At 39.7% G+C, this 72,089-nt stretch overlaps 1 protein-coding gene across 5 annotated transcripts; it reads left to right on the plus strand.

Moving 5' to 3' along the window:
* Positions 1-19,868: 19,868 nt before the first annotated feature.
* On the plus strand, positions 19,869-50,191 carry LOC306843921 (TGF-beta-activated kinase 1 and MAP3K7-binding protein 2-like). 5 transcript variants are annotated; one of them, XR_013781877.1, is made up of 9 exons: positions 19,869-20,071; positions 39,085-39,253; positions 40,912-42,466; positions 44,745-44,905; positions 45,785-45,878; positions 47,098-47,196; positions 48,370-48,456; positions 48,534-49,445; positions 49,539-50,191. XR_013781877.1 is itself a non-coding variant. In XM_079375643.1 (8 exons), the coding sequence occupies exons 2-8, from the start codon at positions 39,152-39,154 to the stop codon at positions 48,668-48,670; spliced, it is 2,235 nt and encodes a 744-aa protein (XP_079231769.1). In that variant the 5' UTR covers positions 19,869-20,071; positions 39,085-39,151; the 3' UTR covers positions 48,671-50,185. The 5 variants fall into 5 exon arrangements, 4 of the variants coding, with proteins under 4 accessions (XP_079231769.1, XP_079231770.1, XP_079231771.1 ...); XM_079375643.1 differs by having other exon boundaries at positions 48,534-50,185; XM_079375644.1 differs by lacking the exon at positions 48,370-48,456 and having other exon boundaries at positions 48,534-50,191.
* The last annotated feature ends 21,898 nt before the right edge of the window (positions 50,192-72,089 follow it).

A 72,089-nucleotide genomic window follows, 5' to 3' on the forward strand; every position in this document is an offset into this window, starting at 1 on the left:
TGCATCATTTTCTATTTATCAGTGGAATTGTTTTACCATTCTTTCAAAACATTTTCAAAACTCTATGATTATTTAGATGTTGGAAAGCATATAATATTTCTTAAGCATGTTGTTCTGTTGTTCTTACATTTTATTAGTTTATTACTTATGGCACAATCATATTCATAACTGTACTATATACATGCACATGGACAGTATCATCTGTGTAACTGAAAAAAGTACTGTGTAGCCTCTTTCTAAAAAAGCATGTTCTTTTTTTCTTGCTTTTTTCCTGTTCTCCACAACTATAGATTTTATTACTATTATTATTATTAATATTGTTTTTGTTGTTGTTTAATCTATAAATGTAAATTTGTTCTTTAAAATATCAAGTATTGGCCTTGTTTGCATTGCATTTTAGTGTGTTTTTTAAATTAAATTTATTTACTTGCATTATTTTATTTTGATTTGTAAACACTAATTATTAATAACTCTTACTATTAAACATACATAATTGTACATACTTATTTAATTTAAAATTCTCGTTTTTTTCTGTGTTCTTCACAACTTTAGATTTTATTATTATTATTGTTGTTGTTTAATCTATAATTATTTAATGTATATTTATTCAGTTATTATATGTTTTGGTTAGTACTGTACTGTAGCAATTACCTTTTTCAGTTTTATATAATATGTATATTATTGTACTATAAATAAAACGAGAGACTTTCTATTTTTTATTGTTTATTGGTTGTATTTCATATTTCATATTATATTTTCTGTACATAGTTATACAAATATAAAGCAAACGTCTCTTTAAAAATAAATGTCTAAAACAAAATAAAAAAATAAAAGTCAAAATGTTCTTTTCAATTAATCACATTCACATTTTCTATATTAGCGATAACTATACCCTATTATAATGTAAATGTTTATTAAGATCGTTGCACATTTTGTACATCCAACACAAGAACAATTATTGCAAGATTTATTTTATCTTTGTGCACAAAGTTCGTTTATTATATGTTAATTGTACTTAAAGTGCATCTAGATGAAAAATGAATACAAATTAATATTATATTATTTGTGGCCGAGGCGGGATTAGAACCTCAAATTGTGTGTATTTTACTCGTCCCACCTCCCTGGAATTTCCTTCGCTCCTATTGGCTAGTCAGCGCTCTACACCTATCCGCGACTGGCCTCCGCGTGACTTGGGTACTTGGAGAGTGTATTGGATTACCACAGGGAGCGCACAGGCCCAAGGGGGTGGAGACACAGCTCGGGTTTCTCTTCATTGTCGCATAAATCTTTCGCCTTTTACTAAAGATTTCCGTGGAGGGGAACTTTTGCGAGTGATCTGTATTTTTGGGGCTCTGCTCACAGCAGAGCTACACCGGAATGTCAAGAACAGAGTGAATTTGACTGTCTGTTGACATGCGACGGGGGGATGTGCAGCTGGTCATTTTCTGTATTTGCAGTCTTTGCGGTTCCTGCGTCAAGCCTCCATGTTTTTTTAACCGGCGTGGAAAGACGGAGCTTTCTCGTACGGGATGGGATGCAAACCCTGGACATGCTCTCTTTAGCGCCGTGCCCCAAACAAAGATATCTTCAGCTCCTCTAGCCCTGTCAGTGACTCATGTGATTTGAGCATTCTTACTGACCACGCAAGCCAGAGTCCTCCACCTGCGTTGGTGGTATAGTGGTGAGCATAGCTGCCTTCCAAGCAGTTGACCTGGGTTTGATTCCCAGCCAACGCATTTCCTTTGGCTCGGGCTGAAGACGAAGGAGAGCGCCTGTGACCTCTGGTTGCACCGGAAACTTTTGGATGGGTTGTTCTGCAGCAGAAAATAACTAGCACTCCCCGTCGGGGAATCAAACCCCGGTCTTCCGCGTGACAGGCGGAGATACTGTCCACTATACTAACGAGGAGCTGCGCATGCAGGGCTTTGCCCTCAGCCACCGAAACTTCCCCGACATCACGAATAAAGCATGGCTTTTTCTTACGCTGGCCCAGCCCTTACACCATAAAATACCAGATGGACCCATCATGAGCTGAAGTTGCTTGACATTTGGAATGCTGCACGTTACAGGGATTCATTTTGGAGTCACTCTTTTTTTTTTACCTTTCTCCAGCTTCTCAGATGGGCGCATGAGAAAAGAGATTGCATTGCCTTGATTGGGCTTGTAATTATTGGGCAACGGAGGGGATCTAAGAACGCAACAGACCCCAACTTTAGCAAGCTTGGCAAAAGGTCACGTCTGTTTCCACCCAGTTTCGAACTGGGGACCTTTCATGTTTGAGGCGAACGTGATAACCACGTTATTAGCAAGTTATCAGCAGCCAGAATTCTCCTGGAACTTCGAAAAGAGCTTATGCATTGCCTCAAAAGCAAACCTCTGTTTCTGCTCGCTTTCGAACCGAGGACCTTTCACGTGTTAAGCGAAATTGATGATCACTACAGTACAGAAACTACAAAATTGTACTCTCGTGCCCTTTTCAGGGAAAATTGATCCCGTAGTCTGCACTGCATGCAGATAAACAAACCCGCGTAAATCCCACACGCAACAGGACAGAGTTCATTCGGCGTGGCAGTCTGCGCAGAGTCCCTTTAAAGCTTGCCTTCACCTACCTCGAAATTAAGGCCCTTGCAGCCTGGACCATCTGCTTACCAGACAGTCACTACACTAAGGAAACCTGTCTGCAGAAAACAGACCGAAATCTTTAGGTGCACGCTCTGCGAAAAGCATTCTAAAGGGCACTGACGGCGCAAAGGGTTCATACTTTTATATTCAAAAGGGAAGAGTTGTTTCTGTCCTTAAAAACTGGCCTTCACCTACCTCGAAACTACGGTCGTTTCTTTTTTATTGTTTTTTCGCTTCCTTTCAAATAATTATTATTATTCTTTTTTTGGAAAATGTTACACCACTGATATATTATTATATTCTATTCTTATATTCAAAAGGGAAGAGCTGTCAGATTTGGAGGCTTATTCTGTTATATATAGGCTTATCCTCCATTTCTGAATTTAATTATCTTATTTGTTGTTTTGGCAGTGTTCTTGCCTGTTCTAAAAAACATGTTCTTTTGTTCTAACTACTGTTAAGGGTTGAACATACGAGTGGTGAGGGTGAGTGCACTTCATGAATTGTATGCATGGTATTTAAACTGGTTTTATTTGTTGTTAAAAGTGTTTGTTTACAGACTTTTGAACATTTATTAGAATTTGCATTACTAGAATAAATAGAATGATAGAATAAACAATGATTCTAGTCATTTAATGTAGTCAAGACAATTAAATACACATCATGTACATTCAGTGTTTTAATATGTTTTTATTTTCCTCCCTGTGCTGTTCCATGCAGGTCTGCCGCAGCCTCCATCTACATCAGTTCCTGTGTGTAGGCCTTCTTCACGGGGTGAAGGCTCTGTAGCACCTCCAGCAGCACAATCAACACCTGCACTGACTGAAGCCCCTGTTCCCAGCTACTTGACCATAAAAGGTAAAGACAGTTAAATACACATCATGTGCAATCAGTGTTTTACACACACACACACACGCACGCACATATATATATATATACATACATAAAATGTATACATTTACTTTACTTTGTGTTCCATGCAGTTCTGCCGACATCACATGCAGTCTCTAGTTCTCCCAGTCCCAGAATGCCTTCTTCACAGACTGATGGCTCTGTACTACCTCCTGCAGCACAATCAGCACCTACAGCTCCTGCATCAATGCCTTCTGCACAGACAGATGTACCTGTTCCTAGCTACTTGCAAGATATTAGCCGCTGGAACTGCTCTCTTCATAAAAGAATTTGGATGAAGACAGAGATGGAGTCCATGGGGCTCTGGCCAGGATCACACCCAGTAAGACACCTCATGAATATGGTCTCCTTGTGGCGCTATCCACCTCAGCCTGAGCTTATAGAGACAAACACGGGCCTTCCGTCACCCAAATACTTCCAGCTCCATCCCTTTTTTATTTGGAAACCTGAGCACAGTATAATGGAAAGGCTTAGGAACAATTACATCCTGCCTTGTCTATACGGCTGTCAAAATCCTAATGTTGTGTCCTCTGGTGTGGGAAGACCCCGAGTGATCCTTGGTACTACCGGGCAATATTACATCCTTGCTTCCCGTCTGTGTTGTAAGGCATGCAAAAGATACTGGTTCGCTGATAAACCTCAGTGGCTGGACATGCTACCACTATGATTCAGAAACGTCTTGCCAGCCTTCCTCGCCCATAAAAAGGCAATTTGTAAAACGGTGATGGATGAACTGAGGCGTTCTGGAAAATCCCCTAATGACATGGCCAACCAGCTGTCTGAGGTGCTTCACCTTAAATATGAAAGAGCCCATCTGGCCTACCTTCTCAGTGTGCAGAACATCAGGGATGCTGAAGCAGGGCTGTATGGTCAGAAAACCATCACTGGGGCACTGAGGAAGGATGACACACCTGCACTGTTTGGGGGTTACGAAGACACTGATGGGTGGCATGGGGTGTCTGTCTCTGCACACTATTTAGTAGAGTGCCTTCTCCGTGAATATCAGCGGCAGGAAGCAGCTCTCACTCAGCACATACAAGGCACTTTTGGACAGGTGTTTAGGTCAGATCACACACGCAAAGTTGCTAGAAAAGTGACCCTCTCATCTGGCACAATGTCATCCTATGCTGTGATGAACGAGAACTGGATGATTCTGTCCTGTGAAAGTGAGCAGTCCCTGGAGTCATTGTACTGTGGGCTGGCCAATCGCTACAGTGCTGCTGGTATTCCCAAGGCCAAGTACCAGTGGGTGGACAGGTATGAATCATCACATCTAATCACACATTACATCAAGCGGTGTTATCAAAGGTTATGAATACATTCAAATGATTTTTTCTTTCCCCTTTATGTACTTAGGGACTGCTGTGCCACTTTCAGAGTGATGGACCCAGGACCTTATGAGCACCAGCAGTGGGAAGCCTGGAGGACCTCTGAAGCTAATGTGGCAGAGGTTACATCAGGAAACCTCAAAAATTGACATGCCGCTTGCCGGAAGTTCAACGAGGACATAGTTGTGAAACTGGACTTGTTTCACTGTATGCGGCGGTTCACCAGGGAGTGTGTTTCGGAGCACCATCCTCTGTATAGCTCCTTCTGCCAGTTCCTCTCTTCTGCCTTCTCTGTAGTTGATCAGAGTGACCTGGAGAAACTGAAGAACGCATACAGATTCTGTGGTATCGAGCCTGCTAATCCCACCAAGCAGCACATCAGAGAGCACTGCAGGACAAAAGTGCCACATCCCAGAGAGCTGGTCCAAAGAGTGGAAGAAGTGCTTCACCATTTCTATCTGGCAAAGGATCCCAACAACATCTTCCTTTTTAAACCTTCAATGTTAAAAATTTGGTGGATTCAGCGTATCCACATCCTTAGAGGCTGCCTGAGTGACCCTGAGGTGGAGGAAGGAATCCTCTACAGACACGGTGGAACCCTACAGCTGAATCATGTCAAGGGTGATGGAGCTGCTGTGCCCATTTGGATCCCTGTCAGAGGCACTTCACAGCAGGAGGGGTTTCATTTCCACCAGGCTCAGTGGGTAACGGGCAATCGCGTCTCTCCTGAGTTGTTCCAGGCGCAGAGTATGACTGGTGTGGCACGCTGGAATTATCAGCGGCTGGTGGACCTGAAGCAGCCAGGGGTTGTCTTACCTGGAGTGTTTGACCCCGTGTTGATGATGGAGTTAAACAGGGCATCTATAAGAGTGACAGGGCAACCCAAATATCCAGCCTTGCACATCTCCAGCAGGGACACAGCAGAGAGGTTTGGCCTGCAATATGTGGAGCCAGGCTGTCGACCTGTGCCTCTTGACTTTGACAAACACAAAAGCAGGAAGACAGACCTAGGAGATGTGGCGATGCAAGAAGAGTCTTCGTCTGACGTTCCATTCTCATTTCCATCTCAGGTAAGCCTTTAAAGTTTTTTAATAACAGACTTTTGCTAAAAAATACTTTTATAATTCTCACTCGCATATTACACTCATTTTGCTCAATTTCAAGAATGTTTAGAGGATACCTCTTCCGCCGAGACCCCTCTTGCTGCAGAACCAGAGACCACCCAACAGACTGTCATTTTTCACCAGTTTTCCACTCCAAGTGCTGTAACAGTGAAGGAACAAACATCTGAGGATTGTCTTTTAGATGCAGGTAATTATATTATGTATACAGGCGTCAATCTGTGTAATCTGTCTGCCTCATCTTTGCACACAAAACACAAATACTTAAATTAGTAATTTTGTGAATCTCTTTTAGAACTCCAAAGCACATCACCACTGCCTGTAGCTGCTTCTCCCTGTGCTGCTCGCACTGGACCCATTAAGACAGGTGGCCGAGTCTTTGTGTTGGACCATAACAGGTGGACGGATCCAATGAGAAATGCCATTGATGGTTTGCTGGCCAAGCACCACAGGAGCAAGGACCTCCTTACAAAGGTGGATGCTGAATATGCTGCTATGGTACAGAGTGCCTGCAATGACCCCAACAGCCTTCTGCACTCAACCACAAAGCAGCACATAAAAGCAGGTACATAAAACACCTTGCCAAAAAAAAGAACACTAATGCTTCTCTCAACACCAGCCCAGAAAAGCTCTTGGAGACACAGCAGTTATGGCAGCGCCTTCACTCAGGCAGTGAAACCATCAGTGTCCAGTGACAGTACTGCCACCTGCCCCAGTTAATCCACCTGCAAAGGCTGTTCCTGAGGCTGTCCCTCTGGACCAGGCAGTGCTCGAGAAGATGGTGAAGGACATCGTAGAGAAAAAGCAGGCAGTTCAGCAGCAACAACAACAGCAGGCACCGCAAAAAAAAGCAAACCAGATCCTGTTTAGCCTGTGGCCAGCCTAAGTCTCGATACATGGGTGATGGCTCCTCAATACATTTCTTTTATCAAGGAAGTGATGTTAAATACTTCTACTGCTCCAAGAAAGTATTCAACACATATTCAGCAGAGGGCCTGACCAACCCCAGAATGCCTTTTGAAGACTTTGCAGGGACTCCTTTTTTTCAGCGGGAACTGGAGGCAGAGAGGGGCAGAGAGGGGCAGAAAGGAAGAGGGTCACTGAGGAGAGAAGCAAGCGGAAGTCAGCAGTGGAGCATCCTACTGGTCGTCTGTGCAGATTCTGCCACCTGCCACTGAAACAAGGACCCGACAGTCCTCATATCCATGCTGGTTTTCCTGGAGTGGCAGGCAAATACATTTACTGTCCTGCTAAAGTGTTTTCCCTTTATCAGGCTCAGGGAACGAGTGCGGAAATGTCATGGACAGACTTTCAGCAGTCTCCATTCTATGAGGCTGAGAAGCAGAAGTGGATGGAGAAAAATAAAAAAAAAGGACTTCACTGTGTTAGAAAATTTACTTTTATTAAAATGAACTTTTTTTTATTATTAGTTCATTTATTTAAAAAGTATTGTATTTTATTTTATTGTATTGCATTGTATTTTTTTTTTTATTATTATTATTTAACCTTTATTTAACCAGGAAATTTAAAAACTCTTGAGATTTAAAATCTCATTTACAAGAGGGTCCTGGCCAAGATAGTCAGCACATTTAGTTACACATAAAACAAAATACATTAGTTGACATACACAAAAACATACACAATTCACTCAAAACATTTACAATCAGGTGACTCTACAACTAGATCCTTTAAAATACATCTAAAATCATTTAGTGATACCAGCTCTTTTAAGCATAACTTAGCTTGTAATTGATTCCAATCAAATGGAGCGGCATAACTGAATGCCCGTTTACCTATATTAGTACGAACTTTAGGGATGCTTAAAAGATAATAGTCCTGTGAGCGAAGCCCATAATTCTTTACATCTTTTTGAAAGATATTCTGCTGTAAGTATGAGGGAAGTAAACCTAAAATGACTTTATATATAAATAAATACCAATGCTTAAGTGTACGGGATGACAATCCCGGCCATCCAACCCGAGAGTACAAAGAACAATGATGAGTAAGGGCTTTTGAATTTGTGATGAACCTTAATGCTCCATGATAAACTGAATCCAACGCCTGTAAACAATGCTTAGGTGCCTGCATATATATGATATCACAGTAATCCAACACTGACAAAAATGTAGCTGCTACCAATCTCTTCCTTGCTGCAAGAGAAAGACAATACTTGACTCTAAAAAAAAAAGGCCCAGTTTCGACTTTAATGTCATCACAAGGTGCTGAATATGAGGCCCAAAAGAAAGAGAATCATCAATTAAAAACCCCAGGTATTTATACTTGGATACTACTTCAATTTCCAAACCCTGAAGAGTAGTAATTGAGCACAAGTTTGAATGTGCAGACTTTCTTTTTGTAAACATCCTAAATTTAGATTTCTCTGCATTTAGAACACGTTTTAATTTGCTCAGTGTATGCTGAACTGCATCAAAATCAGATTGAAGATGATTCACAGCCTGGTCCAATGTTGGTGCAGAAGAGTAAATCACCATATCATCAGCGTATAGGTGAAAACTCGAATGTACAAGGTTATTCCCAATATTTTTATTATCCAATGAAACCATTGAATCATTTAATACTTTTATAATTGCTGTGGATGTACTGTGTTTTTTCCTAAAACCGGATTGGACTCTGATAAGACATTTTTAGAAGATAGAAACTCTTTTAATTGATCATTTACAAGCGATTCCAAAACCTTTGATAAAATAGACAATTTCGAAATAGGCCTATAATTATTCAATACAGTTGGATCACCCCCTTTAAATAATAGCCGAACATAAGCAGTTTTCCAGATAGAAGGAATTTCATTTGTAGATAAAGAAAGATTAAAAAGATAGGTTAGTGGTGGCGCAATAATATCAGCTGCCAACTTTAAGAAATGTGGATCCAACTTATCTGGACCAGCCTGTTTCCTACTATCTAAAGATTTAAGTGCCTTATTAACCTCTGAAACTGTTACTGGATTAAAATCAAATAATTGATCTACCTTGAAATGATTTACACTAGAGTAAACAGTTAAGGACTTGTCATGGGTCAAATTTTGGGACTCATGAAGTGAACCAATGGCCACAAAATGTTCATTTAAACAATCTATTATCTTAGCTTTATCCACAATTTTACATGAATCCTTAATAATACATGTTGGAAAATCTGAATTTGAATGACTTCCAATGAGACTTTTAATATTTTTCCAAAATTATTTGAATTATTTCTATTATTTGAAGTTTCTAAAAGAAAGTAGTCAACCTTAGTCTTTCTAATTGCAGCAGTGGACATATTACGCAATTGTCTGAAAATCAACCAGTCTTCATTTAGATTAGTACTTCTGGCTTTAGACCAAGCCAAGTTACGATCTCGAAGTAGATTTGACAATTTGGGGGTAAACCATACTACCTTTAACTCTAAATTTTCTAAAAGGAGCATGCTTATTTATAAAATAGGTAAAACGTTCATAAAAATAATTCCATGCACTTTCAACTTCTGGAATAAGATACATTTTTCCCCAATCAAAGATATAAATCATGTAAAAAACCTTGTTCCTTAAAGTGTTTCATATCGCGTTTAGTAATAATTCATGGTTTAGATTTGGGAATTTTTGTATTCCTAACCGTAGCAACTACACAGTGGTCACTTATATCATTTGCGAATACAGATGCCATGGAATATTTATGAGGGACATTAGTTATCATTAAATCAATTAATGATGAATTTTCAGGACATTTTAAATTTGGTCTAGTTGGACTGTTGACTATCTGAAAAAGATTAATAGAATTACATCATTAAATCATCAGATACTGGTTGCAACCAATTCCAATTTAAATCACCGATCAGAACTAATTCTTTAGGGTCTAGATCTGATATCATCTGTGCCAAAGAAGATAAGGTTTCATTTACTGCTGAGGGTGGCCTATAGCAACCAGCTAATGTAATATTGCAGGTTTTAGAAACCTCAATATTTAAAGCTAAAAGATCAAATAGATTTTTTACTGATTTAGATAAAAGTACATTCGTAATATATTTATTTTTAATAAAGACGGCAACTCCACCTCCTCTATTAGATCGATCAGCCCTATAAACATTATAACCGACAATGCTAATGTCCTTATTTGAAATATAATCTCTGATAGAACCATAATATCTGCATCAGTTGTATCTGCCCAGATACGTAACATATCCAACTTAGTGAGTAAACTGCGAACATTTAAATGAACAATCCCAAGACCAGTCCTTGATTTAAAATCAGAAGGTGTTTAAAACTTGTGACAACATCAGGACCTGGATTCGGTTGAACATTTCCAGAAATCAGAAGTAACAATACGATAAGCGCCCTCTTCATTTTAGATTTCTCAGATCATTTTTCCTCCTTTAAGTTCCTGAAAAAACCAGTAAACTACCTGGAGTAACAACTAAATATTCTTGCACAACCATGATTCTGGCAAACCTTCATCACATCATACATCCAGTTGAGAAAGATCTGCTTCAGAAAGTCCAAAATCTGACAAGACCCCTTGTTCAATTTGTAAAACCCTTAGAATACTTCATTTATATCTAAAAATAGTCTTAAAATTTATAAAACAAATGAAAATGATACACAAGTTAGACAACCACATGCTCTACAAACACAACAGAAAAGACATGCCGCCATCTTGGAATGTAGCAACTATGTTTCTCTTTCTCTTTCCCCCACCCTCACTTTCTGCTGGAAGTGTGACTCGTATTGGCTTTTCTTTGTAATATGCCGTGGATGAGTGCTGAGAATGGTCTTCCAGGTATAAACATACATGCCTTGACTATTAAAAGAGAATTGAATATTTCTGCAAGAACAAGCCCTATATTTTAGTGTTTCTTTTTATTTTATTGACTTGCATTGTTAATCGTGCTCAGTTTTGTAAACACTGTATAACTGTTACTATTAAACTCTGTACATATGTTTTTCTTGTTTGTTTTTAACCTGTGTTCTCCACAACTTTAGATTTTATTATTATTACTGTGGTTTAATCTGTAATTTTAAATTTTAGTTTTTTTATTTTGTTTTATTGACATTATTTCATCTTGCTCAGTTTTGTAAATATGTTACTATAAGAACTGTTACTATTAAACTCTATATTTAATTTAAAATACATTTTGTCTTGCCCCCCCCCCCCATGTTCTCCACAACTTTAGATTTTATTGTTGTTGTTTAATCTATAATTATTTCATGTATATTTCTTTATTATATATTTTGGTTAGTACTGTACTGTAGTAATGACATTTTTCAGTTTTATATAATATGTATATTATCGAACTATAAATAAAAATATGACACTTAATTTTTGGTTGTTTATTGGTTATATTTCATATGGGTTTTCTGTACATAGTTATACAAATATAAAGTTAATGTCTCTGTAAAAATAGAGGTCTAAAACATTATTCACATTCAAATATTTTCTCTATTAAAGATAACTATACCCTATTATAATGTAAATGTTCATTAAGGTTGTTGCTAATTTTGTACATCTTGCACAAAAACAGTTATTACAAGTTTATTTTATCTTTGTGCACAAAGTTTGTTTATTATACGCTAATCGTACTTAAAGTGTATTTAGGTGAAAAAAAATGACAAATACATTTTGTGGTCGAGGCGGGATTCGAACCAAAATTGTGCTTCATTTTCTCGGCCCGCCTCCCTGGAATTTACTTCGCTCCTATTGGCTAGTCAGTGCTCTACACCTATTCGCGACTGGCCAGTTACAGGAGCCAGAGGAAAACTGTTGTTAAAAAGTCAAGAGCGGTGCAACTAAAGGAAACACTTTTCTCCAGTGACTTCAAACTTGATAAATTTCAATAAAACATCAACATCTAAACCTCTGTTAATTCTCAATCAGAAGCTTTGTATGAAAGAAATAAAGTCAAACTGGTTCATAATGAGTGAAGATGCTGAGATCTGGAGAGATTGATTAATGTTCTGTTGGAAAGTGTTTTAAAGAGTTAACTTTGTGCTGAAGAGTAGAGTTCTTATTCTTATTTTCTCTTCTTTTTTTCAGTGTACAAAGTTTTGGAGGCAAATATTGTACTTTTTAGTCCAGGACATTTATTTGATAAGTTTGCAGATTCAGAATATGAATATGCGCAGTATATAAAGTAATTGAGATGAGCCAGTAAACAGTAGATTCAGGCTTCTGACTGGCCAGCATAAAAAATGTCCCTGTAAAAAAAACGGTAATCTACTGGCAGCTGTGGTTGCCAGCATCATACTGTAAAAATACAGTGTGCTACTGGTTTTTAAATTAACAGTAAAATGCTGTTTTGTCATCTACAGTATACTACTGTAATTTAGCAGCATATATCTGTTAAATTACATACTACTCATAATTCCATGATCTCAATTTTAAATGCAGATTATACCCTGCATTTTCTATTTGACCGTGTATTACAAAAGAGAACAAAGTCAAGTTATGTTTTGTTTTTTATTTTGATACAACACTAGATAAACTTTTACAATATGCCCTAAAACAGGCATGCATCCAAACATACAAACATACTGTACATAAAGTCTTTGTTCATAAAATGCAAATATACTCTCAAATCAAGCTTCAGTGAACACCAGCTAATGTTTTTTCAGCATTAGCCAATTTAAACTCTGATATAGATGATAATTTAATGGAGGTGAAATGTCTGTTTGTCCATACAATGCAAAAAAACACATGGGGATCAAACTTTCAAATACTTAGGCAGTTTTCTGAAGTGATTCGATTTGTTTGGGTGAAAACACTTTTCACTGTACATCTTGCAATTGCAATCTCTCATTTGTGGTCCTTTGATCTGATATTTGGTGTCTTTGATTAATCATAACTTTATGTTCCTTTTGGAGCTGACAGGTTTGGCTCCCATTTGTCTTCCATTGTATGGGCAAATATTTCTTAATGACAATATCTTAATTTGTCCTTCAAGAGAAAGAACTACAGATTTGAGACAGCATAAGTTTGAGTTAAGGATGAGATACTTCTGGACTGATGGTCGTCTTCGTCATCTTGGGTCTTCTTCTGCAGTTTTTCCAGTTATTTAAGACACCTCTTTTCTCCATGCAGCTTTGATCCTCTTTTCTGGATTTATTCCAGCAAAGTATCTAAAGAATAAGAGTAGACAAGTTTCAATTCTAAACGTTTTCCAGTGTGTGATTTTGATAAGTCATACATACTGCATTTATAATAAGTGGTTTCTAATATGAGGCACATTAAAGGGTTACTCCACCCCAAAACGAAAATCATCACTTACCCCCATGTTGTTCTAAACCTGTAAAAGCTTTGTTTGTCTTCGGAACATAAATTAAGATGTTTTTGATGCGTTCTGACAGCTCTCTAACCCTCCCATTGAAAGCAATGTAATTAACACAATCAACGTCCAGAAAAGTTGCAAGGACATCAGTAAAATTATCCTTGTGACATCAGGGGTTCAACCGTAAGTGTGCGAAGTTACGGATACGTTGTTTTCATTCAAATGAAAGCGTAAATAAATGTAGAAAACGTATCCACGTGGTGCAGCTGACACAGAACAGCATATACTGTTTGCGTTCAGTGGATACTCTCCAAAATAGTGCTTCAGTGATGTGGAGGAGACAAATTGTTGAATAACGTCGTTATTTTATTTATTTATTTGCGTACAAAAAAGTATTCTCATAGCTATGATGTCACATGAACTATTTTACGGATCTCCTTGCTACGTTTCTGGATGTTGATCGTGTTAATTACATTGCTGTTTATGGGAGAGTCAGAGCGCTGTCAGAATGCATCACAAATATCTTAATTTGTGTTCCAAAGATGAACGAAGCTTTTACGGGAACAACATGGGGGTAAGTGATTAATAACAACATTTTCATTTTGAGGTGGAGTAACCCTTTAAGGTAGATATTTTGCTGATAATAGAAACTAGTGTCAGTCTGGAGCGTGAGCTTTGTTTTAGTGAAACAAAATGCAGACATATCTAATATGATATACTTACCAAGAAGGATCAAGCAGGGAATCAAAGGCAGGTTACCCATATTCTCAGAAGGAGTGGCAGACATCTATTAGTAAAGAAAACAATTTAAGATGGCTCACAGTATCTGCAAATGACAAATTAAAAAACTAAACAAAACAAACAAACAAAACAAACAAACAAAAAACAATGTGCTACTTGTTGCAATCTTCTACAGCCTCTTAGATTCAGAGTAGGAAATCAAAAGGATAATTTTCTGATCATTTACTCACCTGTATGCTGATTTAAACTCTGATGATGCAATAGATGATTTTTAATGAAGATGATATGCCTGTTTGTCCCTACGATGAAAAAGAAAATGGGGATCAAACTTTCAAGTAGCAACAGACAAACAGTAAAGTAAAGTAAAGTAAAAGTAAAGTCGTGACGTATTGTCAAGTATGGTGACCCATACTCGAAATTGGTGCTCTGCGTTTAACCCATCCAAGTGCACACACACAGCAGTGAGTAGTGAACAAATGCACACACACACACACACACCGTGAACACACACACACCGTGAACACACACCCGGAGCAGTGGGCAGCATTTATGCTGCGGGTCCCGGGGAGCAGTTGGGGGTTCGGTGTCTTGCTCAAGGGCACCTCAGTCGTGGTATTGAGGGTGGAGAGAGCGCTGGACATTCACTCCCCCCACCTACAATCCCTGCCTGCCCGAGACTCCAACCCACAACCTTTGGATCACAAGTCCAACTCTCTAATCATCTATTGCATCATCAGGCCACGACTTCCCCTGTAAATGGAGGATAAAGATTATTACTCACATGGTTTAGCCAGTTTTCTGAAGTGATTCAATTGGGTGAAAACAATTTTCACTGTATTTGCAATTCCATTCTCTAATTTGTGGTCCTTTGGTCTGATATTTTGATATCAGACAAAATGGCTGGTGATTAATCATACCTTTATGTCCCTTTTGGAGCTGGACAGTTTGGTTCCCACTGGTCTTCCACTGTATGGTCAGAACAGACATCATTTCTCCATGACAATATCTTCACCTGTCCTCCAAGAAAAAGTCCTAAGAGTTTGAGACAGCATAAGGTTCAGTAATTATGAGAGAACCATTTTTAGGTGAATGATTACTTCAACAAACAATAGGCAAACTTACAGTTATTTTTAAAAGAATGAGTCCTTTGCTTCTCTGCAAAGTCAGCCTTCAGTAGTTGAACTCCAAGGACAAGAATAACATAATGTAAAGAACAGACAGCTTCTCTAGTTAACCAATTACAGACATCCCCCACAAAAAAACATTTAAACAAAGTTTAAAAATAAAATAAAGCCGTCTGTCGACTGTAATTCCGCTATTTTTTCAATCCCTAGCAGTGGTTTGCACATTCACAGTAATCATGCAAGAATTATGAATTTTGCTCATACACACATATCTTGCTTACATAAAGATTGGGACATGTGTCCATTGCATAAATTGTGATGGTAGTAAATAGCAAATCGAATGCAGTTTGAGTAAACTTATACAGTATGCTAACGAGCTAACAATGCTATCATATCTTGCTCGGTTACTGTTCAGTGATTAAAACACACTATCCTGTCATCAAATTACGCTTTGCTGGCTCTTTATAATGTATGTTAATATTCAGAATTGTTCTTGGTAACTTACAGATAAAACCAAAAGCGTAGTTGCAACTAACAGCAGCAGATAATGGACGGTGTGAACCTCACGCTAAAATTGTAACCATGCACACAAGATAAACAACATCATTATACAGTACTTTTTACTCAGATAAAGTTTAGGATGTGCAGGTTAGAAAAAAAAGAGAGTTTCTTACCAGTTTGTGTGTGATACGACGACAGTTCGTTCAAAGGGTCCTGTGGTAACTTGCTGATAAAGACACATGATCACGAATCCAATTTAGATCCCAAAAGCTTAATTGGATGTTTAAACTTTAATATTTAAAAGTAATAAGTACTTTAGAAATTAAACAATAAAAGGCAGAGCTGCAAAATGACCTCATGCAGATAAACTCAGATGTGGTCCTATGCGCACGTACAAGGGGAAATATGGTATTATGCTGTTAAATAACAGTGTCTTACTGTTGCTGGTCATCTTGTCCCACAATGCATTGCAAAAAACAGTAACATACTGTTATTGTATGAAAACAGCATTTTACTGTTAAATTTCCTTGTACATTTACAGAATTTGTTACAGTGTGGCGTTACGGTCAGGGTTATATCCAGCTGTTGGCATGCTCCTGACACTTGCTCCTGTGTACGCAGTTCTTGTGTTTCTCTTTTCAAGTTCAAGTTCAAGTTGAGCTTTATTGTCATTCCGCTACATGTGGGGGACATGCAGTGGAACGAAATGTCGTGTCTCGCAGGACCACGGTGCTACATAAATACAGACATACAACAATGAAGTAAGAAAAAACACTATAAACCTATACACTACTAACAGATTTAACTATAAGTATACTATAATAAGTATTTACCCTATACAAACTAAAAGAATAAAGATAAAAAATACAACTATACGAATGCTTCACATAAATATTATCCTATACAAACTAAAAAATAGAAGACAAAAAATACAAACTGTACATGTGCAAAGAGAGACATTTGAGTCAGCAGCTGGTTGGGGAACAGTGCAGGATGATTTGTAGTGCAAGAGCATGTAAACATAACATACATATATTGCTGAGTTTTTTGTGAGATTGTGCACACGCAGCAGTGTGTGTAAGTGTCCATAGTGCACATAGTGTAAAGTGTAAGTGTCCATAGTGTAAAGTGTCCATAGTGCACATAGAGGAGAGTGTCCATAGTGTAAAGAAAAATAAGAATAAAATAAATAAAAAAATATATAAAGGTTCCATACAGTTTTTCTTTGGTGTGGTAAGGTTTGGGGTGGGGGGTGGTCCATGTTCAGGAGGTAGGGGTTTGCATGGGGTTTCAGAGGGGGGCGGGGGGTTTGAGTTCAGGGCTCTCACAGCCTGGGGGAAAAAGCTGTTGAGCAGTCTGGCGGAGCGGGCCCTGATGCTCCGGTACCGTCTTCCTGATGGTAGGAGCTGGAAGAGACTGTGGGAGGGATGGGTGGAGTCCTTCACGATGCTGTTGGTTTTGCTGGAGCATCGTGTAAGGAAGATGTCCAGGATGGAGGGGAGAGGGGCACCGATGATCTTTGCAGCTGTGTTCACTGTCCGCTGGAGGGTCTTCACTAATGCTGGTCATCACTAATGCTCAATCAGCACTTAATAATCTCATTAACTTCAGCTCTGCTCAGTGTTACTCTAACACTCTGTAGTGTGGATCAAATGTACTGTGAGCAGAGTTGATTTAAGTCTGGGATGCTGCCTTTTACTAGTTAGATGAGTACATACTGCTAACTAACATTAACTGTAAGAGATTTGAAAGTAAATTGATATTTCTAGTTAAGTTATTCAGTTAAGTTTCAAGTACACAAAGCAAGTATGCCACAAAAAAGTGAAAGCAGAAGAGTTCAGTTGGCCTGGTGTCTGGCTGCAGTATAGATGTAAACTCAGTAAACAATGAGACGTGAACCAAACAAACAAAACAATCACGTGCTTTCTGTCATTTCAGGTAGCTCTTTTCACACTGATGTATGTGCAAGTCTTCATTTTTCTAATAGGTTTGCTTTTAATGAGTTATTTGATGTGATAAAACAGGGTGTGGTGTCATGATTGTGTGGGCGGGGCTTTAATCCAGTGACTCCGCCCCATGATCACTACTCTGCAGAACCCAGAAGGCTTGGTCAGCACAAGAGGACAGACCTGGACATTGTACAGTGGAGACACATCAAACATCTTTATTTTACAGTCTGACACCAAGTATTTGAGCAGTGTTATAGTTTAATTTTATAGTTATGAAATAAGCTCAGAATACTAACACGGTATCAACATTTTCTTTTTTTATATTAAATTAAGGCAGTCGGTTTCCTCCGTAACTGGTTTTTACAGTGTACTGTAATATAGGTAACACTTTAGATTAGGGAACACTATTCACTATAACCTTTCACTTGCTTATAGCATGCATATTACTAGCATATTGGCTGTTTATTAGTACTTATAAAGCTTATTAATGCATTATTCTGCCTTCCCATATTCTAGATCCCATACAACAACTACCTTATTGACTATCAATGAGCAGTAATAAGCAGTTTATTGAGGGAAAGCTCTCTTCATAATGAATGCGTGCTTCCTAGTCTAGGGTTAGTCTGCAGAACTGGTGCCAACTGCTCACACAACCAAAAACAACAACAAAGCATTATTAATTCAAATTTGAGATTTTTACTAAGATCCTTCTATTATCTATTGAAACCCACATTAACATTTAAAATGTCAGTAAGCTTAATATATATAAAATCATCATTTATTGGGTAGGCCTACTTTTATGGGGAGGTGGCTGTAATTTTTGCATTTTATTCCATTGTTGTTTTTGAAAGAATATAGATTGCATTAATTAGAATGAAACCATTTTCTGTCCTTTTCCTTCAGAAGCTTACACTGGTTCAATAAAACTGTTTAAACAATAAGAGTTCAGTGATTTCTTTTTTTTTTTTTTTTTTTTTTTTTTTTTTTTGGCCTGTCAGTAACACAGATAACACATGACAGTACGTATGTGTAGTTATGCTATCATCATTCACAGCCTTTTTTTTTTTTTTTTTTTTATATTATTTTTTTTTTATTAATTAATTAATTAAATTTTATATACCCTTTTATTTAACCATACTATGACCGACAAGACCAGGGGACAGAGAAAACAAGAGAGAGAAAAAAAAAAAAAAAAAAAAAATAATAATAATTATAATTATAATGATAATAATAAAAATAATAATAAAAAAAAAAAAAAAAAGGAATTAGAAAAAAAAAAAAAAAAAAAAAAAAAAATTGTGGATAAAGTCAACAGAGAAGGGGGAGAGAGAGAGAGGAAAAAAAAGAGAATGGGGGATAGAGAGAGAGAGGAAAAAACAAAACAAAAAAAAAAGACAATTTGCTTCGATACCTGCTGACAAAAAGAGAAAACAACAGAAGACACAACAGAAGACACAACATCAGAGAAACTGCAGCAACAACCAACGTCTGTATGAATCACAATAAATTCTAAATGTTAAATGTTATTGAGCAACACGCATAACTAATATTACAAAATAAGTTTTGAAGCAACAGTAGATCAGAACAATGTGTGTCTGTGAGCACCCGTTTTTACACCAATGTGAATGCTTGAGTGTACACCTGTGTGTGTGAGCGCGCTTGTGTTCATAAGGTTCCTCCATGTAAATGTTTAATAGTGTGTGTGTGGGGAACAACAGCCCCATCCCGCAAGGCATGAAGCAGGCATGGAAGAGACCCAGGCCCCAAACATCCGGAGGCCCCCCAGGGCACGGGACCCCCAGGGGAACCACCGCAGGGACAACCGCGGCCCCCACCCAGAAAAGGGCAGAGGAGAGCCCGAAGGTGGGACATCCGACAGCCACAGTGTAGACACCCCAGGGTGCCGTGGAGTTCAGTGATTTCTGCCTAAAACGAGCTCGGCTTGCATTTCATTCATGCTTTGAATATAAGAATTGAAAAACATTTTATCATTATCTTATATATTTAATAACTTGAGAGTGCTAAAGGTTTGCTTTCAGAGGAGACAGTCTCTGAACTATTTCAGATAGAAATAATTCAATGCAATTTTATCCGTGGTTCGTTCAAAGCCTCATTTTATGGTATTATGCTGCTAAATGACAAAACAAGAGCGTGGCTGTAGATCATAACTCTTCACTCTTTCCTAGTTTAAGCACGCGCTCATTAATATTCAGCTTCGGTGTGGGCGTGCTCTAATCAGCACGACCTAATTAATATTCATGAGCTGGGACTTTTCCTTAGTGCGATTCGCAAGTTCCCGTTCCTCGCGACGCCCGAGAAGTCTCGCGAGAGGCGCTCACTTGCACGGCCGCCATATTGTGTGACACTATTTTGATTCTTATCTGTTGGAAGTGAGAAAGGAAGAGAGAAAACAAGGGGAGCCGAGGGGGAAACGCAGAAGAGCTGTCAGAAGAGAGCGGCGCGGGATTCGCGAGCGGAGTTGGGCCTGGTTCTGTCCGCGGATCCGCGGCGCTGACACGGTGAGAAAAGCGCTTCAGATCAGGCCTTCCGAGAGCGCGACGCCGGGGCTTCTGCTGCTTCTGCTCGTCGCACGCGGTGAAAAAGCAGTAACGCGTCCCCCGCGCGTCGCGCTCCCGCATCCAGTGTCTCCGGTCGCGTCGGTGCGCTCGCGATGTTTCTTCGACGCTGAGCGTCTGGTCGACGCGGCCCTCTCCGTCAGTTTCGGAGCGAGGCGGTGTTTCTCTGAACGCTTCGCGGTCGCTGGAGGTTCATAAAGGAAAGAAAGGTATGGTGTTATCAGGCCTCTAAACCTCTGATGAAAACAAACCAAGAGGCTTTCATCCAAACCCATTAGACTCGTGGAGGAGAGCAGCTCGTGTTTCTGACTGGTTTATGCAGTTATTTACAGAATGGCATGTAATGGCCTGCTAGATTTGCCCGAAGCTGTGTTCACAACAGAGCCTGAGAACATCCCATAATGCACCTCACTTTTCAAGCAACGCAGACAAATCTCGTAGTTTGAGCTCCTCGGTGTTGAGAAACAGCAGTAAGTGTGTGTTAATGAGTACAAAACACAATCAGTCTAAACCCTGCAGTCAACATGTGGCCTGGTGTGATTTATTAACCTGAAAAGACTTCAGAGTGAAATAAAAGACAGTTTTATGAGTGAAAGCAGACACGGGCACGTGATTCAGGAAGTGTTTGCGGGTTGCTTTCAGTCTGTAATCTGTATTATAGACCAGCCAGACTAAACCAACACCTCAGCTGACAAATAACATTGTATTAAAATCATAAAAACAGATTCATATTGAATAGCTTTGTGTCAGTCTGTAACCTCAGGGAACATGGGTTACATTTGGACTGAGTTTGAATTAAAATACAAATGAAGTAAGTAGTGTTATTCTAACAAAGTAATATTCAAAATCACCTTATTATTTCTCTCAGATTTCAGAAGCAGGCAAAGAAAAAGCATTAAATATAAACCTCGCTCTCTCGGCTGCTTCAGAAACATTCCCTTCATATTATTGATACTAAAATTAATATAGCAAAACTCTTGCTGAATTCAGTGAATATTCAGATGAAGTGCTTGATGACAGTTTGATCTTCCTGTACGGCATCTGTATGTGCGCTCCTCAGGCGATCAGCATTGATGTGTTGTCTCTGTGGCTTTATAGCAGCTCCTTCACCTTTATCATCTCATTTATATGCAGAGTACTGCCATATTTCACTTCTACTGTTCTCTTATTAATTTCAGGTGTGATGATAGTTTCTTCTGTGGTCAGTTTACCGGGAAGCACTGCCAGCTACAGGTGCACTTCACAATAGCAGCGTGCCAAATACCCAATTCAGCAAAATTATGACATCGTACCATTTGAACTATATTATACGGGTATTTTTCCAGTACTGGTATACCACACATCCCTATTATAGACACACACTGCTCTCTTCTTCTTCTGTTGAAATGGGAAGATGCTGGGGCTTTATGTGCTGAACGACCATATCAGGGCTCTACATGTGCGACGATGAGAAACTATCTAGGACCCCCGGTGGACTGACCCCTGACCCGATCAGCGTATCTGTGTTTGTGCCGAGGGAGCTTCAAAGGTATCTAACGTACTTGCGTGTTTTTGCAGCGTTGAGTAATGCATCACAGACGTATTCTCTCATTATAACCCAGAAAAGCGTAGATGGAGTGTAAATAAGAGATTCATTGTGCAGCGTAAGGATCGGTGAATATAATGCAGTGTTGTGAGATCGGATGAACTAAGACGAGCCACAGCTTTTAATGATTATTAAGGGAGTTTGCAAATGTGATATTAATTAATGAACTGTTGTATTAAATCCGTAAGTTAATACTAATTGACTTATATTGTCTGCCTACAACACTATTGCATTATTTTGCTCTATTTCATCAACGAAATGTAGTACAAATTTATTTCTTAAATACTGATTTAATTTGCTTGGTATCTTATTCTACTTGTTTTTATTCTGTTGTTTTAATTAGAAATGATAAAAAGCTTATAAATATATTTTTTTGAATTTGAAATAAAAGATGACTTAATAAAGTTAGAAAAATGCCACTACAAAGGTAAAAATAATCACCTATAATCAGTCAAATATCACCTCGTAATCAGACTTTTTGATTATTTCTTTGAAGGTGCTCCTAAATTTGTTAAATCCTAAAAAGAAAACGAAGCGTAGAGCCCTACATATACTATAAAGTATTGTATATACATATACTATATTGTACTATATCTAAGTATTGTATATACTATACAGTATCTTTGTGTTTTATATGAAGTGGGCTAAATGTTCAGTGTTCACGAAGCACACCACGGGTGAATGAAGCTTGCACAGTAGGGCTGTATGATTTGAGGGGAAATCTATTTATTAATTTTTTTTCTAAAAAGATTGCTGTTGTTATAGTTGACAGTAGCCAACTGAAATAAATAATACTGTGGAAGTCAATGGCCCCACACGAAACAAACACAATATATAATAAAACAGGGTTGCTGTGCTTGTTTGTAGGGATGCACTAGGTGGCCAAAATGTTATTATATATAAATATGGCTATAAAGTAGCAGTAGCAGTAGTAATAGTAAGAGGGCTGAACGCTCAGGATTTGGATGGTTCAGATTTTTGTTTACCAGGTACATCACACCAACCCTTTACCATTTCACAATTCTGGATCCCAATTCTTATAGCACAACAAAACCACTAGCTTAAAGGGATAGTTCACCCAAAAATGAAAATGAGTACAAGATTGGCTAGGCATGTCTAACTGTAATGTGCAGCTTGCGGTCTCTCAAGCAGGCCCGGTGAGAAGCGGTCGAGCGTATGGCACAGGCGTAACCAAAGACCCGGGAGAGAGGGACCAACATGGCTGCACAGAGGAGAAAGCAAAACAAAATACCGGTCACAAACTAATTTAAACATCCCGGGTATCGACATGAATCCACCATTTTAATCAAAACCGATACATTGAGTTGTTTGCTTGGTTTCCCTGTGCTGTCCACACAGCTTGGTTCTCGCGAGACTGCGGTCTTCTCCCCGGGTCTTTGGTTACGCCTGTGCCATACGCTCGACCGCTTCTCATGACCGGGCCTGCTTGAGAGACCGCAAGCTGCACATGACAGTTTATAAAGGTTTAAGAATCATCTTTTTTCTTAAACTAACACATCGTTTCGCTTCAGAAGGCCTTTATTAACACCCTGGAGCTGTGTGGAGTAGTTTTATGATGGTTGGATACTTTTTTTTATAATTCAGAAACAGGGGCACCATTCACTGCAATTATACAGATTGGAACAGACAGGACAATATTGAATATAACTCCGAATGTGTTCATCTGAAAGAGCTTGGATGCCTTGAGGGTGAGTAAATCTTGGACTCATTTTCATTTTTGGGTGAATTATCCCTTTAAATAATACTGTGTTCAAACATAATTAAAGAGTTGTGAAAAGTCAGAAATGACAAGAAATACCACAAATAGACAATGTAACAAATGTACAACTAAAGAGGGCTTTAAGTTTTTCAGATAGCTCGAACAATACTATTTAATTAAGACACACTATTGAACACGCGTCTTTTTTCGCGCTGAGCATTCGGGCGTTTTTTCCTCGGCGCCGAGAGTTGAAGAATGTTCAACTTTGGCTCATCATATCTTTCAGTCAAGAATAGTGAGGGATTTTTCTCTGTGTTTTGTTGTTTTGTTAACGTTAAATGAATAGTTCCCCCAAAAATAAATATTCTGTCATCTGTCTGTCAATTCTGTCATAATGTTGTATTTTTATACCATCATTTACTCAAAAGTAGTTTTAAACCTGAATGAGTTTCTTTCTTCTGCTGAACATAAATGCTATTTTGAAGAAGATGGAAAACCAAACAGTTGCTGGTCCTCAGTGACTTCCATAGGATTGTTCTTTCCTATCAAAGCCAATGTGGACCAGCAACGGTTTGGTTACCCTCATTCTTCAAAAAATCTTCTTTTGGGTTCAGCACAAGAAATTAATAGAGGAAAATTACATTGTAGGGTGAACTATCCCTTTAATGACAGTCGACAGCATGTTTAGTGTCCTGTCCCTTTAAGAGCTGCACGCATCTAATATACAGGCACGCATCTGCTTCTCTCTTAACTATTTACTTTCATTTTAGAGATAACCAACTGAGTCTGTATGTAAACCTTGTGTGTTTGGACAGTATTAGCGCAAAAGATAAGTTAGTTGAGTAATCAGGCGCTGTTAGACAGGTGTTTAGTGTGTGCTTCAGGTGTATGCGCTCAGATAAAGCGCACGTCAGACCAGCGCCTGAATTAAACACTGTCCTGTCAGAGTAACTCTACTGCTGTATGTGGTGTTGTACAGTATATAGAGACGGAGACCAGAACTGTATTTGATATAATGTGTGCTGCAGCACGATACTACCATATTTACTCAAAAGCAGATCGTGGAGACATTTTTATCGTCCACGATCAATAATCGTCATATCGCACACCCCTATGTCCACATATTCATGTAATTACAGCGGCTGTAGCATTTCTGTCCTAAAGAAATGGCCAAATAAGTGTATGTTTGAATTAAATGGTGTGTGTTCAATATTAAAGAAGGAATAGTTCACGCAGTAATGTGTAAAAACAATCGCCCCTGCAGGCCTTTGCTATGCGTAATCCATATCATTTCTTGCTTTTGAACTAATTATTGCATCATTGCTATTTTAGTTTTATTTACATCATTGTATTTGAAGTTGTTTTAAAAGCTATTGTTCACTTCTATTTTTATTACCAAAAAAAAAATTATTGTAATTATAGGGTCCTATAAAATCCGTTTTATTATTTATTATTTATTTATTATTATTTTTTTCCATTTTTCTATACTCTGTTTTAATGGTTAAATTTTATTAATCAAAAAGCCTGTCTAATTAAGCTTTACAGATTTATCTTCACCAAATTCTGTTTTGCATTATTTTCTGCATTCCATTCCATTTTAATGGTTCCATTAAATTAATAACCAAAAGCATCTCCAATTAATTGATTTTATATATTTTTAAAGTTTTTTTTTTTTTTTTTTTTTACTGCACATTTACATTTTTCACCTAAATAAATTCTGGTAAATAATATTTCTGGTAAATCTTCCTTAAAGTGTTGTTTGATTGTTATTATTAGTGGACTAGAACATGTGGATGTTGTCATTCTCACACTATAATACTGCAACATGTGTAGAGCAAGTCTGTCATATTATAATCAGAACATCACTGTTAAATAATTAATGGAAACTGGCTGAGGTCTTCCGGATCCAATTACAAAGAGAATTGTTAACACGCTCCACAGCGCCACCCAGTGCATGTAGTTATAACTGCTTAGGATTGATCATGGATTCCCTGCTTTTACGGCCAGCAAATTAACACAGTCAAATTCAAATAGTGTTTTTGTTTGAATAATTACAGACCGAATATTCAAATGTTGGACTATTCGTGCACACCCCTACTTCATAGCATACAGAATATGTTTTATATATATATATATATATATATACATACAGTGATAAAGGCCATGTCGATTAGCATTGCATTATAAATATACTTATACAAATACCCACGATTGCTTGAAGGACACAGATAAACCATATATTTTGTGCTACAGGGATAACTGGATACGTTTTGTTCATATGAGGGATTAATGGAGCATGGTCAGTGCTATTACTTCTGCGATGCATGTGTGGCGTTTCTGCGCAAGAGCGCCCTCCGGCTTCCAGTATGAGTTAAACAGACATTACATTATGTGTGCACTCAGTAATGCGCACAACACCCTGTTTGGGGTAAAAATAGGAAAGATAATACTTTTCTCTAAAGAAACAGGATTCCCTGAATTGTCGTCATTGATCTAGTTATCGCAATACATGCCAGAAATGATCGTGATCTATTTTTAAGCCCATATTACCCATAATGGTAACTGGTTCTCGCCATGAATATAGCCATAGATGCTGGAATGGTGTTAAGAAGAAAATAAACACACAAAATCCTCACCATTTCCAAAGTTTCTGAAAGACGATAGTATCCTGTATTGATGATAGTCAGAGATATTGCCTGTAGCTGATGCCTTTGACGAAAACAAGACGATTATTATTATTGTCAGACTAGTAATACTATCTCATTAATATTAGGGCATTTTTACAGTGTTGCGTGTTATAACCAATCACAGGCGATTCTGTTGACTTCATGAGTGCAAGGGCCAATCAGAGGCGTTCAGATGAGTCCTTGCTGTTGAGGGAATTCTCTCATCATAAACAACACAGTGCAGATGTGTGTGCGACGCAAGTATACCAGATGTATTCATCATAGAGAGTAGATGGATTCACTGATTATAACGAGTGTTTTTTACTTTTAGTCATTTAGTAGATGCTTTTATCCAAAGCACCTTACAAATACATTTTTAATAATTTTTAGAGCGCATAAACTCGTGCTAGACTGAAGTCAGTGATGGGGTTCTTTGATAAGGTAAAGGTTCTTTGCTTGTTTTCTGTAGCTAAGGTTTGAATAACCGTCACATTAAACATTTTATGACATGACATCCATATGCTACTTGACTAAAAAGATATGTGTAGTTGATAGATTACAGTGACATTAGGCTGCTTTTAGCTAGGATGCACAATATTATCGGAATCGGACAATAATGGCTTTAAATGTAAATATCGGCACCAGCCTGATATGAAATATTATGCTGCTATGTCTTGTCGATAAGGGGAATACATGAGCTCACGGTCTCAGGCTGTGCTACTGATTAGATCACGTCAGCAGCATAGTTTTGTCTGAATGAATTAGATTCACAGTTTCGGGTCGCTGCATTTAATCTGCAAGCAGGTACAGAATGAGTTCAGTGTGTGGTAAACAGGTCCTAGCTAGGGTTGTAACGTATCATAATCGTCTCAGAAAATATCACGGTCGCACGGTATATATTAAACAATAATTCTCATCAGTAACACTGACTCTTAAAAGAATAAGAAGTTATTTGAGAGAACAAATCCTTTATTGCAACAAACTTGAAATCATTTTAATGAAAGTAAGCCTCCCTTCTGAGGAAAAAAATTAAAATACAAAATAAAGCCATAAGCCTTACGTATATCTATATCACACTTTAATATTTTAATGTTTTAAAATGTTATCAAATGAAAATGTAACAATACTGTGCTGCTCAACAGAGGTATTCTAAGTTAAAACATGATATTCCTTAAATAATGTTTAAATAAAAGTTATGACAGCAATCATAATATTCTTTATAATAATTCAAGTACATTGTACAATGCTAATTTATTTCTGTCAGGACTTCAAGTTAAATTGAAGGTTTATTTTGAGGGGTTGTATCAGATCTTTGAGTGTATTTGATGGTTTTTCTCAGATAAAGCTGGTTTTCTCAGAGCAGCTCTGCTGATGTTCATGTTTCTGTAGACGCTGGAAACACACTGAAAGTTGAGACCTTTGACACAACAGCAGCAGGCCAACATATAATGCTGTAATAGACAGTTTGTTTTGTTAAAATTGTGCAGCTGCAAAAGATAAGCAGCACACATTCAGCTCGCGTTAGAAGAAGCTGCATTTTCAAATAAGGTGTCTGTAGATCTAGCGTCTGGTGTTTCTGTGTCAATGCTTTATTAAACGTCCTGCTGGCAGCAGAGTAGCTGCTTCACTGTGTTTGTGCACCTGTTGAATGTGACAGCTGCTGCTTCATTATTATATATATATATATATCATTATTCATAATTTTAGCACAGCAAGTCGCTGAGGGATATATTGGCTGATATTTGGCATTTGTTAATTCCTGGCATCGGCCAATAAGTGCTCTAAAAAGGCAAACGCTGTAACCTTTAGCATTTGTAAATGCTGACATAATTTTAATTGTCAGGTAAACTTCCTTTAATCATGGCAAACTTAACTGTGATCATGATTGTTTTCTAAGTAGAGAAGAGGTCTTTGAAAGTGAACTGTAATCAGCAAAGATGCTGAAGCCTTCGTCTTCAAACAGAGCAATTCACAACACATGCTGGAGAAGGAACCTGAGCCGTTTACAGCACACGAAGCGTCTTGGGTCAGTGCTGTAGCATTGAGTCTCTCTCCTATGTTTATGTCTCCGTTGACATGTTCTTACAGTTACATAGCTTTGTCTAGCCGAGCTCGCATGTGGAGTTATCAGAGCATCCACAGCTTGATTCTGTCTCGTGCTTCTTGTTCTTTGCGTACCAGGACAGAAAACCTCTCCAACATTGTGATTTGCTCCATTGTTTTGGCAGAGCATCTTTCAGTCGAAAGGGCTGTAGGACTGGGTAAAGAATACAGATTTCTCCATTTTTAATCCATTCTCATTTTATGAAACCATATTGATTCTTAAATCCCAAGAACTGATTAGTCTAGCCTGTTTTCAGTTAACGAAGGACACGTTGTAGTGCACCTCCCATCCAATAAATCGCAGTAAGCTTTATTGAAATATAATTATTATTATTATAGCAGTGCAAATGTATTATCAAATATGGTGTTAATCACACTAGTGCTTACTAACAGTGTTGTAATAAACTGTTGTTGTTATTTGAGAAGAACATTCTACTTCACAATAGTAATTTAGAAATTGTTATTCTAGTTTTATTAGTAATCATTTCTTTGCTATCAAACATTAAATCCATAAAGGGTTTTATTTAGGCAGGAAAACAGACCAACCTCTGTGCTTCTGGACAAGCAGAAAGGTCATCGTGGATTGCATGTGCCTTTATGAGAAATAACCGTACAGCCTGAACGTCACTGACTCAGTTCAGTCTCTGCTCGCGGACGCCACAGACAAGAATCAGCAGTCCTGCCTGGTGCAAAATGGTTATGACTTGTTTTCCCTGTAAACTCCAGAAGTGTGTTGAAGATTAGCTGATAGGCTGTGTTTTCTGATGAAGTGCTGAGTTTATTCAGCGTGCTGGAGCTGAAGGCAGGGCTCGCAACATGTCTGAATCCCTGGTAGCCCTTCAGGCAGGTGGGACTCAGATTTTGGTAGCCCGAAAATTAATTAACTAGCCCAAATAAAATAAAGACCATAAATGTCAATCAAAAACATTTTCAATACACAAATATCAACGAATATCAAGGAAAGAGTTTAATTTGACTATTTACAAGGTATCTGCAGAATTCTTAAGTGAAGTGAAGTGACATACGGCCAAGTATGGTGACCCATACTTGGAATTCGTAATTGCGCTGCTTTTAATCGGTCTGCTAAAGCCTTGAGCCTCGGATGTTAATTAATTAATTAATGCTCAATGCTGTCTTGAAGGGGCGGGCGACATGTCTTCATTTATGATATGAGCAGCTGTATTTCACAGTAACGATAGTTGTTTTATTTTATCTTATTAAAAATAGGAAATTTACAATGAAGCAAAGACACTAATTACATAAACAGTTCTTTCAAGTTTTGCTGGTACAGTAGATCCATTTAACAATAGCGTTGAAGTAAGAAATACTACAGACATCGAATGATCAAATGTAAAAAAATGACAACTGAGTAACACTTTATAAAAATCACAGTTAACATGGCACTTAAATCATTTGCAAACTAGTAGGCCAATTCAAAAACAGTTTAAACACATTTAGCATAAATATTAATTCATAGTTTATAAAATATGCTCTATGTTGTTAATACATGTTGTTCTTCGTTCATAGTCCCAGTAGTTAACATTATTACTGTTTAATTAGCCCACAGGCCTATGTAAAGAGTTAAATAACTCGTTAACCAAACCTAGGTCAGGGGGAATACTAGATTCAAATTAATATTAAGTGTTTCTGAAATGTTTAAAAATACATTAAACATCAATATGTATAAATTCACTTTACACAAACATTACTATGATCTAGAAACGGTCGGCTGACACACGGCTCCGGTATATTGACACGCATCAGATTTCTTTTGGAAACCGAGCTGTTCACATTCACTGAAGACATGACTGACTGTGTTTGTGTGTGTGTTCAACAAGACCGGCATTTTGAGAGAGAGAGAGAAATAATAATTCATATATAATAGCATTCAGGCTCAATAAGATGCAAAAGATAACTCAATTCAGGCATTTATGGTCATGTCACCCAGCCCTGTTAGTTTGCTTAACTAATTCACTTTGTACAATATACTATATCAAACACGCGCCTGCCTGAAATATTTCCAAATCTATTTGAATACTGGAATTGCAGAAGCTTTGAAGAGGACACAGGCTTGTGTTGAATATGTTTCTTAGGCTTTAGTCTTTATAATGCTTGTTCTGAATGAAATGAGCATCGCTTTCCAAACACTTGGCTTGTTTAATGAATACAGATACATGTTTTTGGTAAAGTGATCATTTTGTCAAAGGCAACTGACAACTTTTTTAATCATTTTAATCATCAAGTGGTCAGAGATCTTTGGTCAAAAGTGTCTAACTAAACTGTTTTGTTCACACTAGAACCGACCGTTCAAACTGCCATGTTTGATAGTTTTTCTCTTCATACTGCTGCGGATTAGCACATTCACATCGATTGATTCCCCACTCACGAGACTTTAGCAGTAGGCTAGATGTTTCTCTGTGGGTTACACACACACACACACACACACACACACACACACACACACACACACTCCAGCTTTGCCAACAGGACGGATGAACTGGCTGCCTGTGTCTCAAGCAGCCAAACGTTAGAGGAACTATATAAAAGTTGCATTGCTTGTGTTTTGCAGTTCTTTAGCTGTCTCCTCCCTCGTTCTTTTTCCAAAACAGATTGCACAACAGATGTATACAATAACTAAGCCAGTGAAATAGTCTCTGGGCTAATAGCTGAAATTGCTGTTGCACAGAAAACCCTGCCTTCCCAAAGTTACTTTACTGCGTAGGAGGTTAATCATAGTTTTTCAATAGAATCTAGCATTTAGGCTCAAATTTACATGAGCTAATATCCTGTGTCACTCACTTAGTAAGCTTACTAAAGACCAATAAACAATCAGTAATAAAATCATGAGAAAAGAACTAGTTACAAGCAATGGGACAAATACATGCATCAGAGTACAGACACAAATGAAATGCAGAGTGTAGTAGAAGTAGTGCTGTGTTCGCTGAAACTGGTGAGGTCCAAAGCGAGTCTTTCTGTGGTTTCAGTGTCACTTGTGTGCTTCACAGGTGCAAAACTGACTTTGCTTGTACCACTAACTTCGTTTTTAAGCGAAGGTTTGCCATTCCAGTGCATTTAGATGTTGCCCCATTACTACTACTAGATCTTGTTCGTAATCCATTATCTGTTGGAACTAGGGGTGTGCGATATGACGATTATTGATCGTGGACGATAAAAATGTCTCCACGATCTGCTTTTGAGTAAATATGGTAGTATCGTGCTGCAGCACACATTATATCAGCTGCAGTTCTGGTCTCCGTCTCTATATACTGTACAACACCACATACAGCAGTAGAGTTACTCTGACAGGACAGTGTTTAATTCAGGCGCTGGTCTGACGTGCGCTTTATCTGAGCGCATACACCTGAAGCACACACTAAACACCTGTCTAACAGCGCCTGATTACTCAGCTAACTTATCTTTTGCGCTAATACTGTCCAAACACACAAGGTTTACATACAGACTCAGTTGGTTATCTCTAAAATGAAAGTAAATAGTTAAGAGAGAAACAGATGCGTGTCTGTATATTAGATGCGTGCAGCTCTTAAAGGGACAGGACACTAAACATGCTGTCGACTGTCATTAAAGGGATAGTTCACCCTAAAATGTAATTTTCCTCTATTAATTTCTTGTGCTGAACCCAAAAGAAGATATTTTGAAGAATGAGGGTAACCAAACAGTTGCTGGTCTACATTGACTTTGATAGAAAGAAAAATCCTATGGAAGTCACTGAGGACCAGCAACTGTTTGGTTTTCCATCTTCTTCAAAATAGCATTTATGTTCAGCAGAAGAAAGAAACTCATTCAGGTTTAAAACTACTTTTGAGTAAATGATGATATAAAAATACAACATTATGACAGAATTGACAGACAGATGGCAGAATATTTATTTGTGGGGGAACTATTCATTTAACGTTAACAAAACAACAAAACACAGAGAAAAATCCCTCACTATTCTTGACTGAAAAACTATTACAGTTGCTTTAGGAATCAGTCTATCTAGTGTTTTATTTTATATTTGTTCATTCAGTTTCATTGAATGCTCTGCTAAATACACCTATTGTACCTGAAAATAAAGCACTGTTTGTTTTATTTGTATATTATGTGTATCTTTGTTCTTATTTTTTAATAAGAAAGATAGAATGATGACACAGATTTTTATCTTGGCCCACTTTGGCCTAAATATCTGCCATGTCTTTTTTGTTGTTTTTTGTTACCTTGAAAGGCTTTGTGTTTCTAGTTTGGCTGTAATGCTCAGACAGCTTGTAAAACCAAAACAGTAAAACCAACATGACAAAGAATCGTGATAAAATCGTGAATCGTGATATTTCTAAATAAAATCGTGATATGATATTTTTCCCATATCGCCCACCCCTAGTTGGAACATTTTTCCTGAGGTTAATATTAATTGTATAAAGCTCAAATTATTACAGCCCAGTCTTGAAATGGCCATAATTATGTGCTGAAACCTTTATATTGATGTATTTGGAAGATACTCAGAAATGTGCCAGTATAGCTTAGTAGTCTACACAATGCAAGACAGTCTTGTGGGTTTTTTTGTATTAACATTAGGCTAATAAATGTATAAAGTGCACCGAGTATAACTGGTGTGCTGATGACGGAGTGTTCCTCTGATAGCATTAGATGCTCGTCACATGTGGTGTATAATGAGCAAGTGTTGCGCTGGCCGTGTAGATGCAGCGTCATGTTAGACAACTTTATTTATTTATTAGTTTAACAGGGACAATGCAGTATAACATTGCTACAATTTCAAGCAGCCGATGCTTCTAGCCAAAGGCTAATTTACAGCCCCAGCCCCTGGTTAGGCTTTTTTAACAACAGCAAAACAATCACACAAAAACCCCCCAAAAAATAAAATAAAAAAATAAGCTGAGACTGTGTACGGCCATCGGTGTTCACAAACCTGCTTTTGTTTGAACCACTTTTTCAAATTTCTTTGAAAAATGTTCAACTCTGTTAGTATTTTCAGTTCAGCTGTCAGGCTGTTCCAAAGCAGTGCACCTTGAACTGTAAATGTGCAGATTTAGCTTTTCTCTTTGGTACTGTACAATTCTGATCAGTTGCACCTCTTGTAGTGATCCCCTTACTACTCTGTTTTGATATTAAATGGCATATCATTTCTGGAGCAAGATTATTTACACATTTTAATAAGAGACTATAACTATATTTTTGTAAAATATTACAGTGATGCCATCTATTCAGTTTCTTATCCAAATTTTTAGTGTTTGTTTGTATAGAGATCTAACAGGTTTGCTAGTCAGTTGAGAAACCTGACTCCAGACAGTCACACAATAAGAGAAATGCAAAAAGACCATTGCATGTATAACTTTGCTGCTTTTAGAGATGTTTCGGGTCTTATCATGTAAAAACAATGCAAAGTTGTTCTGATTGTTCTGCACAGCCTCTTTACGTGCATATCACATTTCTAATGAGAATCTAAAATAACACCTAAATATTTATAATTGTTAACTGTCTCTATTGCCTTTTGATCTTAATTATAAAACCACTCATTTCCTTCTTTCTAATTGAAAAACACATTGAGTTTTTGAACAGTTCAGTTGTTTTGCAGCCAATGTGACACGCAAGTAATTTCATTTGTTAATATATCTGCAGCCAAGCATGGAGTCTGTGCCGATACATAAATGACTGTCATCTGCATATAACTGACATTTAGTTTGCTTGCAACAATTTGGTAAATCATTGACATAAGGAAAACAACAATGGACCCAAAATTGACCCTTGAGGGAGACCAATCTCATTGTTTCGTAAAGCTGATCTTGAATCTCGAGATTCTAAATATGATCTAAACCAATTTATTGCCTGCTGAGAGAAGCTAAACAAATTTATGCAGGCATCGAATGCCTTTTTGAGATCTAAAAGCACTGTGCCTACTACATTGCCATTATCTAAAGCTCCCTTAATAAATTCTGTGAGAAAGCAGTTTGCCATTTCTGTCGAATACTTAGTGCGTTCACACCGGACGCGACTTGCGCGAATAAATCACGCTATTCGCGTGTAGTTGGACGTGTGAACATTTTGGGTTGACTCGCTTCATTCACGCGTGAAATTCACTGCACAACAGACGTGAATTCGCATCATGGGCGGGGCTTCTGCAGGCGGCACAGGTATGACCGCCACAGAGAGCATATGTATAGAATTTGGCAAATCATATCAGCCCTTTATGTGCTATGGAAACACTGGACGCGTGTATTTCAGCCGAGAATGTAGTTGCTTAAAACTCAAATCTGCGGTTTATTTATAAAAACAGCCCCTATTTGAAAATGTGCTTTGCCGATTTCGGAGCCGTGAGCTCCAGGCGATCACCGGGTGCTCGTGCTCATGTATCCCGCAGAGAGGAGCATAACCTCGGCTAGTCCTTCTGACATTTGCCGCTGGCTCTGATGTCTCTGTAGTGGATAAACAGAAGATATAATTTGTTTTGGTTAATCTAACAGGTAATCTTTGGTCTATGGTACAGCTCCGGGTATGCACATACAGGATGATGATTTAGTCCTCTCTTGTTGTTTTGATTTCTGCCTCGGCTCGTAATCACGTCACTACTAGAGCAAGCTCCTGATTGGTTAACGCGGCGCAAAATATCCGCCAAAGTTCAGATTTTTCAACTTGTACGTTAAACACTCGATACGCTCAATTCGTGCCGCGTCATTCGCGCGAATCACGCCGCAGGATGTCTATTCGCGTCTTTGCATTGACTTAACATGTAAATCACTGGCGCTTAACGCTTCATTCACGTCTGGTGTGAACACACCATGAGGCCTAAAACCAAACTGTTTAGAGTGAAGTAGATCATGTTTTTCTAAATAGTTAAGTGATTCAGCTACCAACATTTCCAAAATGTTAGAGATTGCAGGGAGTATAGAAGTTGGTTTATAATTCTGAACCTCATCAACTGATCCTGCCTTAAAAATTGGGGTTATAATAGAAGTTTTCCAATTTGAGGGGAATGTACTTTCTCTAATAGATACATTTATCAAATTTACCACTGGCTTTAGCAAACAAGCACTATATTTTTTTACAAACGCGGTATCCATTCTAAATATATCCTTAGCCCTTGAATTCGTCAGTTGAATAATAATTTGAAATATCTTATCTTCATCAACCTCAGTGATATAAAAGGATGAGGGTGTGTCATTTATTGCATTTTGAGGTAATTGTATAGGTTCAAAACATATAGCAAGCTCTTCCACAGACTGGATAAAATATCTATTAAATTAATTGGCAATTTCAGTGCTATCAGTACTTAGTCTTCCATTTATGTGCAGCTCCAACAATGGTTTTCTTTGTATGGCCTCTCGTTTAGAAAGTTTGATTTGATTGAGCGAATGTTTTGTTGCATCGCAAATAGGGCTGAGCGGTTCCTTGATTCGCGCCAAATCTCGATCACCTGTATTCAGTTCACTGACAAGCTACGCAGTATTGCTTTCATTATCTCTGATATATCGCTTTCGATAATGAACGCAATATTGCATAGCTTGTCAGTGAACTACGGCTCTGTGTGTTAAATGCCGCTCCATTTGAAAACAGGCGATGGAGATTTGGCGCTAATCAAGGAACCGGCTTTACTGACAAGATGCGCATGCAATATATATCACCCAGCAATAATCGCAAATCACTTTTACTTTTTTACGGTCTATAAAAATGTTGGAAATTATGTGAAGGTGAAAATAGTGTAATTGGTGCACATTGGATTCCCAAATTCACATTAATCTCAAAACACACGCAGAGTTAGTTTGTGAACTGAACCGCTCTGAGAAGCTGAAAACACAGATGATGAGCCACATTCAACAGCCTGTACACTTCTATAATCAGGGGTGCACATAAGTGGTACTCGGGTCCGCATGCGCGACCAAAATTAAAAATGCGCTGTGTAAATAAGTTCTGACAGCACATTTGCTTACCGACATGGAAGACAGCTGTTAATGCACTGTTACAATTTTAGATCGAACTGTACTGTAAAAGATTTCTATCCAAACTGAAAGCATAATCTAGGCTAGCCGCTGCAGTTTTCAAAGCAAAACTGTGACATTTCATTCAATTAATTGTGCTTCAATCAGCAGTGCTAAAACCAGAAGCACATATACTTACTTGCCTGCAACCCACCAAAATAAAAGCGTGCTGATTTTACGCTTGAAAAGGATAAATTCAAATAATAATAATAAAAATATTAACATTTTATTAAGTTTACTATAAAATAATTGTATTTGTATGTAATACTCCCTTTTTATTTTAAAATAAAATAGTATTAGCACACTTGATTATTTAGTTTATTATTTAAAAAATAAATAATTAAGTGCAATAATATTATCGCTATTTATTTATTTTTTGTAGTTATATTTTATGGGTCACACTCCATGCCGTGGCCCGTGTGAGGACCAAACCAAATCTCCAGGTACTCGTATGAGAACCAGGCTGAAAAACTTATGTGCACCCCTGTCTTTAATTCAATCACAGTCAAGAAAATATTAGTATGATTGAACTAAATTGCTTTGACAAAGCAATGGCAAAAAAATACAATGTGGTGATCTTTTTGTTATAAAAAGTGAAAAAAAAAAAAAAAAAATTCTGTTCTTTATAAAACCCACCACAGTATAGCTAATAAATAGGAACAATGTGTATAGACTAGGAAAATTAAATGTCATATTCGTCACTGGGTGACAATAAGAAATGACTGAATGCTATGCACTGAATGGAGTGGTATGATATAAACCAATCATGTCTCTTCATTATGTCATGTGACTTGGTTGCTACTGCTCTTTTGGTCTGCTTCAAGCGTGGAATTATATTTTAGCAGCTGCTGAAAACATTTTCTGCTACGAGTGTCTGCCCTAGAATCAGCAGAGATATTATCTGCTCTCACTTGGCCCGCCATACCGTGTCTGAATAATGAACTGTGTAACATTTTTTAAAACTTTTTTTGTGAATATGCATTTGTGTAGTTTTAATTAGATAATTCGATTGTAACGTTCAATACATGACCAGCCCAAAACAACAGCCTTGGCTTGGCCAAGTGAGTTTGGGGCGGGTTCGTCTGCTTGGACTGAGCAATAGAATACAGGGAATATGTTCAGAAAATCTCTTTGAAAACATTTATTTTAATGGCGTAGAAATTACACCTATATGTATATATATGTATATGTGTATATGTGTATATATAGGTGTGATTTCTACGCCATTAAAATAAATGTATACATACAACTTTGAGTAGCCTAACTTTTAAATGTCAATTTCGTGAGAAAGCACAAAATCCCATGAACAGCAATGTAAATTTAAAAAAACGATAATATGCATTCTTAAAGACGTATGTATCAGTGGGGATTTCTTTAAGACTGCAAGGGAAGCTCGGCTTCCCCTATAATGTCAAAAAAAATTGTCAAATATGTACTATTGTGTTAACATTTTATTGATTAAAAATGCGTTAGAACACGTTCATCTCAGAGACGAGTTTGTTCAGAATCATATTCCCGTAGCATCAGTGTATTTGCCTGTTGAAGCCCAGCGTCCATTGACTTCTATGGGGCTGCTTTGAACAGTTTTTTTCAGTGCTTCAAAACTAGACGCTCATTGGATAAATGCTTGCGATTATGTCCCGCCCCCGGACGCTCAGCGTCTCTGGGGGTGAATGGAGGAGTGGGCGGGGCTGGACTCCGGGCTTCTGCGTGATGATTGGAGGGTTTGTCGAAAGACTGCATCTCCTTTTGATTGACAGCGATTGTGCCCTATAAGAAGTCGCTGATGCTGAAGCTATTCAAGCCAGTGTTGCCAACTTAGCGACTTTTCAGACCACCCTAGCGACCTTTTTCCCCAAAAGCGACAAATCTAGCGACTTCTTTGACAAACCTTAGCGAGTCTCTGTGATCGCGAGGTGAGCGCGCACGCACCTCTTTCTCTGTTCAGTGAGCGGCTGAGAGGAGCAGCGCGTTCAGTTCAAATAGATATTATGTTGCTTCTCTAATTTTACATGCAAATATAGCCGAAATCACAGCACAGGAATTGTCTTGTCTTATCTTGTGTGTAATATTTGATTTCGTCAGACGACGGCTCGATTATAAATTAGGATTTTTGTGCAGACTAACTTCTTGGAAGGGAGAGCTGGTTATGTATTCTTAAAGGGCTGCGTTTCAGACACTATTTCATATTTATCCTGTTGACTGACAACATAAACAGTAAAATATATAAAGGAAAACCGTTTTATTGAGAATTTGGCTGCATTAAAATACAGTATGAGCACAGAGAGACAAACAAATGTAAAAGGCAATATGACGCGATGACGTCATGAATAAGCTAATTAGCGCATGACGTCATCTGTCGACATTTAGCGACTTTTCAAACTGGCTTTAGCTACTTTCCATCAAAAGAAGTTGGCAACACTGATTGGAGCTCAGTCTCATAGTGGACTTTGCAAGTGTAGTCAAAAGACAAACTGCTGCAACTATTTCTTGATATTTGCTTGCCGAAATTGCTGGCCAATTTTCAATATACATTTCACACAATTATACACCACATTCCTTGTTTCAGTTTAACCTAATTCCCACATTTCCTCCGTCGAGTTTAATGTTTTTTTACATCGTTTGTTCATTCATTCATTCATGCAGTAGGCCAGGCGGTGAACTAGCCAGCTAGCAAACTGCACACGATGGCAGATTTTACGTATAAATAAATGGACAATTTTTATGATGTAGGCCGAAAATGAGCTTCCCCTCTTTGAAAGACCAGCAGCCGCCACTGGTATGTAATATGCAAAATTTGGCTGTTCTTAAATGGAGTTGGTGGTAAGAGTTGGCAAACACATTAGTAGCTCTTGTTAATCCAATTTTTCTTTTCTCCTTTTCTCTCTTGATTGCAGAAGATGCTAAGATAGTGCGTGTGAGCGAGTGCTGTGGTCAAGTCCGTTCTGTTTTGGCAGAAGACGAATGGCACAGGGAAACCAGCAAATTGACAACCAGGTTCTGCACTACCTGCGGCAAAAGTTTCCAGAGGTTCCCGAGGACGTGGTGTCCGAGTGTGTCCTGCAGGTGAGGTACACGCACTGCACTAGGGAATTTGTTAAAGGGGTCATCAGATGCCCATTTTCCACAAATTGATATGATTCTTTAGGGTCTTAATGAAAAGTCTATAACATACTTTGGTTAAAATTTCTCAATGGTAGTGTAAAACAACACCTTTTTTACCCTATCAAAATCAGCTCTGTTTTCATCAAGCACTTTTATTCCATGTTGCTTTAAATGCTAATGAGCTCTGCTGACCCCGCCCCTCTCTTCCGTGGAGTGACGAGCAGCTTCAGCTATGAAACTGGCTAACTAGCACATTATTATAAAGACAATTTGCAAATATTCATAAAAAACCCTTATACTCACTTCTTGTGTAGATAAAGCTGGATCACAAATGATTCGCACGAACAAAGACATTTATGTAGATCAGGGATCGGCGCATTCCCTTCAAAGCGAAAGTAACGTTAATCCTCTGCGTCTTCAGTGGCTCAGATGTCGGGAGTAAATGACGACTGCTATATTCATTATTACATCCAACAACAAAACACCTCAATCACTTAATCTGAGAGATTTTGTCTTCCCCTGCACCGGAAGTGGACAGCTCTCAGCTCACTGAGGGCCGGTCTAAGGTAAGACGGACCTGTCAATCAACTATCGTGGGAGGGGCCTGTACAGAACTACGTCATTCTGACAGGGATCTCAGAACAGCCTGATTTGAGAGAGGGGATTTTAAAATAGGGATTAAAAAAAAAAACACCTGGTGGATTTTTATCATTATAAGATGTATGTGTACACACTCCCAACACACATTTATATTCAAATAAGTTGTAAAGTGAATTTTGCATCCGATGACCCCTTTAAGAGCCTTGGGAATTTGTACATTCTTTAGAAATTCTATTCAGCTATTAAGTTAATCAATATCAAAAGTGACGCATACAGTTAGGTCCATATATATTTGGACACTGACACAATTTTCATAATTTCGGCTCTGTATGCTACCAGAACAGAATTAAAACAAAACAATAATTATGAAATTGAAGTGCAGACTTTAAGCTTTAATTCAAGGGCTTGAACAAAAATATAACACGAAATGCTTAGGAATTACAAGCATTTGATACACAGTTCCCCCATTTTCAGGGGCAATAATGTAATTGGACAAATAAATATAATCATAGATAAAATATTCATTTTTAATATTTTGTTGAGAATTCACTTGCACGGAGACATCCTTTGGCCATGCGATCTGTGTTCACAGCAACTGCTTCCAAATGCAAATGGCACACTTGGAATCAACTCCAGGACTTTTACCTGCTTAGTTGATATAGAAATAATGAAGGAATAGCCCGTCTGTCCATGAAACAGCTTTTGAGTCCAATTGTCCAATTATGGACTTGTGGTCCCTTGAAAAAGGGGGGATGTACATATTAAAGCACTGTAACTCCTTAACTTTTCCTCCAATTTTGATGTGAATACCCTCAAACCCTCAAATTAAAGCTCAGTGTGTGCACTTTAAGCCCATATTAATTATATAACTGTCACTTAAATATGTTTTGGTCAACAGCTAAAATAATAAAAATTGGGCCTATGTCCAAATATATATGGACCTAACTGTATATAAAAGTGACACACATAAAGCATCTCGATCTGAAGCTGACAGACTTGTCTCTCTCTTCTCTCCCCAGAATAAGAACAATTTAGCTGCGTGTTGCGAGTACCTGACCAAGGTGAGTCCTGGTTTCTTATATAGCGAAGGCAGCCAGAGTTCGACAGATCTTCGCAATCACATGACCCAGCTCAACCTCGGCGTTTCTCAGAATACCCATGGTGCTGTGCAGCGAGATGTAGTGAGGATGAATGGCAGCAGGACTGTCACCCCCAGCTTGAGCGATGGGCCTTTGACCGTGCCGTCCTCCCTCTCTGAGTTCTACCAGCCCGAAACGCCGTCTGTGCCGACACACACGCCTGCGAGCCTCGGTGCCTTCACCGCCATGGAGTCCACTCGCAAGCCGCAGCCTCCTCAGCACCTGGGCCTTTACCAGGTCGGGGGCAAAGGTCATGGGCCGCCTCCCACCCCACGCTTCAACCCAATCACGGTGACGCTTGCACCCAACACCGGCCGCAACACGCCGACTTCCCTGCACATCCACGGAGGGCCTCAGTCGGGACTGAACAGCCCGAATTCCATCTACATTCGGCCGTACGTGACACAGCCGGGCTCCACGCGACAGGTGCAGGGCCGGGCTCAGTACAGCCCCACCTCACAGCCCGCACAGCAGATCTACCAGATCAGCCATCCTGCAGCCTCCCAGAGCTCCTGGAGCGGCGGGCAGCATCAGACCTCGCACGTGTACATGCCCATCAGCTCGCCCACCAACACCCAGGCGCCCTCCATTCCCTCGGCCGTGGCCTCGCAGGCCGCCTCCTCCTCACCCTCACCATCCTCCAGCTCGTCCTCCTTTAGCCAGTACAACATCCAGAATATCTCGACTGGGCCGCGGAAGAATCAGATCGAGATAAAGCTGGAGTCTCCGCAGAGGGTATCCGGGGGTTCGACGGCGACGCTCCTGCGCTCTGGCTCTGCGCCGCGAGCCGTCTGTAGCTCCACGTCTTCGTCCTGTCCAGCGTCGTCTTCAATGGCTGCGTCCGTGGGTCCCTCCACTCCCATCTCGATCGGCGGCGCCGGGCTGAGTCGCAGCCAACCCACAGTGTACATCTCCCCATCCCCGCCCGCTGCGGACGACTGTGCCCTCGTTCCCAACGCCCCTCGCTCGCAGCCCAAGTTCTACATCTCTGCGAACGCGTCGGCCGACGATGGAGGGGCGAGGAACCCGCCGACGGTCTATATCTCGGCCAATCCCACGCTGCAGGGCTCTGCCAGTCTGCGAGCTTTGGGGAGCCAGGTGAGCATGGGCCCTGCGTACATACACCACCACCCGCCCAAATCCCGGCCCTCCGTGGGAGCCGGAGGGACGGCCACATCTCCTCGTGTGGTGGTGACGCAGCCCAACACCAAATACACCTTCAAAATCACTGTCTCCCCCAACAAACCTCCGGCTGTGTCTCCTGGGGTGGTGTCGCCCACGTTCGAGCCTACTAACCTGCTCAGTCTGCCAGGCGATCACCATTACACGGAGCCGGAACCGCTGTACCAGTCCGACCCACTCTCACCTCAAAGGGACAAAAGCTCGGAGCCGCGCAGACTCAGCATGGGTGCGGACGACGCCGCGTACACGCAAGGTACGTTCCTCAGTGAGGGCGAGCACTTTCTCCAGGTCTGGTGCTTTGTTGATTGTGTTTTACGATGCCTTCCGTTCCGATTTAGAGTAGTAGTTCACTCCAGAATGAAAATTTCCTGATAATTTACTCACCCCCATGTCATCCAAGATCTTCATGTCTGTCTTTCTTCACTTGCGAAGAAATTGAGGTTTGAGGAAAACCTCAATTTTTCTCCATCTAGAGGACTTCAATGGTGGCCAGTGGGTTGAAACTGCAGCTTCAAAGGGCACTAAACGATCCCAGCTGAGGAATAAGGATCTTATCTAGTCAAACGATCGCTCACCCCCCCCCCCCCCCCCCCCCAAAAAAATAAAATGTATTTGCTTTTAACCACAAATGCTCGTCTTGCCACTAGCTTGAACTCACATGTTATGTAGTCACGTTGGAAGGTCACGCGTGACGTAGACAGAAGTACTGACCCATTGTTTACAAACCAAACATGCAAAGTAAAACGCCCTTACCAAAAAAGTTAAAACAACGATGTTGGCCGATGAGATGGAGTTTTTTTTGCCCTACCCTACCATTTTGACTTTTCCAACGTGATTTCGTAATGCGCATCACAGAGCTAGTGCAAGATGATCATTTGTTGTTAAAAAGTACTTTTTTTTTTTTTTTTTTTTTTTGTAAGAAACTGAGCGATCGTTTGGCTAGTTAAGACCCATATTCCTCGGCTGGGATTCTGTAGAGCCCTGAAGCTGCAATTTGGAACTTCAACCCGTTGACCACCATTGAAGTCCACTATACGGAGAAAAATCCTGGAATTTTTCCTCAAAAAGCTTAATTTCTTTGCGACCTGATGAAAGACATGAAAATCATGGACAACGTGGGGGCGAGTAAACTATTGGGAAATTTTCATTCTGGAGGTGAACTAAATCTTTAATACATTATTTGATGATCTTTTTGTAGGATATTTTTAAATTTTTACGATTTATATTTAAGATTTCAAAACTAGAACTGTCTTCAGCACCCTAGGCTACTTAAGATATTTACCTTTGATTGATCCTTCTGTTTTTAGGTTGCTAGACATTAAAGAAACACTCCACTTTTTTGAAAATAGGCTAATTTTCCAACTCTCCTAGAGTTAAACAGTTGAGTTTTACCGTTTTCGAATCATTCAGCTGATCTCTGGGTCTGGCGGTAGCACTTTCAGCTTAGCTTAGCATAGATCATTGAACCTGATTAGACCGTTAGCATCTCGCTCAAAAATGACCAAAGAGTTTCGATATTTTTCCTATTTAAAGCTTGACTCTTCTGTAGTTACATCGTGTACTAAGACCGACGGAAAATGAAAAGTTGTGATTTTCTAGGCTGATATGACTAGGAACTATACTCTCATTCCGGCGCAATAATCAAGGAACTTTGCTGCCGTACCAGGAGTGCAGCAGGCGCAATGATATTATGCAGCACCTGAAAGTAGTCCCCAGCTAGGAAACTAAAAAATACATTTTTACAATTATTCTTAAAAAAATTTCCTTATAATAAACAAGAATATTTAATAAAAAATTATGTGAACTTAATGGGAACAGGGCTGTGCTTAAAGGGTACAAAAATGTATTGTAATGTAATCGCCAAGTCTCAGACGACTGAATCCTCGCATGCTCTCTGTGTTCACGCATGCGGATGGACTTACAAAATACTTATATTATGATAAATATGTAAAAAGTTGTTTTGATTGTAAACAGATGGGACAGAGCATCAGATATGTCAAAATAGATGAGTTCATTAGTGTGAATGCAGCCTATTAGTCGTTGAACAACTTTTCTTTGACTGAAGTCAGAAATCCTATTGGAAACCCACTTAAGCCTCTTTCACACAGAGATTCCGGAAAATACACGGGGTAATGTGTTCCGGGAATCATCCCGGGATTGTTTGATTTTGGTTCATTCACACTGCTAGTGATTTTCTGGAATCTGTGCGTGCGTTCACACACAACCCGTAAAGACACGTGACATTTCATGTGACATGTATAATGCGCGTACAGTAGGTACAGTAATGCAGTGAATTAGTGCTAGTTAATCTTATGGCAGTCCTCCACAGTCCATCTCTCATTCACCACCTCGTTATACAGGCCAGTCCAGTTCTGACCGATGAATTCAAGTTCCGCCTCATGTTTCTGTCAAATATCTTGTTTACTTCACCTCGTGGAGGTTGTGAAATGGGAATGCTGTTTTATCAGTTTATAGTCTCAGATGTTCTGCAGTATGGTTTGTGTGTGATTGGTTGATTGTCTGATTTGCAGCATTGCTGGTGCATCAGAGAGCACGCATGGAGCGACTGTGGCACGAGTTAGAGCAGAAGAAGAGAAAGCTGGAGAAGCTGAAAGAGGAAGTCAACGAGATGGAGACCGACCTCACGAGGAGACGGCTGCAGCGCTCCAACTCCGTCTGTCAGATTCCATCTGTACGTTCATCTCCTCTAGATCAGTGCATATTTGCTCTGACAACAGTTTGAGTTGAATTCTTTATTAAATTGGTGCAATTTGTGATTTTAGTTTTTTTTCTCTATATTCTTAAATAATCGATGTAAGTTGCCTCAGAGCATGTTTTTTAACATTTAAAAAAACTAACACTAGCTTCTCTATTTTTGTATTCTGTTTGTTTTCTTTTCATATGTGACCCTGGAGCACAAAAGCAGTCATCAGTAGCACAGGTATATTTGTATATTTGTAAATGTATCAAAACTTCATTTTTGATTAGTAATATGCATTGCTTAGAACTTCATTTGGACAACTTTAAAGGAGATTTCCTCAATATTTAGATTAGTTTTTTTTGCACCCTCAGATTCATTTATTCAGCTTTCAGACGATGTATAAATATCAATTTCCAAAAATTGACCCTTATGGTTTTGTGGTCCAGGGTCACATTTATTATACAATTAACAAAAAGCAAAAAAGGCCTCTAACACTAGCTTGCTCTATACTTTTTCTATTGTCTTTTTTCTTTTTATCGATTATATAATAAAAAATAAATAAATAAAAACCTAGCTACGTGTACTAGTTAAGCCAACTGAGACTCTCATAGCACTTGCATGCTGCTCTTTTGTTGGTTTTGATTGCTTCCATTGTCCTCATTTGTAAGTCGCTTTGGATAAAAGCGTCTGCTAAATAACTACATGTAAATGTTTTTTCTTGAGCACACTTGAGTCAGATGCATTTAGGGAGTATATCTGGTCTGTATATCTGATGTTTATGATGGACGTAATGCAAAGTTACAAACACATGGTAGGCTGTTAAATATAGAACAACACAATTCACTTTTACACACTTATCTATATTTTCAGATTGAAGAGATGCAGCAATTGAGGTGTAAGAATAGACTTCTACAGATCGATATTGATTGTTTAACCAAAGAGATTGACCTCCTTCAGACACGAGGTGAGTCTATAGAGAGCTTGCGCTTGCTTTCTCTGAGTTTGTGTTTCCAGCACCGAGCTGCTTGTTCAGGAAACGTGAGAGGAAAGTGGATGTGGCATTACAGGCCAGACAAATCGGGTGCCAAAATATTTTCAAAATGAAAACAGACGGCAAATTCTGCTTAGCTGATAAATGACAGAATGAGTGTAAGGTCAGAGTAGTTTCAGTTTGAATGCAGTCGCCTCTCGAGTCTTTAACAGCAGACACTGCCGCTGTGTGATGAAGACATGTTTTACTATAGAGACTAATGTCAGTGAAAGTAAGGCAAAGATTCAATAAAAAAAGCGGAGCTACAATCGCAAACCTCTCAGCAGCACGACAGACTGAAGCAATAGATCAGGCAGGAATCAGTAATCAGTCACATTACTTTAATAAAGTCATTGAAATAGTTACACTACTCATAGAACCATTCTGTAATGGGAGTAATGCAAGTCTCATAAACTGGAACAAATAAATGAATTGGGCCTAACCGAAAGTGACTTCATATTCAGTGACTCTGTTTTTTGTCAGCCTCACAAATCTGAACAGTCTGATTCAAACCTCTGACTCCTGAGTGAATCTTTGTGACTGACTCATTAAAATGAAGCCATTCATAAGAGTGCGTCTGTGTGAGTGAGTGAGTGTGTGCGCGCGTGCGAGTGAGTGTGTGCGCGCGTGTGAGTGTGTGCGCGCGTGTGAGTGTGTGCACGCGTGCGTGTGAGTGTGTGCGCGCGTGCGAGTGAGTGTGTGCGCGCGTGTGAGTGTGTGCACGCGTGTGTGTGAGTGTGTGCGCGCGTGTGAGTGTGTGTGCGCGCGTGTGAGTGTGTGCGCGCGTGTGAGTGTGTGCACGCATGTGTGTGTGTGTGCGCGCGCGTGAGTGTGTGTGTGCGCGCGCGTGAGTGTGTGTGCGCGCGTGTGAGTGTGTGCACGCGTGTGTGTGAGTGTGTGCGCGCGCGTGAGTGTGTGCACGCATGTGTGTGAGTGTGTGCGCGCGCGTGATTGTGTATGTGAGATCTCTGCTGTGTGAGGAGTCGCTGGCACACACTCCATTCACCAGTATTTATCAGTTATTAATTATGAAGTGGCCTTTTTTTCCCCATAACTTTGTGACTTGCGAGCCGTTAAAATGCTAACAGCTCATCTTGTGCTCCTGCAGATGTTTTGACCACTTGTTCTTCTGACTTTTATTTATCACTTTTAGGACCAGACTTCAATCCCATTGCAATTCACAATTTTTATGACAACCTTGGATTCTTGGGTCCTGTACCTCCTAAACCTCCCAAATGTCCTACGAAACCAGGTCAGTTTTAATCTTTCGATTCCATCTTGGCACATTATTGCTTCCTCTTTTCTGTTTTATTTTCTGTCCCTGAAAGCTTCTGCTTTTTTCATGAAACAGCGTTATTTAGGGCCCTATGATTTCTGCGATGCGGAAAACACGGACGTAATCGCGAAATCAAGTCATGAAAACAGAATTTACAGCTTAACGCTGAATGTCAAGGAATTTGTCAAACCTTAAACAAATGAATCAAAAATAGGTCATTACACTTAAATGAAATTGCGATATGGACTAGCATCTGTAAATATCAAGCTGCAAAAATACTTTATAAATATGAATCCTGCATGTGTCTGTGAGTGAATGGCGCAGACGTGTGGTTTGGTTTACTACACACACTGAAGCTTGTCTTCTCACTAAATGAGCAGATAAATACATAAACGATCTCTAGATGTGCTAGTTACTGAGTCACTTCAGCATTTTACCGTTCATTTGAGTAAATCTAATGTCATATACACACAGAAATGTAAAGGTTCACTTGAAGACATTGTGGCAGACATGCATTACTATTGTTCAGTAACATGTACATAGTCTATTACTGCTACTATCATTACTACTACTAAAATTATTCAAACTTTATATTTAAGTAGTAATCACAACATTTCTTCCATGTTTTAATTTTAATAAGAAAATCCCCTTTGTTTGCCAAAAATAGTTTAATTAAAAGATAAATTAAATTAATGTTTTATGCCTTCATTTGATAATCAGAAAAATGTAAATAACACAAAATGTAAAAAAAAAAAAAAGATCATAAGGTTATTTTAAGAGTACTTGTGAATAAATTAAGTTGTTTCAATGCATTCAAATAATTAGACATGCAGAAATTGGTAATAATAAAGCAAATGGTTCTGAAAACATTTCAGAGGTCCCTAAACATCTAGTTTTTGTCAAACTTTTAATATATTGATGTGAAAATGTATGTTTTATGATTTTAATTGATTAGACATATTTTTTTGATTAATATAATTTAATTTAAAAGGAGTCCAAAAAAATGAATGCAAAAAATGGAATAAAAAAACGCCCAGAATTTGGGAAAAAACTGACCGGATTTCATAGGGCCCTAGTTATTTGAGTAGTACCTCTGCATTTGGTTGTGATGGTGAGTTTCTTCTTCTGTTGGGTCTGTGCGCCGGTCAGGAGCGGATCTCGACAAGAGAGGGCGCAGGATCAATGTCAGCTCCAAGCTGAAGAGAGACCCGTCTCTCCCTCCTGTCCCTCCCGCCGGTGGGTCTCTGCACTCTTCCCTCTCTCTCGCCCCGGCTGCGCTCTGACCGCCTCTCGTGTGTGTGTGTGTGTTTCAGAGGGCATCCCCAGCACCAGGCTCGTGTCGGAGCCCGAGGAGGACGACGGCGCCCAGTGGAGCTGCACCGCCTGTACCTTCCTCAACCACCCCGCCCTCAACCGCTGTGAAGAGTGTGAATTCCCCCGGCATTTCTGAGCCTCGCCTGCCCTCTCGGCCCAGTGTCATCGCGTGCGTGCGTGTGTGTGTTCGTCCTGTGATGTCCACTGAAGACTGGATGATGTTTACAGCTCTTTGTCTCTGTACAGTGTGTGTGTCGCATGGGAGATCAAGGGAAATTTCCCCCGCTTGATCCGTGAAGAGGCTTGGTGTTGCCGGTGATATTAACACGTGTATTACATCCACACTCGGTTTACAGGTGTGGCTTTGGATGCCAGTGTGCCTTTTTTCATGGGAACCGATCGTGACTGATTTATTCATGCTGTTCACAAAGGATCGTGGGCGGAATCTGCTAAACTCAGTTCTTTTGTTTGATCAATGAAGCGAAAAAAAATAAAAGGGAAAAAAAAAAAAACCTGCATGTTTTAGATGTACAGTTTACAGAGGAGTCTCCGCCACAGAATTTACTGTACATAGTTTTAGAACGAGCTTTTCTTTCTCAAGAATTCACATGTATTTCCTGTAAGTATAGCTTTATAGACTTCATTTATTTGTTGTTGTTTTCGTTTGTTTCTCTCAGATGTGTATGGAGCTTTTGTGAGAACCTAAAGGGATGCTAAAATGGCGCAACCGAGAACAACAAAAAATAAAAAGCTCCGTCAAGCACTCTATTCAGCGTACGAGCTGCAGACGCAGCAAAACTGAACTGAAAAAGATCTAGATCTTATTAACAAGGTACTTGACCTCGGAGCAGTTCACAGGAAACCCACGAAGCCCTCCGATAACAAACGCTTTCCTATGTGACAACTGGAATGTAGGTTTACTATTAGAGGAACTGATACCTTTGTGCCACAAAAGGAATGTTTCTTTGCTATGCATTGATGAAGCTTTTTCCCATTATTTGCAGTAAAGTGGGCTTGTGTCAGCGGGCGAGTGTTCACAAGGGCTTTGACACCGAGGACTCGCCGCTGGCTTTCATGGTTCAGGTGTTTGTTGCCAAAGCACAGGAGTCGTCACGTCTCTGAGTGCAGTGAAATATTTCACGATGTGCCTTCGGTCTTCATGTGGTTCTCTGTTACGGATCATGGTATGTGGCGATATGCACAGTGCCTTAACTTACAGATGTTACAGAATTTAAACTTTATTATTATTAAAATGTAATGAAGTTACAGTTTTGTAACTTTATTAGATGATTGAACTAAAACCAATGTTTTGTCATCCATCCTTATGAGAGTGCTAATGCATAAATTGTGCATTGAAAAGCTGAATGAGATTGTTATTTATAAAACCAATAAATACACAATTTCCAAAAGCTGGTTTCTGGTATCCAGGCTAAAAATAACTTGGCTGTGGAGAATGTTTATTCGCTCTGCTATCTGTTTCCGAGATGAGGCTATTTTTGGCTCCAAAGACATTACTCTCTGTGCTAACGTTTGAGAAAACCAAAGAAATAATCAGATCTGTCTGTCATGTTTATGGATTTTAAAAGAAAAGGGGGAGAAAATCATTGTTTTTGATCTTAGCTGGGAAAACTGTCTTTGTAATAGATAAGTTATTTGTAAAAAAAAATAAATAAAAAAATAAATAAAAATGAAACAAGAAATAAACAATGTCTCCTTTGTTGGAGTTTTTCTATCTTTAGATTTAATGAGGCTGGTTGTTCTGGCTCCAGGTTGAAATTAAACTGGAAAATATCCCATGGAAATGCCCCACACCGCAGCTCCTTATCTCTTCAGTTTCAGATGACTCAAAGCTGTATCCCAATAACTGCATTAGGTAGGGAAGTGTTTGCTCTCACGAACAGTGAATATACCTGTGATCACTGACACAAACTAGTGAACCTGAGATCCAATACATGTGTGATAAAGTCGTCTCAGGTTTGGAGGCTGTGTCTGTCTGTCTCCTGGCATGAATCAAAAGGAAAAGCTGTGTGGCATTTCAGAGTTTTAAAAAAAATTGCTTACAAACTAAAAGTTGTAGTTGAGCTTCGCTCAGTGAAGTCATTCACTCATATACTGAATATTCAGACCAAGTCTGATAAACTACAAGCACATAATCTGCTTTACACTGTTTGCAATTGAAAAATAAACTTTTATCGATGCAATTAAGAGACATCATTCAAAACCATCAGCTCTTGTTTCATTTGGGGAAAAAATGCATTTTAAATGCCACACTTGTGTTTAGATTACCTACACCGTGTTCATGTGGGAAAACATTTAGACATGTTCACTTAGAAATCAAAACTCACTGTTTTGAGGAAAAAATAACGCTTTATATAATACAGATTATTTGAAAGGGGTTACACTTTCGAATTCTCCTGTAAATCGACTTTAACAAGCCAACAGTGTCATTCTAGAGCTCATTTAAGTGACTGTAAAGTTCATCAGTCATGCAGACAGACGGTATACAGCAGAGGTCTTCAGCCCTGTTCCTGGGGACCCACTATCCTGAAGAGTTTAGCTACAGCCCTAATCAAACACACCTGAAGCGGCCAATCAGGCTCCTCAAGACTGCTTGAAAACTGCAGGCAGGCGTGCTGAAGCCGGTTGGAAATGAACTTTCCAGGAGAGTGGGTCCCCAGGAGCAGGGTTGAAGGTATAGTGTGTATTTCTGCACATACGTGTACGTCCCACTGCACACTGAACAAGCGAAAGACTAGTCGTGTTATACATTTGTCATATATGTGTGTAGTTTGGCTAATAATTCGAGGTTTGTGTGTAGAGTTACTGTGCAAATAATGCTTTGCATCTTGTGCATGTTTTTTTTTTTTTTTGTAACGGCTCGATGCCACAGAACATTGAGTCTCTCAGCAAACATAAAGATGAACATGCAAAATACTGAAAACATTAAAGATTTGATTGCTGCTGTGGGGCCTGTAGTTTTAATACAGTAAATATAAACTAGTTTTTATTTATACATCAGAGCAAAAACGCTCCAGTTACTAACGTAACCTTGGTTTCCTGAGATAAGGGAACAAGCATTGCGTTTAACACATTATGGGGAAAACTCCTGTTTTACACTGTAGCAAATTAGCTCAAAAGAGAATTGTATATAAATAACTAGAATGTACATTTCCTGAAGAAAATGTGAGTGGGTGCTTGCAGTGGCGACCTCTGTGACATTCAGAATGGAAGATATCCCTCTTTGGATTTTGGTTGCTATGGTACTATATTTGATTGCTAGGGAGTGGCTTGGCAGCTGACAATCATGAAACTCCAAAGGCTGCTTGTCAGTATGAATGATATAAACCAACTCCCATGCCTCTGTGACATTCAGAATGGAAGATATCCCTCTTTGGATTTTGGTTTGCTAAGGTGCTCTAAAATGGTTGCTAGGGAGGGGCTAGGAAGTTTTGAGGTGATTCATGATTGGCTGTTTGCTGCCCCGAGTCAAATGAGACCACCCTCATGTTTCTATGACAATTCAGTCCGGAGATATCCCTTTAATCTCTTTCAATGGATGTCTATGGAACTTGTTGCTAAGGTGCTCTAAATGGTTGCTAGGGCGTGGCTTGATAGCTTCACAATGATCCTGAGAGATTGATTGGTCATCTGAGTAAAATGAGCCCATCCCCTTGTCTCTATGACACTGTGATCCAGAGCTATGTTCAATACAAAATCCCTATGCAATTTACCATAGTAGGTTAAACGCATGCATTTCATGGGCCGTCCTGCTCCATAGTAAGTCAATGGGAAATTTTGGGCAGCTCCTGCCCCCCAGGAGTGCAACTTTTACCCCATTGTGACGTATGTTCTTACAGAGCCTGCCAGCCTCTTCAAATGTGGCAAATCACAAGTTTGTAGATTCTACATTTGATATTGTATTTCTGATGTTATCTATTTTATCAGTAAAGAAATTCATAAAGTCATTACTATTAAACTGTGAGGGAATATTTATTTCAGGTGACGTCTGGTTATTTGTTAATCTAGCCACTGTGCTAAATAAGAACCTTGGATTGTTTTGGTTATTATCTATGAGTTTGTGGATATGCTCTGCCCTGGCAGCTTTTAGAGCCTGTCTATAGCTGGACATACTGTTTCTCCACGCAATCCTAAACACTTCTAAGTTAGTTTTTCTCCATTTGTGCTCAAGATTATGAGTTTCCTTCTTGAGAGAATGGGTATAACTGTTGTACCATGGCGCAGTACGTTTTTCTCTAACCTTTTTCAATTTGAGGGGGGCAACAGCTTCTAATGTATTAGAGAAGATAGTGCCCATGTTGCTAGTCATTTGGTCTAGTTCATGTGTATTTATGGGTACACAGAGCAGTTGAGATAAATCAGGCAGGTTATTTGTGAATCTGTCTTTGGTGGCTGGAACAATAGTTCTGCCCGGACGATAACGCAGAGCCATATAGTTAATAACAGTAATAAGCAGCATGCATGATACAAGGTAGTGGTCAGTAACATCTTCACTTTGAGGTACAATACCTACAGTGGTATGAAAAAGTGTCGGCCCCCTTCCTGATTTTTTATTTTTTTTTGCATGTTTGTCACACTTTAATGTTTCAGATCATCAAACAAATTTAAATATCAAAGATAACACAAGTAAACACAACATGCAGTTTTTGAATTAAGTTTTGTATTATGGATGGAAAACTAAATCCAAACCCACATGGCCCTGTGTGAAAAAAGTGCTTGCCCCCTAAACCTAATAGCTGGTTGGGCCACCCTTAGCAGCAACAACTGCAATCAAGCATTTGTGATAACTTGCAATGAGTCTGTTACAGCGCTGTGGAGGAATTTTGACCCACTCATCTTGGCAGAATTGTTGTAATTCAGCCACATTGGAGGGTTTTCGAGCATGAACCGCCTTTTTAAGGTCATGCCACAGCATCTCAATAGGATTCAGGTCAGGACTTTGACTAGACCACTCCAAAGTCTTCATTTTGTTCTTCTTCAGCCATTCAGAGGTGGATTTGCTGGTGTGTTTTGGATCACTGTCCTGCTGCAGAACCCAAGTTCTCTTCAGCTTGAGGTCATGAACAGATGGCCGGACATTGGGTCTCATTCACTAATAAGTGCGTACGTTTTTCGTATTTATACGCACATTTGAACTTCTCACAAAAACTTTCCGCCTGATTATTGCATACGTGGTATAAGTTGTTCTTGAATTTTTTCGTACATTTAGAATCAATTTTAGTATGAAAGTTTTTGATGAATCATGATTTATTCGTGAAAACGTCCGTACGCACATTTCACGCAAAACCAAGACCCATTGTCCTTCAGGAATTTTTGGTAGACAGCTGAATTCATGGTTCATTTATCACAGCAAGTCTTCCAGGTCCTGAAGCAGCAAAACAGCCCCAGACCATCACACTACCACCACCATATTTTACTGCTGGTATGATGTTCTTTTTCTGAAATGCTGTGTTACTTTTACGCCAGATGTAATGGGACACACACCTTTTAAAAAGTTCAACTTTAGTCTCGTCAGTCCACAGAGTATTTTCCCAAAAGTCTTGGGGATCATCAAGATGTTTTCTGGCAAAACTGAGAAGAGCCTTTGTTATTTTTGCTCAGCAGCAGTTTTCGTCTTGGAACTCTGCCATGCAGGCCATTTTTGCCCAGTCTCTTTCTTATGGTGGAGTCATGAACACTGACCTTAACTGAGGCAAGTGAGGCCTGCAGTTCTTTAGATGTTGTTGTGGGATCTTCTGTGATCTCTTGGACGAGTCGTCGCTGCGCTCTTGGGGTAATTTTGGTCGGCCGGCCACTCCTGGGAAGGTTCACCACTGTTCCATGTTTTCTCTATTTGTGGATAATCTCACTGTGATTCGCTGGAGTCCCAAAGCTTTAGAAATGGCTTTATAACCTTTTCCAGACTGATAGATCTCAATCTCTTTCTTTCTCATTTGTTCCTGAATTTCTTTGGATCTCAACATATGTAGCTTTTGAGGATCTTTTGGTCTACTTCACTTTGTCAGGCAGGTCCTATTTAAATGATTTCTTGATTGCGAACAGGTGTGGCAGTAATCAGGCCTGGGTGTGTGATAAACCACAGTTATGTTTTAACAGGGGGGGCGGGGCAAACACTTTTTCACACAGGGCCATGTGGGTTTGGATTTTGTTTTCCCTTCATAAAAAAAAAACCTTTCATTTAAAAACTGCATGTTGTGTTTACTTGTGTTATCTTTGATTAATATTTAAATTAGTTTGATCTGAAACATTAAAGTGACAAACATGCAAAAAAATAAAAAATCACTTTTTCACACCACGGTGTATATCAGTATGATCAATTCCATGTGGTAGAATTAAATATAGCGTATGATTAAACTACGGTGACGTTTTGCTTGACTCCAAAAGTGTTTATTAAAGCCATGGTTACACTAGACTTTGAGCATGCAAAAGAACAAAAGTCATCATAGTAGTTATTTGAGAATTTGCTTACTAGTGGTGATGGCGCAGTGGATAAGACACATGCCTTTGGTGTGAGAGACCCGGGTTCGAATCCACTGTAAGACACCAATGTGTCCCTGAGCAAGACGCTTAACCCCTAGTTGCTCCAGAGGCGTGCGACCCTCTGACATATATAGCAATTGTAAGTCGCTTTGGATAAAAGCGTCAGCTAAATGAATAAATGTAAATGTACTAGTCAGATGGAGTGTAGCTTCCTGGAGATGTTGTCCGACAGATGTTGTCTGACAGATGTTGCTCCGACTCTGCTGGGGTGCAGGCCATCAGCACGGAAAAGACTACGACGCTCCCAGAAAAGATTCCAATTATTAACAAAGAGCAGTTTTTGTTCTTTACACAATGTATGACTGCTTTAGCCTTGATTTAAACTACTATTTTGTCTGGCCGGAGGAGAATGACACTATTTCGACACACTATTTCCCCGTCTAAATACTTTATATCAAGCTGATGTAAAGCTGCTTTGACACAAGTTACATTGTTAAAAGCGCTATACAAATAATAGTGACTTGACTTGACAGTAACCATTCGTTTAAAGCAAACAGTCCACTGAACCTTTCGTGATCTCGTCGATACGTGGAAAGCGGTCCTGACATAATGATCGTCGTCGCGGGCGATGTGCTGCGTACCGTCTCGATCAGGCTCCTGAAGTTCCTCTTCAGTGTGTCTGTCTGCCGCAGCTTGGTGTCGTTAACCCCCGCGTGCAGCACGACAGCAACGATGCTCTCGTCGCCCTTCAGGATTGCGGGTACCTGCGCAGAAATATCGAGAACACGAGCACCGAGGAAACAGTGAGTGTGCACTTTACCGTCAGCTAATGTAGCACGGACGGATGATCACAAGGGAGCGAAGCGGTTCCGGGTGGAGATCTCGAAAGACCGAAGGCGGCGGAAGGGGAGAGTTCGTCGCCCGGGGCCTGGCTCGTATCTTCCACTGCTGGTGCACCCAGAGTCCGTGGTGTCCCAGCGCCGGACTGAAGGACATCTGGGAAGATCGCGTCCTGGGTGCACAGGGCCTATGCAGAGAAACACACGGAGTAAAGGTGGTGGGAGTGTTAGCAGCGGTGTAACTAGTGAATGTGAGTGTGTGTGTGTGTGTGTGTGTGCGCATTTTGTGTGGATTTTTGTGTGTATATATGCAATTTGACAGGTAAAGGTGTGCATTAGACAGGTAAAGTTACAGTCTAAACGTCCCCGTATAAATTATTTGTATTCAGTTCTATATTTTTTGGTTCACAATAATGCCATCTAGTGGACTTTATAGGTATCATTATCCCTTGGCAATTAATCGTATCCAATTAACAGTAAATATTATATTCGATAATTAGTTTTATAAAAAAATTATAATAATAGTAACATTGCATGGAACTTAGTGCAGCTCACAAAATAAATGACCTTCTTGCTATAAATTTATATATGCTATATAAATATATAATTTAGGCTTCTAAAAATGAAAATAATACAATATGTAATGTTTGTGTTCACATGCAAGTCTTGCACAATTAAATGGCACAATAGCTTCTAGAACAATTATTTAAATTAATATAAATTATATAAGTTTTATCATGTTAATTTCGCAAAAATGCTTTTCAGTTTTAAGAATTTTAAATCACAAAATTTTCAATTAAAAATGTTGTACCTAATTTCAGATAAAGTAACAGAAATTGATAGTGCCTATTGATATGAAATATAACGAATGCTAAAACAGAGCCCTTGAATGTAAACATTTTAAAGTGCAGTAACATGATATTTGCAGTGTTAACACTACTGATAGTTACAGCACTCAGATGTCTGGGGTCAGTAAGGTTTTTTTTCCTTCTTTTTTTTTCTTTTTTTTCTTATGAAATTCATACTTTTATTTATCAAGTACATATGAAATTCATCAAATGTGTATGTAATGATTTAAACTTTTGTCACAAACAAATTCTATTCATCTGTGAATCCTGAAAAATGAAATGTACCACAGCACAGCTGTTTTCAACATTAATAATCAGAAATGTTTGTTGATCAGTAAATCAGTATATTATTATGATTTCTGAAGATCATGTGACACTGAAGACTGGAGGAATGATGAAGAAAATACAGCTGCGCATCACAGAACTACAGTTTAACACATATTCACATAGAAAACAGCTGTTTTAAATTGTAATAATATTTCCCAATATTACTGATTGTATTATTCTATTAATCTCTGTAAGACGGTGGTCTTCCATCGCTGGAGGTGCTGGCCTCTGCTGGATGTGAGCGGCAGCTTCGTGTCTCTCTGAACCTCCATGCGGATGATGGCAATAGTGAAGCAGACGGCTGAGACATCTTCAGAACAATCTTGTTGTTGTTGTTTTCATATTCACTTCTATCTTTCAGACAAGCAAGTGTGCAAAAGATTTAACGAAACCGAAGGTTTTAGGTAATCAGGGGCCTCATTTATAAAATGTTGTGCAGAAAGCATCCTAAAATTGATCTTACGATCATCTCTCGAATATGCCTCTCTTAACACGTATGCCTCTCTTTCAGATGTGAAATTTGCAACTGAATGCTTTCAGCTCTCTGCCTTGTAAATGACTCCTAATTAATGTCATTAACAGAAAATATCACTAATCATAATAATTTTGAACAGCGAGCTGCAAGAACAGCTTACATTTTAAATAACCTGCAATACTCCGACAATAAAAAGTGCGTAGGTCTGCTCAGACCCTGACGTGACACTTTTCCACGTCAAAGACTGTCTTTATAAATATGAACGCTGGTGTGGATTTAAGCGAACGCACACTCTGCGATCAAATCTGACTGATGCACACTTTATAAATGAGGCCCCTGGTGTTTTCTATGAGAGTTCATATGACGTCAATCATGAAAAGTCTTGTAGGAAAAATTATTAAAATTAAAACTTAAATTTGTAATAGAAACATACATTTTAATCTATTAATAAAAAAAATTGATCTGAAATACAGAGTTGTTATTACAAACTATGTATGCTATGCTTTTTAACCTGGTAACATAACACTGTGGCAGTAACGTTAATGTTTTGTGGTCTAGACCGATACATCTGAAGCACACGGTGGTGGATACGCTGTGGAAGAACATCCTGGGTTTCAGTGGCGATTCAACCCCCGAAATCACACGTTATGTTGACATTATCAATCAAATAACCATTTTATTTTCATTTACTTGCATTTAATGGCTGATGAGAGTACATTTTTGGCCCTATAATTACACAAAAGGTGATTTTACACCATGTTTTTCTTTGGACAAAAGGCAGAATAAAATGTGCCATGCAAGCTGGAATTTAGGGGCCTTCAGCAATGGCACACATTTAACTTCTTGAACGTTTTGTTTCTTTGTGATGCTGCTGCTGCTGTAACCATGCGATTGTGCCTTTCAGTAAATCTATGACCCTCTCTGTTGTTGGGAAAGAGTTTGTGTCTGATATATGGTTAGTCTGGAAGATCACTTGCATTCTGCTGATCATCTTCCCTGAGCATCATTCAGATTCATTTCTTTACAATAATTAGTTCTTTTTTTCTGTCTACGTTCAATCTGAAAGGAACTAGCGCCAGTGATGGGTGCTTCTGAAACATTTACCAACCTGACAAGTCATGTGATCTCACCAAACAGCATCAACATATTAAACTGTTTCCAAGTTTGGTTTCAAAACATTTCACAATTCCAATGATTCGCTGCTAGATTGATTTGATCTGGTGAACCTGTGAACGGCCTAATGGTTTTAACTGATCTCAAGTCTGTTTAATAATGTAGTTTTAGTTTAATGAATTTTGATACTTATTGCACGCATAATAGAAAAATGAGAAGGATATTTAATAGCTTCTGATTGACCTAGTTATTAGCCCTGCCTAATAACACACAAAACCAGCTCTACACATTAATAAAAGACAGCCAGGTTTACCGAACCTTCACATTTAATGGTATTTCATTATTTGTAATAGTCTTTCATAACAACATGTAAAAGGTGTAATTGTATGTTTGGGCTGTGTTTACACCGTGTTGTCAGCAGGTGGCGCCAGCCTGTGGGGTTTTCAGCACTTTGAAACCGTGAATTACTTTGCAAAGCAATGGCAGTCGACTAAGCCTGGTTTCTCCCATCACTAATTTCACCAGTTTTGAGGGGGTTTGGGAAAGGAAATCATGTTGACTGCTGAAATAACAGTGACATTTATTATTTTATTGTTTTGCCATCAGTGTTTGAAATTCTGGAATATATTATTTAGCATTAGTGTTTAAACAGATACATGGGCCCTGGCTTGGCCCCGGTGGTTGGCCCTCTAATGCAAAGACTGTCCAGCTGTTTGATCTCCTCCATAACGCTTCACAAACAATATTCTGTTGAATTCAGATGAGTCTGGAAGTGCGCAGACTTGTGCGTATGATCTACTATCCTGTCTCTAGACATATCATATAGCAGGAACTACAAACGTCTTTGAGCGTCTAACACAGCGTGATCGCAACATCTTGAAATGAACGGTATTTAACTAGGTAAAGAGCCAACCTGTTGTTTTAAGATTCTAAATGGACGTTACAGGCACTAGATATACCTAAAACGATACTAAAATAATTTCCTCTCAATAAGCATTTACAGAAACGTGCCATAGGCTTTCTGAGTGATGAACAACAATCACTTCTATATCATGACTTTCTCTGAATTATGACTGAAATTTACACATCACTTTCCATGACAAATAGCTATGGCCATAAAGTTCTGTTTTCAGACAGAGAAGAGAGAGAGGTTAAAAAACAAAGCCATTAATAACATTCATTTGATAATAAGAGTATAAGAATAACTTAAGTACTCAACAGGCCTAAATACACATACAGTGCCCTCCATAAGTATTGAAACAGCACTTTTAGAGTTCATCCCACTCATTGATGTGAGCATAAGTATTGGGACAGTTGAACATAAGGCAGATATAAAAGATTAAAAGCTATTATTTAGTTGCAGATCCCTTGAGCACAATCACAGCAGTGAGTCTGTGACCCATAGACATCACCAGACTCTTGCTCTCATCCTTTGAAATACTTTTCCCAGCCTTTAATGCAGACAATCCCAATTGTTGCTTGTTTTGGGGAGTTTCTGCCTTTCCTCTCCTCTTCAGCTGCTGAAATTCATGTTCAATCAGATTTAAATCTGGAGATTGACTTGGGCAATCTAACACTTTCCATTTCTTTGCTCTTATAAACTCCTTGACTGAACTGGCAGGGTGTTTTGGGTCATTGTCCTGATGCAATATGAAGCACTTCCCAATTAATCTGGTGGCATTTTCTTGAATATTGGTAGGCAAGATGGTTTTGTACCCTTCCTAATTCATTCTGCTGCTGTCATCATACATTAAGTCATCAGTAAAGTTGAGAGGGCCTGTTCCAGAGACAGCCATGCACGCCCATGCCATGACACCACCTCCACCATGCTTTACAGATGAGGCCGTATGCTTGGGATCATTGCAGTTCCCTTTTTTTCTCCACATTTTTGCTTTCCCATCACTTAGATAAGTTCAAGTTCAAGTGTTCAAGTTGAGCTTTATTGTGAATTGTCATTCACAATATACACACTAAAAAAATAAGAGATAAAAAAAATACAAACTATACGAATGCTTCACAAATACTGTACATGTGCAAAGAGAGACATTTGAGTCAGCAGCTTGTTGGGGAACAGTGCAGGATGATTTGTAGTGCATGAGCATGTAAACATACATATATTGCTGAGTCTTTTGTGAGATTGTGTACACGCAGCAGTGTGTGTAAAGTGTCTAGTGCACATAGAGGAGAGTGTGTTACTACAGGTGGTTTGTACAGCCCACTCACCTGTGTGTAGCACACTTCCAATTGCACAAAAAAAAGTTTCATACAGTTTTTCTTTGGTGTGGTAAGGTTTGGGGTGGGGGGTGGCCCATGTTTCAGGAGGTAGGGGTTTGCATGGGGTTTCAGAGGGGGGCGGGGTGGTTTGAGTTCAGGGCTCTCACAGCTGTTGAGCAGTCTGGTGGAGTGGGCTCTGATGCTCCGGTACCATCTTCCTGATGGTAGGAGCTGGAAGAGACTGTGGGAGGGATGGGTGGAGTCCTTCACGATGCTGTTGGTTTTGCTGGAGCATCGTGTAAGGAAGATGTCCAGGATGGAGGGGAGAGGGGCACCGATGATCTTTGCAGCTGTGTTCACTGTCCGCTGGAGGGTCTTGCGGTCAGCAGCACTGCAGTTCCCGTACCAGACAGTGATGCAGCTGGTCAGCACACTCTCAATGGTGCCTCTGTAGAATGTGGTGAGGATGGGATAAAGGTTCATCTTTGTCTCATCGGTCCATAAACACAGTTCCAAAACTCTTCTGGTTCACCTTTGTGCTTTTTTTTTTTAACTGTAATCTTGTCTTTCTATGTGTGGTGCTGGTCAGAGGTTTGCATCTTGCTGTGTAGCATCTGTAATTCTGTGTCAGAGTCTCCTGAGGACAGTAGATTGTCAGAGCATCACCCCAGCTTTCTGGTGGTTGTTGCTGATTTTACAGACACGTCTTTTAGGATTCATTTTCACAGGTTTTATGATTTGTCTGTCATCAGCTACTGTTGTTTTCTCAGCCGATCAGGTCGTTGTTGGTTGCTGGTGGTTTCCAAACTCTTGATTTCTCCATGCCCTTTGTTTTTTTCTGGAGCTCTAACTGACTTCCTCTTTTCTTTTAGCATCCAAATTGCTTGCTTTTCTCTCAAAGTCAGCTCCCTCATCTTCATCCTGGTTTGTGTGTGTCATCATCGAATGCAGGATTCAGAATACAGAAGTAATGGATATAACTGATACGACACATTCCCTGCTTTTAATATCTGAAGAATTAATGCAACAGGACACAGCTGATCACTTAGAAAGACCTGAGAGGCAACTGCTCCAATACTTATGCTCTCATCAGATAGAGGGATGAACTCTAAAAGTGCTGAACTCCTTAGCTGCTAAAACATGTATGTGTTGAAACGGCTAATAATAAAACGTGACATTCTGTAGTTTTGTCTCATATTCATCTTTTAATCATATTTGTTAATGTCTTGACTCCACAGCCATCAGAGCAATTGTGTCTTTACTCTTCCAATACTTATGGAGAGCACTGTATATAAAATGTTATCTTAGAATAACATTGATAACACAGTATTTTTATTCAGTTTAAGTGTTTGTTTAGAATGTTAGTAGTAGTTGTGGAGGAATTTGTAAAAAAAAAAAACTTTCCAGAAAAAAATTAAAATAAAATAAATTCTTAAATACATAAAAATGAAAAATAAAGGAAATAAAACCTAGCTCATTATAATAAGGTCAGGTTAGTCAGCATCAATTAATGCATGAACTGCACTAAAATAAGCAACTTATTGGTTACAGTATTTATTCATCTTTGTTAACAGTTTATTGTGAGTTCAGTTAGCATCTCAGGGTCTGCTCTCCCCTCTCTGCAGGACATCTACCTCAAACGCTGCAAAAATAGAGCTGTTAAAATAATCAAGGACTCAAATCACCCTGGTAACCAGCTATTCACTTTGCTTCCATCTGGTAAGCGCTTCCGTAGCCTGATGGCAAAAACTGAGAGACTTAGGAGGAGCTTCTTCCCCCAGGCCATCAGGCTCCTAAACTCTAACTCTGTGTCATAACATCTCTTGACTCCATGTAAATATCTATAAGCTATTCATAATATATATTCATAAATAAATATATTCATATATCTATAAGATATTTTTTCTACCTCATATTGCTGCTATTTATATACCCTGTACAACTTTTTTACACATTCTTTTGCACATTCTTGTTATATTACTATTTATGTCAACAACATACTGACCTGCACATTTATATTTATATTTTTTTATCTTTTATTTTATTTTTTCTACTTTTCTTTTTCTTGATATTTGTATACTATATAATTGCACTGTCCTTGGAGCGGACCTGACCTACATTTCACTGCTGGTTATACTCTGTATAATTGTGTATGTGACAAATAAAAATATTGAATCTAGCTCGGTCCAACTTTTTTTTTTTTTTTTTGTAACAATGTATTAGTAAATGTTGAAATTAACATTAACTTGATGAATAAATCCTTTATAAGTTCATGTTAACTAATATAGTTAACTAATAATCACAAAATCACTGAAAATACAGAAAAAAAGAATGACAGAACTTTCCTTTTGTTTTCTCATGTCATTCAGGAAATAAAGACGATGTCACTTCCTGTGGAATGTGATATGTGGAATATTCCAAATATCTAAATTGAATCAATTTTGTGACACAACTAAAAGCACTTACAAGCAGTTTGTCACAAAGACCATTTAAAGATGCATATTGCCAAATGTAAAGTGTGTGAAACAAAATGCACATTGGGTCAAAAGGGAAAGGAACTGCATTGAAAATTGAAATCTATCACAAACCTAGGATAAACAAAGACTGGGGATTTTGAAAAATAAAAACAAACATTATAATCTTTGTATTTATGTATGTACGTATGTATGCATGCATGTATTTATTTATTTATTTAGCACATAGATGATTACGTAATTTTACAGTAAATTGTCAACTATGTAATAGAAAGTATTTAATTATAAAAATGTAAAACAGAAGGTATTTACTAATCGTCTTAGGCTTTTGGGCCCCACAATATTTACACAAGAGATTATCTTTCAATGGATATTTTGTGAATAATGATTATGAACTCTGTAACTGAGATGGATCAAACACGCAGTTATTTTGTATATTTAACAAGCAATAAATTTAACATAATATCCCTCACCCAAAAAGCATTGTGTGTTAGTCTCATCTGAACTACCTATAAACATCAACTAACACCCCGGCAAAACCAGGCCTCCGGTTACCATGGTAGCAAGGACACTTCAGCAAGATAAGACTGTTTTTACGACCCAAAGGAATTTGGAGAGAGTTTTGACTTTCACTTAATCACTTTGAAACAGATAAATGAACCCTTTTAACCCCTGTGAAACATTAGTATTATAAGAATCTTAAATGTTCTTCATATGCAACACACCCCGCTAGAAGACGAGATATCGCAGACTTTCCATCCGAAAGTAGAATTCCTCACTGGCTCACTCAAATCTTGACATCTTCTCTCTTTAAAACATCACTGATCACAAGATCAAGAATTCTGAATTCTAAGAGAAGTCACTGAAGATGAGAACAAAAATCAAATATTGCTATAACTTCATGATTTTACTCTTTACTTTGCTTCTACTCTGGAGTCCCTAATCTGAGTAGTACTATACAGTAAGAAAGTTATTTCCCATACCCCGGAAACAAACATTTCTCAGAATTAATAAACAAATAACACTGTGTTAACTGGACAAACAGGTTAAAAATGAGTTAGTCTGTACCATCTGAGACGCTTAAGGGACTTTAGACTTCCCTCTCGGGTGCTTAAGACTTTTTACACCTGCACCATCGAGAGCGTCCTGACGGGCAGCATCACTTCCTGGTTCGGGAACTGCACTATGCAGGACAGACGAGCCCTCCAGAGGGTGGTGCGTTCAGCGGAACGTACCATTCACACCGAGCTCCCTAACCTGCAGGACATCTACAGCAAGCGGTGCCTGACCAGGGCCAGGAAGATAGTGAAGGACCTCAGCCATCCCAACAATGGACTCTTTTCTCTGCTGCGTTCAGGGAGACGCTTCCGCTGCATGAAGGCGAACACAGAGAGAATGAGGAGGAGCTTCTTCCCGCAGGCCATTCGGAGTCTTAACCTCTCTCCACTCTAATCACATCACCCCACACTTCCACTTTGCACATTTTCAAATACAATCTGCACTAATTTGTAGAAGGTTACGTAAGGATAAATGAGTGGGCTTTACATACCTTTTGTCTTTAGTATTTACATTTATTCATTTAGCTGACGCTTTTATCCAAAGCGTCAGCTAAATGAATAAAAGAAAAATGAATAACTTCATGAAAAATCATGAAGTTATAGCAATTGCTATATATGTCAGAGGTCGCACGCCTCTGGAGCAACTAGGGGTTAAGTGTCTTGCTCAGGGACACATTGGTGTCTCACAGTGGATTCGAACCCGGGTCTCTCACACCAAAGGCATGTGTCTTATCCACTGCGCCATCAACACCCCAGTATTCCTTTTACTCACTTATACACTTTACTGCACAGCACAGCACACGGACACTTTATCACTGACATACACTTTACTTTTTATAGAATCCATATAGAATCATATTCTATTTTTATTCTTCATATCTATTTTTATTCTCATATCTATTTTTTATTTTATTTTATTGCTAGTTTATTTCTGTATATATGTTTACTGTACTTTTTCTATTTGTATTTTTGTAAACTTGAGGTTTTTCTTAATTTTGTTGGACAATTTGTTGGACAGTCGTACAATACATTTCACTACATGTCGTACTATGTATGTATATGTATGTGACAAATAAAATTTGAATTTGAATTTATAATTTATTATTCATATTTTTGAGCTAATTTGCAACAACATGTAATTGTATATGAGCATGAAGAACCACAGAAATATACAGTATACAGTGCTGTTCAGTGCCCGATTCTTCATTCTTCACCCCTGGTTTAGACAGATTATGCCTGATGCTAAATGTTGATGGAGAGAGAGAGAGAGAGATAAGAAAAAAAAACCCTCTTTGATCATATGTTTGGAGCATTTGTCTGAATAGAACTGGCCCTCAGCTGAGCATGTTTTCTCCAAGGTTTTTTTCTCCATTTTGTCACCGATGCAGTTTTGGTTCCTCTGGCTTGCTTAGTTGGGGACACTTAATTTCCAGTGATATCGTTGACTTGATTGCACAGATACTATTAGAACTGAACTGAGCTGGATGATAACATCACTGAATTCAATAATGAATAAATTGAGTGTTTAATCTTGTCCTTTTGCATTATTGACACATTATTTTGCTATTCTGTTATTGGTAAGTTGAATTGACACAATCTGTATTGTTAAAAGCGCTATATAAATAAAGATGACTTGACTTATTAGATATGTGATAATTATTAAATAAAAATCTCCTTACTGAGAACTACTTGTGAACTATGACCAATTAATAAAGAATAACCAATGAATTACTAATCACAACAGTAACGTCTTAAAAGTGAACAATTGGGTTCTTTGTGGAAACTAATTTATGTATACGATATCCCCCAAATGAGTTGGCTATATTTTAAAATTGTGACTACTACTCTTACCAAAGGATGGATGTTCTCTGTTTATTTTAATAATAATAAATAAAAACAATAATTCACTTAAAAAAATTTATAATTAGGAAGTGATGCTGACAAACTCATGATTGAATTAGTTCACAATTATGAACTCTGTTTTATGTCAGTTCAATATGTATCCCACTCCAAATGACCTACTGGTAAAATATCACTAGTGCCTCACACACTGTATGACTGTACATCTTGTGTCAGATATAAAACGTTAAATAACTTTTAATTTACGTGTGAGTAATTACTGAGGGATTAACATGTTTTTCACTTTAAAATAATGGTCCAGATCACTAGTAGTTCCTTAGTAGCACTTTAGCTTTGAAGTGAATAATACATTAACCCCTCACTAATTACTCAAGCTTTACCTTGTCAGCTTGCAGGAACTACTAGTGATCTGGACCATTATTTTAAAGTGGAAAAACACTTGAACCACTCAGTAATTACTAAGTATTTGAATACGTTATTTAAAATATTTAAATCTGACACATAGTGTACAGGTATACATTTGTGTGAGGCACTAGTGATATTTTACCAGACACTGTAATCTGGAATATGCAGTTTTGTTCTTAACACAATATAAATGCAGTCAATGCATTAAGGATGTGAATTGTTTTTGTCAAGAGAACATTTATTTTCAAGAAAAGTTCTACCCAGCCTACTGTCACTCAAAATGGTTAAATTCTCATAATTCTCATAATTGTTAATTGCTCATTAATTGTTAAATTCAATCACTTCCTAATTATGTTACAGAAGTAGGACACAGACTGAGTGACGTAATGTGAACGGGTTTTATTGACAGACTTGAGGTGGTGGAATGAATCAGGTAAGTGATGATACAAGGATTCTTCGGTGTTCAAGATGGATGGTAACTTGAATATCTTTTTCCAAACAGGAGACACGGAACAGGAGTAACTGCACACCTCACCAACACAGTGGATCAGGACGAGACTCGGGAGCTGACAGACTTGGGATCGCTGGAAGACACACTTGGGATGGAACACAGCAGGTAAGTAAACAAGACGGTAAGTATCAAGCATAGAGATATGATAGCTATAGTAGTCCTCTTCGTAGGAATGAGACCGGACACTGGAGTGTTGTGAGGTGTGAGTATTTGAGGAGTGCGGGATGATTGCCATTGATGACGTGCAGGTGATTAGAATTCAGGTGAGGGAGTGCGCTGTGATTGACTGGTGATTGAGCCTGGCCGATTGGTGACATTACCCCCCTCTCCACGGGCCACTCCTGAGGGCCGAGAACCCCGACATCATGGTGGTCTACCTCTTCCTCTGGGTGCAGGACGATCAGGATGACTGGCATGGAACTCCTCGACTAATACATCGTCTCTGGGGACCCAAGATCTCTTCTCAGGGCCGTATCCCTCCCAGTCCACAAAGTACTCTAGACGACCACCACGGCGTCGGGAGTCCAAGATCTCCTTGACCTGATAGATGGCGCCATCCTCCAGGATTAATGGGAGAGGGGGCTCCTCCATCGGGCCAGGCTCTGTGGAGGGAGAAACAGGAGTGTGGTAAGGTTTAAGGAGAGATACGTGGAACGTGGGATGAATTCTGTACTGGGGTGGAAGCTGGAGCTGGTAGGTGACTGGGTTGATTTGTTTGGTGATGGTGAAGGGACCAACAAATCTGGGGCTTAATTTTCTGCAGGGTAGGCGCATCCTGATGTCTCTGGTGGACAGCCAGACCTTCTGTCCAGGTTGGTACTGGGGAGCTTCGGAACGTCGAAGGTCGGTTGTCATTCTGCGCCTACGTACTGCTCGCTGCAGATGATGGTGAGTGGCGTCCCAGACCCTCTCGCTCTCGGAACCAGTAGTTCACTGATGGAACATCCGACGGTTCCCCGGACCAGGGGAACATGGGTGGCTGGTAACTGAGTACGCACTGGAACGGAGTCAAACCGGTGGCAGGTTGGCGCAGGGAGTTTTGGGCGTACTCGGCCAAGCCAATGAACTGGTTCCAAGAGTGCTGGTGGCCGTGGCAGAAGGTTCGAAGGAATCGTCCAACTTCCTGGATTTTTCTTTCAGTCTGCCCGTTCGTCTGGGGATGGTAACCAGAGGACAGACTGATGGTCACACCTAGGAGCTTGAAGAAGGCCTTCCATACTCATGAAACGAATCGAGGTCTGCGGTCTGAGACGATATCCTCTGGAATTCCGTAATATCTAACGATGTGGTTGAACATCAGTTCAGCGGTTTCCATGGCTGTGGGTAGGCCCTTGAGAGGAAGAAGACAACATGATTTAGAAAATCGATCAATGATACACGTATTACCATTGGAGGTAGGCAGATCGGTGACGAAGTCTACTCCTAGGTGTGACCAGGGCCGATTTGGAATGGGCAGAGGAAGCAGCTTACCCGCTGGCAGGTGGCGTGGGCTTTTGGACATTGCACACTCTGCACAGCCCTGGACAAACCTTCTTACATCCCGAGCCATATTGGGCCACCAGAAGCGATCTTTCAGAAGCGAGAGGGTGTTGTTGGCCCCTGGGTGGCCAGTGCCCAGATATGTATGTACAGACAGGATGAGAGGAGTGCGTTGAACCTTGGGGATATACTGCAAACCAGGTGGACAGCCCGGCGAAGTGGCCGTGGAAGCATTGGAGGAGGTGAACGGGCTGGAATTCCACTGAATGGGGCTTACTATGATCTTTTCGGGTAGGATGGGTTCTGGTTCTTCTTCAATTTCCTTTTTAGAGTCATGGAGTCGAGACAGAGTGTCAGCTTTAACATTCTTGGGACCAGGTCGATAGGAAATGGTGAAATTGAAGTGCGTGAAAAAGAGAGCCCATCGGGTTTGATGAGGGTTAAGTCTCTTGGCTTCCTTCAGATACTGGAGATTCTTATGATCAGTAAGGACTGTAAATGGATGTTGCGGACCCTTCAACCAATGTCTCCACTCTTCAAGGACCAGCTTAATGGCGAGGAGTTCTCGATTACCTATATCATAGTTTCTCTCTGCCGGGCTGAGTTTCCGGCAAAAGAAGACACATGGCTGGAGTTTAGATGGTGTCCCCTGCTGCTGAGAAAGGATGGCACCAACTCCTGAGGTGGATGCGTCAACTTCCACGATGAACGGTTCACTGGGGTCAGGATGCACGAGTACTGGAGCGTTCATAAACGCCTCCTTGAGATGCTTGAAGGCTTCGGAGGCAGTGGGGTTCCAGACGAGTGATTTGGGTTTGTTGCGAAGCAAGTTGGTCAAACGGCTTGTGATGGTGCTGTACTTGTGAATGAAGCGGCGGTAAAAGTTGGCAAACCCCAGGAATCGTTGCAGTTCCTTAATGGTGCCAGGAGTGGGCCATCCTTGAATGGCCTCCACCTTCCCCTGGTCCATCCAGATGCCACCGCTATCGATGTTGTATCCTAAAAACTGCACTGAGGACTGATGGAACGTACACTTCTCTGCCTTGAGGAACAGGTGGAAGTCTCTCAGGCGTGTCAGGACCTCCGCAATGTGGCGACGATGTTCGGCCATGCTCCGGAAGTAGATGAGAATGTCATCAATGTAGACCAGCACAAACTTGTGGAGAAACTCCCGGAGCACCTCATGCATAGAGTCTTGGAATACGGAGGGAGCGTTGACAAGGCCATAGGGCATGACTAAGTACTCATAGTGGCCCGTAGGGGTCACGAAAGCCGTTTTCCACTCATCCCCATCACGTATTCTGATGAGGTTGTAGGCGCTGCGGAGGTCCAGCTTGGAGAATACGGTGGCTCCGCGAAGATGTTCAAGCGCTGCTGGGACAAGAGGAAGGGGATAACGGAATTTAACCGTTATGTTGTTCAGGGTTCGGTAATCTATGCAAGGTCGTAATCCACCATCCTTCTTGGCCACGAAGAAAAAGCTCAAAGCAGCAGGGGATGTGGAGGGACGAATTTAACCTTGCTTGAGTGCCTCCTCAATGTACTCCTCCATGGCCTTCTGCTCGGGGATTGAGAGTGAGTAAATTTTCCCATGGGGCACTGGCTCACCCGGTATGAGGTCTATTGCACAGTCCCATGGCCGATGTGGAGGTAACTGGGAGGCCTTCTGGGGGCAGAAGACGTCGCTGAAGTGGGAGCAACAGGCTGGGATATCTATGGAGCGTTTCTCGAGGGGACTTTCTATGGAGGTGGCGTTTACCGCAATCTTCTTGACAGGAACAGATTTGGGTCTGGGAGTGTTGGGAAAACAGCTAGGGAAGCAGTGGTTACCCCACTTCAGGACCTCACCAGTATGCCAGGCGATGTTGGGCTGATGTTGTACAAACCAGGGCCTTCCCAGTATGATATCTGCTGTTGAACCCTCCAGAACCAGAAGATGAATGTCCTCTTCATGCAGCGAACCCACTTTCAGGCAGACAGGATCCGCACTGCGGTTGACACATTTACGACTGAGGGCGGTGCCAGTTACCGACTGTATTTGATAGCTGGTTTTGGAGATTGCGGTTGGGAGGTTGAGCCAACGGCTGAGATCTCCCGAGATAAAGTTCCCGGCTGACCCGGAGTCAATGAGGGCATAGGCTGGAAGAGAGAATTTGGAGGCAGTAAGCAGAACTTCTATGGCCAAGGGTTTTAAATTCTGTATCACTGGCTGCATGGCACTCACCAAAAGTCGAGGGGGTCGCATGGGGCATGCTGCCCTGAAGTGTCCTTTTTCACCACAGTATAGGCATAATCCGAATGAGATCCATCTTTGACGTTCCTGGATGGGCAGACGAGCACGATCGATCTGCATGGGTTCGCTCGCTGGTTCTGGAGGGTATTGGCTGAGTGGGTGGTGGAGGAGTGAATTGCAACTGGGGGTTAAAGCTTGTTCCTCAAGACAAGATTTCATACGTGATGCGCATCGGATGGAAAGCTGTATCAGGCTCTCTAGTCCACAAATGTCGTCATAGGCGGCCAGCTGCAGCTGAAGTTTGGGTTCCAACCCCTGACGATAGGCTGTCAATAGAGATCGCTCGTTCCATCCACTGGCTGCTGCTAGGGTGCGAAACTGGAGAGCATAATCATTAATAGACAGAGAGCCTTGACGTAAATGATACAGCTTTTCACTTACGTAGGTGTCATAGGCGGGCCTGCCAAATACTTCCCGAAAATGGTTTACAAAATCGACGAAAGATTGAGTGGCTTTACCCCCCTGAGCCCAGAAGGTTTCTGCCCACTGTAAGGCCTTTCCCTTTAGGAGAGAAAGGATAAAAGCGATCTTTGATATTTCTGTGGGGTACAAGTGCGGCTGCATCTCAATGGCTAGGGAACATTGTAATAAACCGCCACGCCAGAGAAGGGCGCTGGTTTGGCCATGGGACTGGAGATCACGGTGGTAGAAGAAATGGTGGAGCTGTTGACGGAAGTGACTGGAGGTGCTGGTGGAGGCGTCGGTGTGAGAGCCCGCTGGAGAGCATTGACGAGCTCTTGGAATGGATCCGGTGTGCTCATAGTCTGTCTGTTCGGTGTGGGTCCGGTCTTCTGTTACAGGAGTAGGACACAGACTGAGTGACGTAATGTGAACAGGTTTTATTGACAGACTTGAGGTGGTGGAATGCATCAGGTAAGTGATGATACAAGGATTCTTCGTGTTCAGGATGGATGGTAACTTGAATATCTTTTTCCAAACAGGAGACACGGAACAGGAGTAACTGCACACCTCACCAACAGTGGATCAGGATGAGACTTGGGAGCTGACAGACTTGGGATCGCTGGAAGACACACTTGGGATGGAACACAGCAGGTAAGTAAACAAGACGGTAAGTATCAAGCATAGAGATATGATAGCTATAGTAGTCCTCTTCGTTGGAACGAGACCGGTTTAATTCTGACCTTATAACTTGCAATTGCA

Source organism: Barbus barbus (assembly GCF_936440315.1).
Source record: "Barbus barbus genome assembly, chromosome: 24".
Taxonomy (NCBI): domain Eukaryota; kingdom Metazoa; phylum Chordata; class Actinopteri; order Cypriniformes; family Cyprinidae; genus Barbus; species Barbus barbus.

Bases quoted from the DNA above. Each gene is read 5' to 3' on its own strand.
- LOC306843921 (XM_079375643.1), top strand. From the start codon at position 39,152: ATGGCACAGGGAAACCAGCAAATTGACAACCAGGTTCTGCACTACCTG. The intron at 39,254-40,911 runs GTGAGGTACACG...TTCTCTCCCCAG, and splicing joins TGTCCGAGTGTGTCCTGCAG to AATAAGAACAATTTAGCTGC. The intron at 47,197-48,369 runs GTCAGTTTTAAT...TGCGCCGGTCAG, and splicing joins CAAATGTCCTACGAAACCAG to GAGCGGATCTCGACAAGAGA.